The 72,089-nt window shown below is 39.3% G+C and overlaps 1 protein-coding gene and 1 pseudogene across 2 annotated transcripts; both read left to right on the top strand.

Annotated features, from left to right (window-relative positions):
- The first annotated feature begins 44,466 nt into the window (after positions 1–44,466).
- Positions 44,467–48,995, top strand: LOC129472950 (GTP-binding protein 8-like). 2 transcript variants are annotated; one of them, XM_055262996.2, is made up of 3 exons: positions 44,467–46,952; positions 47,034–47,189; positions 47,469–48,995. In XM_055262996.2, exons 1-3 carry the CDS (start codon positions 46,615–46,617, stop codon positions 47,758–47,760), a joined length of 786 nt encoding a protein of 261 aa, XP_055118971.2. In that variant the 5' UTR covers positions 44,467–46,614; the 3' UTR covers positions 47,761–48,995. The 2 variants fall into 2 exon arrangements, with proteins under 2 accessions (XP_055118971.2, XP_055118961.2); XM_055262986.2 differs by having other exon boundaries at positions 44,474–47,189.
- Positions 48,996–55,229: 6,234 nt separating this feature from the next.
- LOC129472957 (ATP synthase subunit g, mitochondrial-like) lies at positions 55,230–55,705 on the top strand (annotated as a pseudogene).
- Positions 55,706–72,089: the final 16,384 nt, after the last annotated feature.

Genomic DNA, 72,089 nt, shown 5'->3' with positions numbered 1-72,089 from the left:
TACAGTCCTGGAGGTCAAAAGTCTGATGTGGGCCTCACTGAGCTAACATCAAGGTACTGGCAGAGCTGTACTGCTTCCAGAGGCTCTAGGGAAGAATCCACTTTCTTATAATCTTTTCTAGCTTCTAGAGGCTGTCTGAATTCCTTGGATTGTGGCTCTCTTCTATCCAAGAAAATACTGTATGCAATAATTGCAAAAAAAAACTCACTCTCCAAAAGTAACATGACTGTAAAAAAATACAAAATAATTTTGGATGAATTATTATAGAAACTAAGAGAGTTTGGAAATATTGTTGGATTCAAACAGTATAGAACAAACAAATATTTTGGTAAAAGGAGAAATGCACTTAAAAATAAATCATGGGGGAATGACATCAGCAACATGGAGGAATAGGAGGCTTCTGACTCTCTCCACTCATGATGTACTGATTTAGCATCTTCATGGATCACTCCCCTCTGAGAGAAAAACAGAAACCAGTTGTACCTCATAAATATGTACAATTATTATGATGTGTCATTCCAAAATAAAACAAAACTTTTTTTAAAAACAGTTTAAAAAACTTCTACCCACCAGGCAACTGAGAAAACATCCACATCAAACAAGTAGGAAAATCTGAGACATACTTGGGCACAGACCCCACCCTAGGCACTGTGCTATACAATTGGGAAAGGAATCACCAACACCCATTACCTCCCTATGGAGAGGAGGGCTTTCACCTCACATATAGCACCCCAACTCTAAGGTTCCCCATAGTCTTTTAAGTCATTAAGTCTGGGAGCAGAGGGGACTAGGCATATATGAGTCTCTCCAGGCCACAGGAAAAATTGGTGGTTTTATATGTCGGCACAAGCATTTCGAGGGCTTCGTTTCCTTGGAGATATATAGAGAAAGATCTCAAAACTGAAGCTTTCTATTTCTTCTGGAAGGAGTTTGTAACACACTCTTTCCTTAACTACTTAAGGACAGGTACTCTAATTAACTTTCATGGAGGAGTTGAAGAGGCACACACAAACAGTAACTTGCCGGCAGACTGAGAAGCAGCATCTTCCTGATTTTTCTCCCCCAGCTCACGCTAGAGATAACTTCAGGTCTACCAATTTCCTCTGAAAGTTTGTCCACTCATCAAGTGCCCCAAATTTTACAGTTCCTACCCAAGGGACTTCATTCTAAACCTCCTTGCTCTGGAGCAGACAGAACTGGACATGTGTGAGCCCCTCTAGATCACAGAAAAAAGAGCTGGTTTAAAACAGATGTGCAATTACTTTCAGGGGCTACACCTCCCAGGAGCAGTATGGAGTAGGAGCTAAAAAAGCGAAGCTCTCTTTCTCCCAGGAAAGGGTTTTGGGCACACTCTTCCAGTGTCTACTTGATTACCTGGCTTCTAACTAACTTTTATCCAGAAGTTAAATGGCTAAACAAACAATAGCCCTGCAGTGGCCTGAGCTGCAGTTCAGCACTGCTTGTGCTTTTCTCCCTCAGCCTGACCCAGCAGTAACTCAAGGTCTACAAATTGCTCCTGGAAGGAGTTTGTTTATGCAATTGACCCAACTATTATAGCTACACACCCAAGGCACTGGACCACAAATCTCCTAGCTTTAGGAGCAGAAAGGACTAGGCATATGCAAGTCTCCATAGGTCACAGAATAAAAAGGTGATTTTTTACCGGGTATGCAAACACTTCCAGGGACTACTCACCCTGACAGCAGTGTAGAAAAGTGGCTGAAAGGCACAATTCTCACTTTCTCTCTAAAGGGGCTTACTACACACTCTTCCAGTGGCTTTTTTATGGCCCAGCCTCTAACTGTTTACATTGGGTCATTAATGGAACAAACAGTAGCCCTCTGGTAACCTGAGCAGGAGCCTGGCACTTCCCAAGCCTTTCCTCTCGGTTGCCTCAGTGATAAATCCAGGTCTATCCATTCTTTCTGGAGTAAGTTTGTCCACACACTGAGTGCCACAAATTATAGAGCTCTCACCAACAGGCTGTCTCCAAAATGAACCAGCTCTGGAAGTTATAGCAATCCTGAGTCTCCCTGGACCAAAGAAAGCAAAGAGGTGAACATGCAAAAGACATGCTTCCAGCAGCTATCTTTGCAAGGTCTGAGGGTGTAACCTAAATGTGAATACAGGGCATTTGCCAAAGATCCTCTCCTTCAGCTTAGTGCAGAAAGAGTGGGAGGTAAACACCCACATTCAACTTCACCGTGAGGATAAAAGCATCTGGAATACACATCCAAGGCATCGACCTTTCCAGCTATATCTAAAGAATCTGGCTTTTACCTTACTGATCTCAGGATATTAACAGGACATGGCACATCCTAATCAAAAACAAAGATAACCATTTGTTGGAGGTCATCAGAAAGAGAGAGTGCAGTTTGAACAAACACAAAGATTTGAGAGAAACCTTAAAATCTCTCAGTGGACAGATTTGTGAGATCCTTCTCCTATACAAGCCAAGTCTAACAGGACTGAGAGAGGCAGTTGTCTTATCTAGTATGCAGAAGCCAATCCAGAGAATCAAGGAAAATAAAGAAACAGAGTGATGTATTCCCAATAAAAGAACAAGATAAATCTCTGAAAACAAACTCAAGTGAAATGGAGATGTATGATTTACCCAACAGGGAATTCATGATACTTGTCGTAAAGATGCTCACTAAGCTAGGGGAGCAAGGTAAAAGCAAACTGAGAATTTTAACAAAGAGATACAAAAGATTTAAAAATACCAAACAAAAATCATAAAGCTGAGGATGTCGATAGATCAAGCAGAAGAAAAGATCAGTGAACTCAAAGACAGATCACTGGAAATCATCCAGTCTGAGGAGTAAAAAGAAAAAGAATGAAAAAGATTGAAGATAGCTTAAGAGATTATAGGACACTATCAAGAACAACTTATGCATTATTGGCATTCCAGAAAGAGAAGAAACAGAGAAAGGGACAGAAACATTTTCAAAGAAGTAATGGTAGAAAACTTTCCAAGACTGGGGAAGGAAATAGAAATCCAGATGCAGAAAGCTCAACAGACACCAAATAAGATGAATCCACAGTCACACTGAGACACATCATAATTAAATCATCAAAAGTTCAAGACAAAGAGAGAGTTTTGAAAGCAGGAAGGGAAAAGTGAATTGTAACATATAAGAGAACATTTATAAGACTACTAGCAGATTTTTCAGCAGAAATCTTGCAGGTCAGAAGAGAGTGGGATGAGATATTCAATATCCTGAAAGAAAAATACTGCCAATCAAGAATACTATACTCAGCAATCATGTCTTTCAAAAATGAAGGGATGATAAAGACTTTCTCAGACAAAAGCTGAGAGTTTATCACCACTATGTCTACATTACAAGAAATGCTGAATGGAATTTTTTAAGGTAAAGAAAACGGATGCTAATAAGTAACACAGAAACATATAAAACCACAAAACTCACTGGTAAGTACATTGTCAAATCCAAAACACTCTAATACTGTAATGGTAGTGGACAAATCAATTATATCTCTAGTATAAATGTTAAAAGGCAAAAATATTAAAAACAGTGAAAGCTACAATTATTTGTTAAGAGATACAAAATATAAAAAGATATAAGTTTTGACATAAGAAATAAAAAATGGGAGGACGTGGTGTATAAGCATAGAGTTTGTGTATATTATTAAAATTAAGTTGATATCAAGTGAAAATAATCTGTTATAAGGATAAGATGCTTTATCCCGGGGTAATCACAAAAGTCTATAATGTATACACAAAAGACAGAAAGAGTGATTCAAAGCATACTACCAAAGAAAGCCATCAAACTGCAAAAGCAGGAAACAAGAGAGGAAGAAAGAAATGAAGAATCTACAAACAACCAGAAACAATTGACAAAAAGATACTAGTAAGTCATTTACCTATCAATAATTATTTTGAATATAAATAAATTAAACTTTTCAATAAAAAGAGAGTGGCTGGATGGCTTAAGGAAGAAAAGACTCAACTACATGCTGCCTATTCTTATAAAAGACTCACTAATTCACCTTAAATGATACTCACAGGCTGAAAGCTAAGGGATTAAAAAGATTATTCCATGCAAATGGAAACCAAAAGAGACAGGGGTAGCTATTCCTATTTCAGAAAAAAATTGACTTTAGTTCAAGACTGTAAAAAGAGACAAAGAAGATTATTGATGCAGTGATGAAAGGGTCAATTGCTAAGAGGATATGTAAATTATAAATATATATGCATCAAAATCAGAACACATAAATATATAAAGCAAACATTAAGAAATCTAAAGAGAGACATAGACTGCAACACAATAATAGTATGAGATTTTAATATTTTATTTTCAACAATAGACAGTGCATCAGTCAATTTTCACACTGCTATGAAGACATACCTCAGACTGGGTAATTTATAAAGAAAGAGGTTTAATTGACTCACAGTTCCACATGGCTTAGGAGGCCTCAGGAAACTTATAATCATGGCCAAAGGGGAAGCAAACACATCCTTATTCACCTGAGTGCAGGGAGAGGAAGTACCAAGGGAAGGGGAGAAAATTCCCCTTATAAAACCATCAGATCTCGTGAGAACTCACCCACTATCACAAGAACAGCATGAGGGAACCACTTCCATGATCTAATCACTTCCTACCAGGTCCCTCCTGGGACACATGGGGATTATAGGAACTACAATTCAAGATGAGATTTGGGTGGGGATACAGCCAAATCATATTATTCAGCCCCTGGGCCCTCCCAATCTCCTCTTTCTCAAATTTCAAAATACAATCATGCCTTTTCAATAGTCTCCCAGAGTCTTAACTCATTCCATCATTAACCCAAAAGTCCAAGTTCAAAGTCTCACCTGAGACAAGGCAAGTCCTTTCTACCTATGAGTCTGTAAAATCATAAGCAAGTTAGTTACTTCCTAGATAGAAGGAGGTACAGGCACTTGGTAAATACACACATTCAAAGTGGGAGAAATTGGCCAAAACAAAGGGGCTATGCAAGTCTGAAATCCAATAGGGCAGTCACTAAAACATTAAAGTTCCAAGATGATCTCCTTTGACTCCATGTCTCACATCCCGGTTATGTTGATGCAAGACATAGGCTCCCACAGCCTTGGGCAGCTCTGTCCCTTTGGCTTTGCAGAGTACAGCCCCCCTCCTAGCTGCTTTCTCGGCTGACATTGAGTGTCTGTGGCTTTCCCAGATGTGTGGTGCAAGCTGTCAGTGGATCTACTGTTCTGGGGTCTGGAGAATGTGGTCCTCTTCACACAGTTCCACTAGGCAGTGCCCCAGTTGGGGCTCTGTATAGGGGATCCAATCACACATTTCCCTTCTGTACTGCCCTAGCAGAGGCTCTTCATGAGGGCTTCACCCCTGCAGCACACCTCTGCCTGAACATCTAGGTGTTTCCATACATCCTCTGCAACCTAGACAGAGGTTTCCAAAACAATTCTTGACTTCTGTGTACCCACAGGGCCAACACCATGTGGAAGCTGCCAAGGCTTGGGGCTTGCACCCTCTGAAGCAATGGCCCAGGCTGTACCTTGGCCCATTTTAGCCATGGCTGAAGCTGAAGCAGCTGGGACACAGTCCACCATGTCCTGAGGCTGCACAGAGCAGGGGGGGCCCTGGGCCTGGCTCACGAAACCATTTTTCCTTCCTAGGCCTCCAGGCCTGTGATGGGAGGGGCTGCTGTGAAGGTCTCTTACATGCCTTGGAGACATTTTCCCCACTATTTTGGTCATTAACATTTGACTCCTTGTTACTTCTGCAAATTTGTGTAGCTGGCTTGATTTCTGTCCCCTGAAAATGGGATTTTCTTTTCTACCACATCATCGGGCTGCAAATTTTCCAAAATGTCATGCTCTGTAACTTCTTGAACACTTTGCTACTTAGAAATTTCTTCCACCAGATACCCTAAATCATCCCTCTCGAGTTCACAGTTCCACATATCTCTAGGGCAGGGGCAAAATGTCACCAGTCTTTGCTAAAGCATAGCAAGAGTGACCTTTACTCCAGTTCCCAACAAGTTCCTCATCTCCATCTGCAACCACCTCAGCCTGGATTTCATTGTCCATATCACTATCAGCATTTGGGTCAAAGCCATTCAACGGGTCCCTAGAAGTTCCAAACTTTCTCACATTTTCCTGTCTTCTGATCCCTCCAAGTCTGTAGGAAGTTCCAAACTTTCCCGTATTTTCCTGCCTTCTTCTGAGACCTCCAAACTATTCCAACCTCTGCCTGTTACCCAGTTCCAAAGTTGCTTCCATATTTTTGGACATCTTTACAGCAGCACTCCTTTGTATGCAGTACCAATTTACTGTATTAGTCTGTTTTAAGGCTGCTGTGAAGACATACCCAAGACTGGGTAATTTATAAAGGAAAGAGGTTTAATTGACTCACAGTTCTGCATGGCTAGGGAGGCCTCAGGAAACTTACATCCGTGGCAGAAGGGGAAGCAAACACTTCCTTCTTTACATGCCAGCAGGAAGAACTGCTGCGTGAAGGCAGGGAAGCCCCTTATAAAACTATCAGATCTCATAAGAACTCACCCACCATCATGAGAACAGCATTGGAGAACAACCCCCACGATCTACTCCCCACTGGGTCCCTCCCATGACATGTGGGGATTACAGGAACTACAGTTCAAGATGAGACTTGGGTGGGAACACAGACAGATTATCAAAACAGAAAATTAATAAGGAAACATTGGACATGAACTCCACAAAAGACCAAATAGACCTAACAGGCATACAACAGAACATTCCATCCAACAACAAAAAAAGGCACATTCTTTTCAAATGTTCAGAGAACATTCTCCAGGATAGATCCTATGTTAGGCCACAAAACAAGTCTTAATAATTTAAGAAGATTAAAATCATATTATCTTTTCCAACCTCATCTGTATGGAACCAGAAAACAATGAAAGGTACAATTATAAAAATCAACAAATATATGAAAATTAAGCAATATAGTCCTGAACAACTATTTGGTCAAAGGAAGAATTGAAAGAGAAATTTAAAAATACCTTGAGACAAATGAAAATGGTAACATATCATATCAAAACATACCTGATACAGGAAAAGTACTTCTAAGAGGGAAATTCATAGAATCAAATGCCTACATCAAAAAAGAAGAAAGATCTCAAATAAACAACATAATGTCACATCTCATAGAACTAGGAAAAAGGATAACAAATTAAGCCCAAAGTTAATAGGAGGAAGTAAGTAACAAACATAAGAGCAGAAATAAATGAAATAGAGACTAAGAAAAACAACAACAACAAAAACCTAAGAGTTGTTATTTTGACAATCTAAACAAAATCAACAGGCTCTTAGCTGGACTTAAAAAAGGGAATATCAAAAAATGAAATCAGGAATAAAAGAGGTCTCACAACTGATAATACAGAAATACAAAGGATTATGAGACTACTATGAACAACTACATTCCAACAAATTGGAAAACCTAGAAGAAATGAATAAATTCCTAGAACTATATAATGTATTAAGACTAAATCATGAAGAAATTAGAAATATTAACAGACCAATAACGAGTAAGAAGATTAATTCAGGAAATAAAAGTGTGCTTTTATTAAAAGGAAAGCCCAGGATCAGATGGCTTCACTGCTGAATTCTACTGAAGATTTTTAAAACTAATACCAGTCCTTCTCTAACTCTTCCAAAAACTTGAAGAGGAGAGAGTACTTACAAATTCATTTTATATGTCCAGCATTATCATGATACTAAAGCCAGACAAAGGCACTACAGGAAAAGAACACTACAAGCCAATATCCCTGATAAACATCAACGCAAAAAGCCTCAACAAAATACTAGCAAACTATACTCAACATTGTATCAAAAGGATCATTCATCATGATCAAGTGGAATTTATCCCTGGGATGTAAGGATGGTTCCATATGTGTAAATCAATAAATTTCATTCACCATATTAACAGAATTAAGGACAAAAACTAGATGATTATCTCAACAGATACGGAAAAAGCAAAATTTGAAAAAAATTTAATATCCCTTCATAATAAAATCTCACAAGTTAGGTATAGAAGAAATGTTCTTCAACAAAATTAAGGCCATATATAATAATCCCATAGGTAGCATAATACTCAAGGATAAAAAGTTGAAGGCTTTTATTCTAAGATTAGGAACAAGAGAAGGTTGCCTATTCTCACTGCTTCTGTTCAACGTGGAGTAGCCAGAAGTCTTAGAGCAATTAGGCAAGAAAAAGAAATAAAAAGTATCCAAATAGGAAAAATAAAATGTAATTGTCTCTGTTTGTTGGGGACATGATCTTATATATTGGAAAACCTAAAGACTCCATTTTAAAAAAAAGTTATAACTGATAAACAAGTTTAGTAAAGATGCACAATGGAATACTATTCAGGCATTAAAAAGCAGAAAATTCCCTCATTTGCAACATGGATGAACCTAGAAGATATTTTATGCTAAGTGAAATAAACCAGGTACAGAGAGATAAAAACAATCTGCTCTAACTTCCATGTGGAATCTTAAAAAGTCAAACCCATGAAAATAGAGAGTAGAAAGGTAATTACCATAGTTGAGAGGAATGGACGGGGAAGGAGGAGATGTTGATCGAAGGGTACAAAGTTTCAGTAGAATACAAGGAATAGGCTCTAGTGATCCTTTGCACAGCATGGTGACTATAGTAAATAATATATTTCAAAATACCTAAAAAAGTGAATTTCACAAAGAAATAAGTATTTGAGGTGATAAATATGTTAATTAGCCAGTTTGATCACTCCACAATGTATATATGTATCAAAACATCACATTTTACCCACAAATATATGCTATTATTTGTCAATTAAAAATAAAACTGGCCGGGCAAGGTGGCTCACGCCTGTAATCCCAGCACTTTGGGAGGCCGAGGGGGGTGGATCACGAGGTCAGGAGATCGACACCATGCTGGCTAACATGGTGAAACCCCGTCCCCACTAAAAATACAAAGAAATTAGCCGGGCGTGGTGGTGGGCGCCTCTAGTCACAGCTACTCAGGAGGCTGAGACAGTAGAATGGCGTGAAGCTGGGAGGCGGAGCTTGTAGTGAGCCGAGATCACACCACCGCACTCCAGCCTGGGTGACAGAGCAAGACTCCGTCTCAAAAAAAAAAAAAAAAAAAGATAAAACTTGGCCAAGTGCCTTGGTTCGTGCCTGTAATCCCAACAGTTTGAGAGGCCAATACAGGGGAATCACTTGAGTCCAGAAGTTTAAGACTAACCTAGGCAATATAGCAAGACATCATTTCTACAGAAAACATTTAGAAATTAGCCAGACATCATGGTGTATGCCTGTAGCCCTAACTACTAGGGAGGCTGTGGAAGGAGGATCACTTTAGACTAGGAGGTCAAGGCCGCAGTGTGCCATAATTGTGCCATTGCACTCCAATCTGGGTAACAGAGCAAGAAAACTAAACACGTAAGTAAAACTAAATAAATACATATATCCTTGAAAAGTACCCAAGGTTAATTTAACAAAATAAATGAAATTTCCTTACAAAACTAATAGTAAACTTAATTGATAGACATTGACAAACGCTTTTTTTAAATGTAGTTTACTATTTTTATGGCTTAAAGACTTAATATTTTAAAAATATCCATGTTTTCTCAAGTTAATTTATTTCTGATGTACTTCCAATCAGAATCCTAACATGATTTCTATAAAACTTGATAATTATTTCTTTTTTTTTTTTTTATTTATTTTTTTTATTATACTTTAGGGTTTTAGGGTACATGTGCACAATGTGCAGGTTTGTTACATATGTATCCATGTGCCATGTTGATTTCCTGCACCCATTAACTCGTCATTTAGCATTAGGTGTATCTCCTAATGCTGTCCCTCCCCCCTGCCCCCACCCCACAACAGTCCCCGGAGTGTGATGTTCCCCTTCCTGTGTCCATGAGATCTCATTGTTCAATTCCCACCTATGAGTGAGAACATGCGGTGTTTGGTTTTTTGTCCTTGCGATAGTTTACTGAGAATGATGTTTTCCAGTTTCATCCATGTCCCTACAAAGGACACGAACTCATCATTTTTTATGGCTGCATAGTATTCCATGGTGTATATGTGCCACATTTTCTTAATCCAGTCTATTGTTGTTGGACATTTGGGTTGGTTCCAACTCTTTGCTATTGTGAATAGTGCCGCAATAAACATACGTGTGCATGTGTCTTTATAGCAGCATGATTTATAGTCCTTTGGGTATATACCCAGTAATGGGATGGCTGGGTCAAATGGTATTTCTAGTTCGAGATCCCTGAGGAATCGCCACACTGACTTCCACAATGGTTGAACTAGTTTACAGTCCCACCAACAGTGTAAAAGTGTTCCTATTTCTCCACATCCTCTCCAGCACCTGTTGTTTCCTGATTTTTTTAATGATGGCCATTCTAACTGGTGTGAGATGGTATCTCACTGTGGTTTTGATTTGCATTTCTCTGCTGGCCAGTGATGAGGAGCATGTCTTCATGTGTTTTTTGGCTGCATAAATGTCTTCTTTTGAGAAGTGTCTGTTCATGTCCTTTGCCCACTTTTTGATGGGGTTGTTTTTTTTTTTCTTGTAAATTTGTTTGAGTTCATTGTAGATTCTGGATATTAGCCCTTTGTCAGATGAGTAGGTTACGAAAATTTTCTCCCATTGTGTAGGTTGCCTGTTCACTCTGATGATAGTTTCTTTTGCTGTGCAGAAGCTCTTTAGTTTAATGAGATCCCATTTGTCGATTTTGGCTTTTGTTGCCATTGCTTTTGGTGTTTTAGACATGAAGTCCTTGCCCACGCCTATGTCCTGAATGGTATTGCCTAGGTTTTCTTGTAGGATTTTAATGGTTTTAGGTCTAACATATAAGTCTTTAATCCATCTTGAATTAATTTTTGTATAAGGTGTAAGGAAGGGATCCAGTTGCAGCTTTCTACATATGGCTAGCCAGTTTTCCCAGCACCATTTCTTAAATAGGGAATCCTTTCCCCATTTCTTGTTTTTGTCAGGTTTGTCAAAGATCAGATAGTTGTAGCTATGCGGCATCATTTCTGAGGGCTCTGTTCTGTTCCATTGATCTATGTCTCTGTTGTGGTACCAGTACCATGCTGTTTTGGTTACTGTAGCCTTGTAGTAGAGTTTAAAGTCAGGTAGCGTGATGCCTCCAGCTTTGTTCTTTTGGCTTAGGATTGGCTTGGCGATGCGGGCTCTTTTTTGGTTCCATATGAACTTTAAAGTAGTTTTTTCCAATTCTGTGAAGAAAGTCATTGGTAGCTTGATGAGGATGGCATTGAATCTATAAATTACCTTGGGCAGTATGGCCATTTTCACGATATTGATTCTTCCAACCCATGAGCATGGAATGTTCTTCCATTTGTTTGTATCCTCTTTTATTTCATTGAGCAGTGGTTTGTAGTTCTCCTTGAAGAGGTCCTTCACATCCCTTGTAAGTTGGATTCCTAGGTATTTTATTCCCTTTGAAGCAATTGTGAATGGGAGTTCACTCATGATTTGTCTCTCTGTTTGTCTGTTATTGGTGTACAAGAATGCTTGTGATTTTTGTACATTAATTTTGTATCCTGAGACTTTGCTGAAGTTGCTAATCAGCTTAAAGAGATTTTGGGCTGAGACAATGGGGTTTTCTAGATATACAATCATGTCATCTGCAAACAGGGACAATTTGACTTCCTCTTTTCCTAATTGAATACCCTTTATTTCCTTCTCCTGCCTGATTGCTCTGGCCAGAACTTCCAGCACTATGTTGAATAGGAGTGGTGAGAGAGGGCATCCCTGTCTTGTGCCAGTTTTCAGAGGGAATGCTTCCAGTTTTTGCCCATTCAGTATGATATTGGCTGTGGGTTTGTTGTAGATAGCTCTTATTATTTTGAGATACGTCCCATCAATACCTAATTTATTGAGAGTTTTTAGCATGAAGGGTTGTTGAATTTTGTCAAAGGCCTTTTCTGCATCTATTGAGATAATCATGTGGTTTTTGTCTTTGGTTCTGTTTATATGCTGGATTACATTTATTGATTTGCGTATGTTGAACCAGCCTTGCATCCCAGGGATGAAGCCCACTTGATCATGGTGGATAAGCTTTTTGATGTGCTGCTGGATTCGGTTTGCCAGTATTTTATTGAGGATTTTTGCATCAATGTTCATCAAGGATATTGGTCTGAAATTCTCTTTTTTGGTTATGTCTCTGCCAGGTTTTGGTATCAGGACGATGCTGGCTTCGTAAAATGTGTTAGGGAGGATTCCCTCTTTTTCTATCGATTGGAATAGTTTCAGAAGGAATGGTACCAGTTCCTCTTTGTACCTCTGGTAGAATTCAGCTGTGAATCCATCAGGTCCTGGACTCTTTTTGGTTGGTAAGCTATTGATTATTGCCACAATTTCAGAACCTGTTATTGGTCTATTCAGAGATTCAACTTCTTCCTGGTTTAGTCTTGGGAGGGTGTATTTGTCGAGGAATTTATCCATTTCTTCTAGATTTTCTAGTTTATTTGCATAGAGGTGTTTGTAGTATTCTCTGATGGTAGATTGTATTTCTGTGGGATCGGTGGTGATATCCCCTTTTTCGTTTTTTATTGCATCTATTTGATTCTCTCTTTTCTTCTTTATTAGTCTTGCTAGTGGTCCATCAATTTTGTTGATCTTTTCAAAAAACCAGCTCCTGGATTCATTAATTTTTTGAAGGGTTTTTTGTCTCTATTTCCTTCAGTTCTGCTCTGATTTTTGTTATTTCTAGCCTTCTGCTAGCTTTTGAATGTGTTTGCTCTTGCTTTTCTAGTTCTTTTAATTGTGATGTTAGGGTGTCAATTTTGGATCTTTCCTGCTTTCTCTTGTGGGCATTTAGTGCTATAAATTTCCCTCTACACACTGCTTTGAACGTGTCCCAGAGATTCTGGTATGTTGTGTCTTTGTTCTCGTTGGTTTCAAAGAACATCTTTATTTCTGCCTTCATTTCATTATGTACCCAATAGTCATTCAGGAGCAGGTTGTTCAGTTTCCATGTAGTTGAGCGGTTTTGACTGAGTTTCTTAATCCTGAGTTCTAGTTTGATTGCACTGTGGTCTGAGAGACAGTTTGTTATAATCTCTGTTCTTTTACATTTGCTGAGAAGAGCTTTACTTCCAACTATGTGGTCAATTTTGGAATAGGTGTGGTGTGGTGCTGAAAAAAATGTATATTCTGTTGATTTGGGGTGGAGAGTTCTGTAGATGTCTATTAGGTCCACTTTATGTAGAGCTGAGTTCAATTCTTGGATATCCTTGTTAACTTTCTGTCTCGTTGATCTGTCTAATGCTGACAGTGGGGTGTTAAAATCTCCCATTATTATTGTGTGGGAGTTTAAGTCCCTTTGTAGGTCACTCAGGACTTGCTTTATGAATCTGGGTGCTCCTGTGTTGGGTGCATATATATTTAGGATAGTTAGCTCTTCTTGTTGAATTGATCCCTTTACCATTATGTAATGGCCTTCTTTGTCTCTTTTGATCTTTGTTGGTTTAAAGTCTATTTTATCAGAGACTAGGATTGCAACCCCTGCCTTTTTTTGTTTTCCAGTTGCTTGATAGATCTTCCTCCATCCCTTTATTTTGAGTCTATGTGTGTCTCTGCACGTGAGATGGGTTTCCTGAATACAGCACACTGATGGGTCCTGACTCCTTATCCAGTTTGCCAGTCTGTGTCTTTTGATTGGAGCATTTAGCCCATTTACATTTAACGTGAATATTGTTATGTGTGAATCTGATCCTGTCATTATGATGTTAGTTGGTTATTTTGCTCGTTAGTTGCTATAGTTTCTTCCTAGCCTCGATGGTCTTTACAATTTGGCATGTTTTTGCAGGGGCTGGTACCGGTTGTTCCTTTCCATGTTTAGTGCTTCCTTCAGGAGCTCTTTTAGGGCAGGCCTGGTGGTGACAAAATCACTCAGCGTTTGCTTGTCTGTAAAGTATTTTATTTCTCCTTCACTTATGAAGCTTAGTTTGGCGGGATAGGAAATTCTGGGTTGAAAATTCTTTTCTTTAAGAATGTTGAATATCGGCCCCCACTCTCTTCTGGCTTGTAGAGTTTCTGCTGAGAGATCAGCTGTTAGTCTGATGGGCTTCCCTTTGTGGGTAACCCGATCTTTCTCTCTGGCTGCCCTTAACATTTTTTCCTTCATTTAAACTTTGGTGAATCTGACAATTATGTGTCTTGGAGTTGCCCTTCTCGAGGAGTATCTTTGTGGCGTTCTCTGTATTTCCTGAATCTGAATGCTGGCCTGCCTTGCTAGATTGGGGAAGTTCTCCTGGATAATATCTTGCAGAGTGTTTTCCAACTTGGTTCCATTCTCCCCATCATTTTCAGGTACACCAATCAGACGTAGGTTTGGTCTTTTCACATAGTCCCAAATTTCTTGGAGGCTTTGTTCATTTCTTTTTATTCTTTTTTCTCTAAACTTCCCTTCTCTCTTCATTTCATTCATTTCATCTTCTATCAGCGATACCCTTTCTTCCAGTTGATCGCATCTGCTACTGAGGCTTCTGCATTCTTTGCGTAGTTCTCGAAACTTGGCTTTCAGCTCCATCATCTCCTTTAAGCCCTTCTCTCCATTGGTTATTCTAGTTATCCATTCTTCTAATTTTTTTTCAAAGTTTTTAACTTCTTTGCTATTGTTTTGAATTTCCTCTCGTAGCTCAGAGTAGTTTGATCGTCTGAAACCTTCTTCTCTCAACTCATCAAAGTCATCCTCCATCCAGCTTTGTTCCGTTGCTGGTGAGGAACTGCGTTCCTTTGGAGGAGGAGAGGTGCTCCGTTTTTTAGAGTTTCCAGTTTTTTTGGTCTGTTTTTTCCCCATCTTTGTGGTTTTGTCTACTTTTTGTCTTCGATGATGGTGATGTACAGATGGATTTTTGGTGTGGATGTCCTTTCTGTTTGTTAATTTTCCTTCTACCAGACAAGACCCTCAGCTGCAGGTCTGTTGGAGTTTACTAGAGGTCCACTCCAGACCCTGTTTGGCTGGGTGTCAGCACCGGTGGCTGCAGAACAGCGGATTTTCGTGAGACCACAAATTCAGCTGTCTGATAGTTCCTCTGAAAGTTTTGTCTCAGAGGAGTACCCGGTTGAATGAGGTGTCAGTCTGTCCCTACTGGGGGGGTGCCTCCCAGTTAGGCTGCTCAGGGGTGAGGGACCCACTTTAGGAGGCAGTCTGTCCGTTCTCAGATCTCCAGCTGCGTGCTGGGAGAACCACTACTCTCTTCAAAGCTGTCAGTCAGACAGGGACATTTAAGGCTGTGGAGGTTCTCACTGAGTTTTTGGTTGTCTGTGCCCTGCCCCCAGAGGTGGAGCCTACAGAGGCAGGCAGGCCTCCTTGAGCTGTGGTGGGCTCCACCCAGTTCGAGCTTCCTGGCTGCTTTGTTTACCTAAGCAAGCCTGGGCAATGGCGGGCGCCCCTCCCCCAGCCTCGTTGCCGCCTTGCAGCGTGATCTCAGACTGCTGTGCTAGCAATCAGCGAGACTCTGTGGGCATAGGACCCTCCGAGCCAGGTGCGGGACACAATCTCCTAGTGTGCCGTTTTCCAGGCCCGTTGGAAAAGCGCAGTATTAGGACGGGACTGACCCGATATTCCAGGTGCCGTCTGTTTCCCCTTTCTTTGACTAGGAAAGGGAACTCCCTGACCCCTTGCGCTTCCCGAGTGAGGCAATGCCTTGCCCTGCTTCGGCTCGCGCACAGTGCGCTTCACCGACTGTCCTGAACCCACTGTTAGGCACTCCCTAGTGAGATGAAACCGGTACCTCAAGCAGAAATGCAGAAATCACCCGTCTTCTGTGTCGCTGGGGCTGGGAGCTGGAGACCGGAGCTGTTCCTATTCGGCCATCTTGGCTCCACCCTCGATAATTATTTCTTAAATAATAATTGATAATTATTCTAAAATTATGTAAAATAAGGAAAATTTCTAAGATCAGAGGACCTGTCTTTTTACATACCAAGAGTTATTAAAAAGATATAATTATCTTTTTTAAAAGTTACTGTTTTGCTTTCTGAATTCAATTTTAAAACAACTATAGGCCAAATGCAGTGGTTCATGCCTGTAATCCCAATGCACTGGAAGGCTAAGGCAGAAAGATTGCTGAGGCCAGGCATTTGAGACTAGCTTGGGCAACATAGCAAGATCCCATCTATAAAGAAAAAAAAAAAAAAGAAAGCAGAATCTCTTTTCCTAGTGGCTGAGTCAACCAGCATTTTAAAAATAAATAAATAAATAAAATAACTACACTTAATTTTTGTTTATGAAGTGAGGTAGGGATCTGGTTTCATTTTTGCATTCCATATGAGTACTTAATTACCTCCACACTAATTATTGAAAAGATTGGCATTTCCCCCATTGCGCTTTAATGTCACCTTTATTTTAAATTACATGTCAACATATATATATGAGTCTGTTTCTCTGTTCTTTATTCTACTATGATGACTAATCTATTCTTAAACCTAGTACCACACTTTCTTATTTACTGCATATTCCAAAACACGTATTAGTGTGTTATAAACTACCCCAAAACACAGTGACTTCAAACAGCCACATTGTATCTCATTACTCCTGGATCAGAAATTTGGGTGGATCCCAGCTAGCTGAATTTTTTCTACCATGTGAAGGCTTATAACAAAAGTCACTAGGTGGTATTCAGCTGGTGATTGGAATGGCTTAAAGAGTCTGAGGTCATTTTACTCACATGTCTAGAACTTTAGTGGAGATGCCTAAGAAACTAGGCTCAGCTGGATCTGTTGACCACAGCTCCTACACATGGCTTTTACAGCACAATAGTTTCAAAGAACCTGATCTTTTTTTATGACAGCTCAGATTTTGCAGTGAGAGAATGTTGTAAGAGTCCTGGATGGAGGCTGCAGGACTTTTTATGACCCTGATTTAGAAATCCAGGGATGTAATTTCTACTGTATTCCAGGAATTGTTTAACATTTGAAAATCAAGGTATATTCAACACATTAAAAAGATAAAAATAGATAGATGAAAGAAAGTAAACATAATCATTTTGACCAATGTAGAAAACACATTTGAGGACATCTAATATCAATTTATAGTTTTTTCAAAATCTTGGAAGTGGAAATAGGACTTCAGTCTGATAAAGGAAATCTTTACAAAGAACATGCTGGTAATACCATGTCTAATCTACTTCCCCCTAAGACTGAGAAGGAAGTAAGCACGTTGTCTCATGTCTTCTATTCATCATTGTAATAAAGTACCTATACAATGTATGTATTAGTCTGTTCTCACACTGCTATGAAGAAATACCCAAGACTGGGTAACTTATAGACAAAAATGTTTTAATTGACTCATAGTTCTGCAGTGCTGGGGAGGCCTCAGGAAACTTACAGTCATGGTGGAAGGCAAAGGAGAAGCAGGCACCTTCTTCTTGGGGTGGCAAGATGTAGTGAGTGCGAGCAGGGGAAATGCCAAATGCTCATAAAACCATCAGATCTCATAAGACTCACTCACTATCACAAGAACAGCATTGGGAAAACTGCCCCCATGATCCAATTACCTTCACCTGGTCCCACCCTTGACACGTGAGAATTGTGGGGATTATGGGGGTTACAATTCAAGATGAGATTTTGGGTGGGGACACAGCCAAATCATATCAATCTAAGAAAAGAAAATGAAATATAAGTGAATAATTGTGTAGGTATAAAACCTAAGGAATCTACCAGAAAATATATTAGATCTACTAAGTAAAAGCAATAAGATTGCAGTGTAAACCATCAATAAACAGAAATCAGTGGTATTTCTGTATATATTAGCAGCAAACAAATGGAAAATAAAATGTTTAACTACCATTGAATAGAACATCCTCCATATATAATACACTTAGAAAATTTAACCAAAAATGTACATTTTTTTGCAAATGAAACCACAACTGAGTTAAAGATAATTGTATTGTGTGAGGGCAAGGCAGGAGGATAGCTTGAGGCCATTAGTTTGAGGCCAGCCTACGCAACATAGCAACACCCTGTTTCTACAAAAATATTAAAAATTCAGCCAGGTATGGTGGTGCACACCTTGTAGTCCTAGGTCTTTGGGAGTGTGAGTCAGGAGGATCACTTGAGCCCATGAGTTTGAGGCTGCAGTGAGCTAAGAAAGTCATTGTACTCCAGCAGGTGACAGATTGAGATCCAATCTCTATAAAAAAATTAAAATAAAAAATAACAAAATAACAGACTTAAATAAAATGGAAAAATATTCCATGTTTACAGATTAGTTGACTTAATATCATTAATATCTTCATTTTCCATTAATTGATATATATAACTTCATTGCATTCATAATCAAAATCCCAAAGGCTTTTTTATGACATTGACAAGTATTTTATGATTACTGACAAATTTTATACGAAAATACAAAGGCCCACTAACTAAACAATATTGAGAAGGGAAAACAAAGCTGGAGTATTTACATATTAAGATATTACTTTTCAATAAGAATATTGCTTAAATGAAAATTTTAAAGTTCCAATAAAAGCTACTTATAATTTTAAGGGAAAAGGCTAATTTTTTGTCACTTAAGTGCCTACCTTTTTCTAACTTTATCTGATGTAGTTCTTACTACTTACTTGTATGAATTGTGACAGTCAAACAGGCTTAACTTTTAAAGTTTAACTTACTGAAAAGTAAACATTCAAATGAATGCCATCATATAAACAATTCACCTTGAAAGGCTAAATACATGCCGGTGATGCTGCAACCATTTTTGGAAATCCTCCTTTAAAATGCCCTTCCAAGTCAATTTAGGAAACTGTATTCACTGCTTTATAGTTTCATATCTTATTTGTAAATCAAAATTCCACATTATACTTAACATGAAAAGAGATATAGAAAACCAGCCACTGTTTTAAAGCATAGAATCATCTGGCAGTGCAGATGACATGAATAAATGTACATTTGACAGATGGGGAACCATAGGTGGTCGCTGTACCTGGAACAATTCAAAGAACAGATGGTATTTGTCTAGATTTTCTAACAAAATAAAGAGATGTTTACTTATTTAATTTTAAATGATGGTTCAGAGAGCTACAGAGGGACAGAAAAATCACCTTAAGAAGGACATAGTGAGCAAACAGTAAAGAGAAGTATATTTTATGTTCTACAACAGGAGACAACATATTTTCTCTCAATTATAAACACTACATGCTAAAGAACATTGACTCAAAGCCGAAATAAAAATGTAGGAAATACATGCTTTGAGATGCTGTATAAGTCTCAATCAACTAACCTAATTGCACAAGCAGACACTTAAGTCAAACTTATGGTAGACCCTATTGTATTTTAAAATGTTTTTTGCTTAGTACATAAAAATGTTTTGTCATCTCATTCTCCCTGGGCAGCTTAAGTAACAGAAATTAACATGATAAACTTACTGTTCTAAGGTGGTAATGATGGATAATGTAGTAAGATATTTCTCCTCAAAGTCTTTAAGAACAAATGTTAAAATAATGAGATATCTTTTTAAATGCCAAATGAAAAACGTGTACATACACTTAAAGGCTATCCTTCAGAGCATCCTTCACCTTGAAAGATTACAATACACATTTATTCCAGGGAGGTTAACAGTAATCGAAATATTTGGGGAACTTCTTTTACAATACCCTTGAATAAGTTCTTAGACACACACACACACACACAAATTACAACTTTACATTTACATTTTGATTGGCATACATATCAATCTAATCAAATATCTTTCTTTCTTATCACTTCTGGGGACAAATAACTTTTGGAAGCCTCCATTCAACTTAATTCCTCACCAAACAAATGGAATGGAGATATGTCCCCACTGAAATTTCCTTAAGAATTTTATGCAGATTATGAGGCAAGTACTTTGAAGTCAAACTTGAGCTTGAATCCTGACTCGTTTTTTATAATCATAAGACTTTGGACAAGTATTACATAAACTCTTCAAGTCTAAGTTTCTCACCTATGAAATAATAACCACAATGCTCCTAATCTCTGAGCCAGAAGACGGAGGACGAAAAATAAGTTTCAGGCATTCTGTTTACTCAGAGCCTGACACAGCACACAATACACAGTATACATTCAATAGATATTTATTGGCTATATAAATAATGGTTTTATTTTTAAGGCTATGGTTACTGGATTAAGACCTTCTACATTTTATTAAGAGGACTACAGGTAGACTTAAGGAAGAACAATTTGTGAATTGTTGAAAAAATAAGAGAAGACTAACGTGATGGGTAAAAAAGGGTGTTTTAGAGAAACGGGAGCAGAAGGCATGAAGAAATTGGAAGAGAAATAAGATAATATGTTCAAGGTCACAAAAACACCTGAATACATTCATCAGCCAGAATATTGTGCACAAGTTTTAGAGCAGGAAGAAAAAGAGGGGCCAAGTCAGGAAGATGTCTGAATCCAGAATAAAATGTAAGAAAATCATTGATTTTAGAGCTCAGATAATTGAAAAACAGTTCTTACTAGGATTAAGGAACAACCCTGGGATGCAGGCAAGACAAAAACCCTTCTTCCTCAGTGACTAAGGAATCTCTGAGAAATATTTCCGGTATTGTACTGAGGAGAATATAAAACCAAATTCATTTGTCTATGTGCACTCAGAAGCAAAGGATAGTCTACAGAGAGCAAAAAAAAGCTGATCTGCTTGAGAAGACACCAAGGGAGACCTCATAGCACTAAGAGATGGAGCAAGGAGAGCCAGCCCACTGCTGTCCAGCTCTGGCTCCAGGCCTTCCTGTGGCCCACCTGCACTTCCAGCTGGTAAACACAACAAAGCAACTCTGAAGCCTTCCAATTTTTTCTCATTTTTAGTTAGATTACTTTTAATGTGTTTCCCTTCTTCATAACATGTCTCTCCTATGACAAAAAGACTCATGGAGTGCAACCTTACCAAAGTTTTTAACACATTTTTAAATTCAAACACCCTGAGTTTTAATCATGGATCCATCAGATGTAATTTTTCCAGAATAAAACTAGGGTAAATATTATATCCCATTGCTGCAGGTAATGAGGCTAAGAAGGAGGCGGAGGCCATATCCTGAGGGACCTAGAGAGGCCAAGTAAGATAAAGTCAGAGAAGCTGACAATGACTTTACAAAGAAGAAAAGAGAAAGAGGAAGGAGGAGGAGGAAAGAAGGAAGAAAGAAGAGGAAGAATAAGAAAGAGGAGGAGGAGGGGAGGAGGAGGAGGGGAGGAGGAGGAGGGGAGGAGGAGGAGGGGAGGAGGAGGAGGGGAGGAGGAGGAGGGGAGGAGGAGGAGAGGAGGAGGAGGAGGAGGAAGAAGAAGAAGAAGAAGAGAAGAAGAAGAAGAAGAAGAAGAAGAAGAAGAAGAAGAAGAAGAAGAAGAAGAAGAAGAAGAAGAAGAAGAAGAAGGAGGAGGAGGAGGAGGAGGAGGAGGAGGAGGAGGAGGAGGAGGAGGAGGAGAGGAAAAAGGTGGTGGAGGAGGAGGAGGAGAGGAAAAAGGTGGTGGAGGAGGAGGAAAGAAGAAAGAAGAAGAAGGAAGAGAGAAGGAAGGAAGTGAGGGAGGGAGGAAGGAAAGAAGGAGGGAGAGAGAGGAAGGAGAGAGGGAAAGAAGGAAGGAAGGAAGGAAGGAAGGAAGGAAGGAAGGAAGGAAGGAAGGAAGGAAGGAAGGAAGGAAGGGAAAGTAGATTATGAATAACCTTACGAGTTGTTTGAGTGGAAAAGTTGAAGCAAAAATCAAGAAGTTTTTATTTAAAGGATGAAAGTAATAACATAGTAGCTGGCACATTGTAGGTGGGTTGTTTGTATAAATGTTTGCTTTTGTACAATCAGCTACTTTGTTGTTTGGCTTTTGATGTTTTAAATTAATTTAATATGGAGCAATATGATTGTGCTTAAACCCTGACAGAGGAGACAACAGGAACAAAAGAGAGGATAAAGTGCAAAGAATTTTAAAAGCGACGTCTCTCAGGGAAGGAAACACGTGCCAAAGAGTTCTATCTTTGATATTAAGCGCAAAAGAAGAGAGTATTAATGTTGATATAACTAGGTTTATAGGTTTGTGGGCAACATTTTAAAAATGTTAGGTTTGTTGGACCCATTTTCTTTCTGAAGTAGAGGTAAGATAATGTGCCCAAATATGAAGAGAATCAGTGGAATAGTAGGGCTCTCAGGATAATACAGAATAATCTCCTCATCTCAAGATTCTCAACTTAATCGTATCTAAAAATATCTCTTTGCTACATTAGATAACATGTACAGATTTGAGGGATTAGGATGAGGATATCTGTAAGAGACCATTATTCACTTTACCACAAATACATAAACTAACCACTACTAAGTGCAGCTGAACATATGTAATCTCATCTCTTCCAGAAATCTCTGACTCCCTTTATATTAGAAGTCCTCAGTAACCTCCAGTCCTTAGCCACTTACTAGGGGTTGAGAAAACTCAAGTTGTGTAAAGCTACTGACTGCCAGATTCAGAGAAACCGAGAAGATGTTCTTGAGAAGAGATCTCATAGAGAAAACAGTCACACACTATACCACTATAGAGTTACATAGCCTGTCTCACTGCCTGCCTAGCTCGGTCATGACTCAAATCACAATTTGACAACTGTGATTATCAGTATAGGATGACATAGTCTTAATCAGGTGTATTATCTTTGTTTTACATGTAAGAACACTTTTTCATCCCATTTCACACATTAAGAAAAAGAAGAAATACTTCTTGATGATCTCTTTGAGTGATGATGTCACTGCCTGTACATACTGGGATCCATTACAATCACAGAACATTCCTTCTTGTTAGTGAACTCCACGTTGCATGGCCAGAATAGCAGCTCACCTTCTCTGTGGTCACTCTATTCTAGCTGGCGATCACCTGATTAATTTTGCTTTCCCTTGCACATCCCAGTTAGTTTTTCAGAATTCTACACAGTTTTCCTCATGAAGATCAAGCGTCATTCTGTGAATTTAGGGACTTTCACACATTCTTTGGTTTCAGTGAATCAGTGAACTGTCTGCTTTATTCTTGTGCCAAGTCTCATTTCTTTCTTTACTGTTGGTTCTATCAATTAATACCTTTGTTTCCTTCCCCCTTGTCAATACAACAAACTTCGCTTTTCATTTTATGATATTTCCTTTGCTTTATCTATAAATGTGAGTTGTCTCCAAATATTTGAAGGGTAATCATGTGATAGAAAAATTCAAATTATAAAATAGCTCTATGGGAAGAATTTACAGAAACAGCTGCTAGAAATTATAACAAAATGACTTAGGATTATGTTAACAAAGAGTTTTCAAACAGTGCTCTTTAGAGGTAGAATGAGCTTGCTTAGGAGTGAATAATACGTTAAAAGTATTCATGCAGAGACCAGGTGGTCATTCATCAGAAATAGTGTTCTAAGTAGAGGGAATTCTATCACTAAATAAATAGCTGGATCAGACAATTCCTTAAGACCTTTTCATCTCTGAATTCTGTTATTCCCAGTAGCTAGGGTCATATGGTACATGGATTAAAAGAGTATTTTTGCCTGCATTTGATACTTTTTTCATATTTATAATACCTTGTTAAGGTTGTTGGTTTATTCTTGTTGTGTGTTTTCACAATATAAATATAAATATGAAAATGAAGGTATACGTTTGATATGAAAATTAAAAGACAAGAAGGCAGAAAGAGGTATCATAGTTTCCATTCAGTGTAAGGTTTTCTATTGGGATGCTATTAAATTTGCATGAATAAAAAGGATCATGAGTGTATGTTCAATGCGTGCTGTTTATGATTTTTAAATCACCAATTATCTTGAGACAATACATCTACTACCAGGGACATAAATAACAATATATGCATGATGCTTGGGTATTAGCAAGATTTCCCAAAAGAAAATGTGAGGTACAGCGAATTGAAAGCTTATCAGAGACAGCCAAATGCAAACAGGGAATTGGAAGGTGAAGGAGCCAAAAGAACAGATGGACAGAAGCGGCAATGAGGTTAGCAACAATTTCTGTGATGGCAAGTCTTCTGCCAGTGATGCCACCATTAATGCCACACAGAAAGGCATGCCATCAACTTTTATTAGGGATAATTCTTAAGGTTATAATATCTCATTATAATGGATCTAGTTCTACCATCCTCTGTTTTACTTGGAATGCTATTCTACCAAATATGCCTGAATTTAACTTAAGAAAATTAAGATTAGGGAACTTTTGGAGCCATGTATAATAGTCAGAGAAGAGTTTCAGTAAATGAATTATTAATTTTCCCAGAATGCCTATGTCTTCCACTTGGCCCTGTTATAAGGTTTAGGATTTGGTCTTTACAGGAGTTAGAGAGAGCTTAGAGTGTCCTGGGATCTAAACTCCACTTAAAAAGCCTACTTTAAGAATAGAATAAAGTTAGGTCTCTGGAGAATGGGTGGTCTTCTGTCATCCCTCTGGAGAAATGCAGAGAGCTCTCTCTGACTGGCAAGGCATCTACATTGTAACCCTCTGCTCTTTGAAAATCCCCTCTGGTAAAGTTAAAGGCCATCTATCATATTCAGCAAAGATTATATTCTTGGAGTTATATATGTTTTTAAAATCTGTAAGTATTTTTCTAATTTTTCTGGTTTCCTTGATAACTTTTTAATGTTGAGATAGTCATTCAAATACCTATCTTATTAGTTAGTACTGACTTTCAATAATTTATAACTAAATACAGTACTATTGTCTGCCATTTGTGTCAATAATCAGTTTAGTCCAAGAAAAGGACAAGTGTACATGTGCTCTGAATATGAGGCAGAGGACCTCAAGGGAATAGTGTATAATGCAGATAAACTCCCTTTAAAAACTCAAGTTAAGTAGAAGTAATTTAAAGGAGGTGAATTTTTTAACGCATAATAACACCTCTTAAAACAATCCCTCACTGCCTCTCTTGTTCTCTAATCCTCCAGAATCTCTTTCTCTAAACCCTTACTCCAACTCCCTGCCTGCTAACTTTCATGAAGCTCTACCACATCCAGTTAGCTTTGGATCTTTTTCTTTGTCCTCCTCTCAAATTCCTTTGTTTCTTCAGTCCTCTTTTCTAAATTCCAGTCCATATTCCTAATTCTGAATCACACTACCTCAAACACAAGACTGGAAAAAAGAAAATTCTTAGGTTTGGGGAAAAGTAAACAGTTTAATAAATATAAACTCTCTTTAGCAATGGGGGAACATCGTATGTGTTAATAAACTTTGTCTATTATTTTTATTTATTTGACAAATAGTCATTGAGCATCTACATATTACAGGTACTATTCTGTTGTAATAGATCAGTGAACAAAACAAAGAATGGCCTTATGCAGTTTACATTTTAGCAGGAAAAGAATGACAATAAAATTCTATGGGGAAAAAAAGGAAAAGTGGAAGCAGTTAAGGGAAGCTGGGATTCTAAGTTAGTGTGGTAACCCAGCAGGGGTTGCAAATCTTGAATGGCTTAGTAGACATTTGTAAGTACCGGGCAGTGAAGGAGAGACCATTGCTAGAGATTTTAGCAAACTTTCCTAAATTGGTCAAGTAGAAAAGCGTTGAGGATGAATAATATGTACAACGAACCACCATGACACGTTTACCTATGTAACAAACTGTACACGTACCCCCAAACCTAGAATAAAAGATTTTTTTCAAAAATGTTGAAAACAGAACTGAGTTATTATATGAACATACTGGTATAGAATTGCCAAACTCAAAAGAACTCTCCTCATAGCAGCCCTTTCCCCACTCTCAATAAGAACAGATACACCTTGCAGATTCTATTTCTTCTGATACTAACTTATAATAGCTCATTAGCAGATCACTATATATGCTCAAGCTAATAACAGCTGATTGCCACTAATAAATAAAAAACACTTTTCAGTTTTATTTTTAGATATACCATTAAATTGATTGGCTCTTCAATAAAAATGATAATTGACAATTAAAAAAGGTTATTGTTCAACAGGAAAAAAATAATAAAAACAATAACACGTGACCCAATTGATGTTTCACATTTAAAAATTAAGAGTCAATCTAACAACAAGTAAAATATAAAAAAATACATCAATACGTCTTCCTACTATTAAAGTCAACATCAATTATTTAGTTTCAGCCTAAGATAATTCATTGTATATATATATTTTTTGTTTATTTGGTTTTTTTTTGTTTCTTGTTTTTGTTTTTGTTTTTTGAGACAGGATCTCTCTCTGTTGCCCAGGCTGAAGTGCAGTGGTGCAATCTTGGCTCACTGCAACCTCAATCTCCTAGGCTCAAGTGAGCCTCTCACCTAGCCTCCCAAGTAGATGGGACTACGGGTGTGCGCCACCACACCCAGCCAGCTGATTTTTGTATGTTTTGTAGAGACACAGTTTCATCATGTCGCACAGGCTGGTCTCAAACTCCTGGGCTCAAGTGATTCACCCTGCCTTGGCATCCCAAAGTGTTGAGATTACAGGCATGAGCTACGGCATCTGGCCCATTATATAATATTAATGTTATTTGATTTTTCTGGTATATTTTGTATTTGATTTAAAAATGTTTTATGGTAAAAGCAAAAAGTGTAAGAAATGTATCCCTGTAATAGGCCTATAAGTTTTTAAGTAATGTTGTGATAATTGTAAAGTAAACATGGTAAAGATCTACTTAAAAAAAAAATCTGTGTATTCCTTTTGTGTAAGGAATTTGGATTTGTTATTGGTATTAATTATCTACTTCAGATTGCTTTTGATCAGTAAGTGCAGAGAATCCAGAGAATAATAAACAAGTAAGTTAAAGAATAGAATGTTTGTGAAGACATTGTGGGGCTCACCTCGGTGTGGTGCCCTGGAAAGAGATTCAGGATAGCTCATAGCCCTGAGCAGGGCCCAGGGGCCCAGTTGAATAGGACGCAGGAGAAAGTACTAAGTAACTTAGAATTTCCCATATACCCATCTCTAATGTTTCCGATTTCTTCTGATTCCTTCTCTTGTAACAACAGAAGACTCTTGATTACAAGAACTAGAAGAAAAATCACAATATACTTCAAAACACATGTAACACTAAATATACCTTCACAGAGTGAGAGTGAAAAAAAGAAATAAAGCATACTTGTTTACTTATTTTGGGTAGGGAAACAATGGGTTTCTAAACAACTAATTTATACATAAATTGGGAAAGTGATATATTGGTGAGTCGGACACTACCTACAATGTTATATTTTTGTCCTTACATGTTTCAGCTATCTTATATCTAAAACACATGTTTATATTGTGTTGTACACATGTTTATTATGTAATATGTTATAAACATATAATATGTACAACCCTATCGATTTCATTAGAAAAACAAAAATACTCAAAAATCGCTGCAAGTTAGTTTTCACATTAAAACACTGTGCTATAACCTTTTACCAAGGTTCTTAGCTTCCTTGCATTGGATTAGAACATGCTCCTTTAGATTGGAGGAGTTCATTATTGCCCACCTTCTGAAGCCTACTTCTGACAATTAATCAAATTCATTCACCGTCCAGTTTTGTTCCCTTGCTGGCAAGGAGTTTGTGATCCTTTGGAGGAGAAAAGGCATTCTGGTTTTTGGAATTTTCAGCCTTTTTGCAATGGTTTTTCCTCATCTTTGTGGATTTTTCTACCTTTGGTCTTTGATGTTGGTGACCTTTGAATGGGGTTTTTGACTGGTCATCCTTTTTGTTGATGTTGATGCTATTGCTTCCTGTTTGTTAGTTTTCCTTCTAACAGTCAGGCCTCTCTTCTGCAGGTCTGCTGTAGTTTGCTGGAGGTCCACTCCAGACCCTGTTTGCCTAGGTATCACCAGTGGAGGCTGCAGAACAGCAAAGATTGCTGCTTGGTCCTTCCTCTGGGAGCTTCGTCTGAGAGGGTCACCTGCCAGATGCCAGCCAGAGCTCTCCTGTATGAGGTGTCTGTCAACCCTAACTAGAATAGCTGGATTAGAGAAGAACATAAATGACCTGATGGAGCTGAAAAGCACAGCCTGAGAACTTTGTGAAGCATACACAAATATCAATAGCCAAACTGATCCAGTGGAAGAAAGGATATCAGAGATTGAAGATCAACTGAATTAAATAAGGCATGAAGACAAGATTAGAGATAAAAGAATGAAGAGGAATGAACAAAGCCTCCAAGAAATATGGGACTATGTGAAGAGACCAAACCTAAATTTGATTGGTGTGCCAAAAGTGATGGGGAGAATGGAACCAAGTTGGAAAACACTCTTCAGGATATTATCCAGGAGAACTTTCCCAACCTAGCAAGACAGGCCAATATTCAAGTTCAGGAAATACAGAGAACACCACAAAGATACTACTTGAGAAGAGAAGCCCCAAGACACATAATCATCAGATTCACCAAGGTTGAAATAAAGAAAAAAATGTTAAGGGCAGCCAGAGAAAAAGGTCAGGTTACCCACAAAGGGAAGCCCATCAGACTAACAGTGGATCTCTCTGCAGAAACCCTACAAGCCAGAAGACAGTCGGGGCCAACGTAAAACATTCTAAAAAAAATAATAATTTTCAACCCAGAATTTCATATCCAGCCAAACTAAGCTTCATAAGTGAAGGAGAGAGAAAATCCTTCACAGACAAGCAAATGCTGAGGGATTTTGTCACCACCAGGTCTGCCTTACAAGAGCTCCTAAAGGAAGCACTAAATATGGAAAGGAAAAACCAGTACCAGCCACTGCAAAAACATACAAAAATGTAAAGACCATCGACACTATAAAGAAAATGTATCAATTAATGGGCAAAATAACCAGCTAGCATCATAATGACAGGATAAAATTCACACATAACAATATTAACCTTAAATGTAAACAGGCTAAATGCCCCAATTAAAAGACACAGACTGACAAATTGAATAAAGATTCAAGACCCATTGGTGTGCTGTATTCACATGTATTTCACATGCAAAGACACACATAGGCTCAAAGTAAAGGGATGGAAGAATATTTACCAAGCAAATGAAAAGCAAAAAAAAATCAGGGGTTGCAATCCTAGTCTCTGATAAAACAGACTTTAAACCAACAAAGACAAAAAAAGACAAAGAAGGGCATTACATAATGGGAATGGTATTAATGCAACAAGAAGAGCTAACTAGCCTAAATATTTGTGTACCCAATACAGGAGCACCCAGCTTCATAAAGCAAGTTCTTAGAGACCTACAAAGAGACTTAGACTCCCACACAATAATGATGAGAGACTTTAACACACCACTGTCAATATTAGACAGATCAACGAGACAGAAAATTAACAAGGATATTCAGGACTTGAACGCAGCTCAGGACCAAGCGAACCTAATAGACATCTACAGAACTCTTTACCACAATCAACAGAATATGCATTCTTCTCAGCACCACATAGCACTTATCCTAAAACTGACCACACAATTGGAAGTAAAACAATCCACAGCAAATGCAAAAGAATGCCAATCATAACAAACAGTCTCTCAGACCACAGTGCAATCAAATTAGAACTCAGGATTTACAGACTCACTCAAAATTGCACAACTACATGGAAACTGAACAACCTGCTCCTGAATGACTACTGGGTAAATAACAAAATTAAGGCAGGAATAAATATGTTGTTTGAAACCAATGAGAACAAAGACACAATGTACCAGAATCTCTGGGATACAGCTAAAGCAGTGTTTGGAGGGAAATATATAGCACTAAATGCCCACAGGAGAAAGTGGGAAAGATCTAAAATCGACCCCCTAACCTCACAATTAAAAGAACTAGAGAAGCAAGAGCAAATTCAAAAGCTAGCAGAAAACAAGAAATAACTAAGATAAGAGCAGAACTGAAGGAGATAGAGACACGAAAAACTCTTCAAAAAAATCAATGAATCCAGAAGCTGTTTTTTTTAAAGATTAACAAAGTAGATAGACCGCTAACCAGACTAATAAAGGAAAAAAAAAGAGAAGAATCAAATACACACAATAAAATGTGATAAAGGGGATATCACCACTGATCCCACAGAAATACAAACTACCATCAGAGAATACTATAAACACCTCTACACGAATAAACTAGAAAATCTAGAAGAAATGGATAAATTCCTGGACACATACACCCTCCCAAGACTAAACCAGGAAGAAGTCGAATCCCTGAATAGACCAATAACAAGTTCTGAAATAGAGGCATTAATGAATAGCCTGCCAACCAAAAAAAACTCAGGACCAGATGAATTCACAGCCGAATTCTACCAGAGGTACAAAGAGGAGCAGGTACCATTCCTTCTGCAACTATTCCAAACAATAGAAAAAGAGGGACTCCTCCCTAACTCATTTTATGAGGCCAGCATCATCCTGATACCAAAACCTGGCAGAGACACAACAAAAAAATAAAAAAGAAAATTTCAGGCCAATATCCTTGATGAACACCGATACGAAAATCTTCAATAAAATACTGGCAAACCAAATCCAGCAGCACATTAAAAAGCTTATCCACCAAGATCAAGTTGGCTTCATCCCTGGGATGCAAGGCGGGTTCAACATATGCAAATTAAAAAACATAATCCATTACATAAACAGAACCAATGCTGAAAACCACATGATCACCGCAATAGATACAGAAAAGGCCTTCAATAAAATTCAACACCCCTTCATGCTAAAAACACTCAATAAACTAGGTATTAATGGAACATACCTCAAAATAGTAAGAGCTATTTTTGACAAATCCTAGCCAATATCATACTGAATGGGCAAAAGCTAGAAGCACTCCCTTTGAAAACTGGCACAAGACAAGGATGCCCTCTCACACCACTACTATTCAACCTAGTATTGGAAGTTCTGGCCAGGTCAGGAAAGAGAAAGAAATAAATGGTATTCAAATAGGAAGAGAGGAAGTCAAATTATCTCTGTTTGCAGATGACATGATTGCATATTTAGAAAACCCCATCATCTCAGCCCAAAAACTCCTTAAGCTGATAAGCAACTTCAGCAAAGTCTAAGGATACAAAATCAATGTGCAAAAATCACAAGCATTCCTATACACCAGTAAGAGACAAACAGAGAGCCAAATCATGAGCGAACTCCCATTCACAATTGCTACAAAGAGAATAAAATACCTAGGAATACAACTCACAAGGGATGTGAAGGAACTCTTCAAGGAAAACTACAAAACACTGCTCAAAAAAATAAGAGAAGACACAAACAAATGGAAAAACATTCCAGGCTCATGAATAGGAAGAATCAATATTGTGAAAATGGCCATACTGCCCCAAGTAATTTATAGATTCAATGTTATCACCATCAAGCTACCATTGACTTTCTGCATAGAATTAGAAAAAAACTACTTTAAATTTCATATGGAACCAGAACAGAGCCTGTATAGCCAAGACAATCCTAAGCAAAAAGAACAAAGCTGGAGGCATCATACTACCTGACTTCAAACTACACTACAAGGCTACAGTAACCAAAGCAGCTTGGTACTGGTATTAAAACAGATATATAGATCAATGGAACAGAACAGAGGCCTCAGAAATAACACCACACATCTACAACCATCTGATCTTTGACAATCCTGACAAAAAACAAGCAATGGGGAAAGGATTCCCTATTTAATAAATGGTGTTGGGAAAACTGACTATCCATATGCAGAAAACAGAAACTGGACCCCTTCCTTATACCTTATACAAAATTAATTCAGGATAGATTAAAGATTTAAATGAAGACCTAAAACCATAAAACCCTAGAAGAAAACCTAGGCAAAACCATTTAGGACATAGGCATGGGCAAAGACTTCATGACTAAAGCACCAAAAGCAATGACAAAGAAAGCCAAAATTGACAAGTCGGGTCTAATTAAACTAAAGAGCTTCTGCACAGCAAAAGAAATTATCATCAGAGTGAACAGGCAACCTACAGAGTGGGAGAAAATTTTTTGTAATCTATCCATCTGACAAAGGTCTAATATCCAGAATCTACAAGGAACTTACACAAATTTACAAGAAAAAAACTAACAACCCCATTAAAAAGTGGGTGAAGGATATGAACAGACACTTTTCAAAAGAAGACATTTATGCAGCCAACAAACATGAAAAAAAGCTCATCATCACTGGGCATTAGAGAAATGCAAATCAAAATCCTAGTGAGATACCATCTCATGCCAGTTAGAATGGCGATCATTAAAAGTCAAGAAACAACACATGCTGAAGAGGATGTGAAGAAACAGGAACACTTTTACACTGTTGGTGGGAGTGTAAATTAGTCAACCATTGTAAAAGACAGTGTGGTGATTCCTCAAGGATCTAGAACTAGAAATACCATGTGACCTACCAATCCCATTATGGGGTATATATACCCAAAGGATTATAAATCACTCTACTATAAAGGTACATGCACATGTATGTTTATTGCAGCACTATTCACAATAGCAAAGACTTGGAACCAACCAAAATCCCCATGAATGATAGACTAAAGAAAATGTGGCACATTTACACCATGGAATGCTATGCAGCCATAAAAAAAGAATGAGTTCATGTCCTTTGCAGGGACATGGATGGAGCTTGAAACCATCATTCTTAGCAAACTAATATAGGAACAGAAAAACAAACACCACATGTTCTCACTCATAAGTGGGAGGTGAATAATGAGAACATATGGGCACAGAGATGGGAACATCACACACTGGGGCCTGTCAGTGGTGTGGGGCAGGGGGAGGGATAGCATTAGGAGAAATACCTAATGTAGATGATGGGTTGATGAGTGCAGCAAACCACCATGGCACATGTATACCTATGTAGCAAACCTGCGTGTTCTGCACATATATCTCAGAACTTAAGTATAATTTTAAATAAATAAATAAAGCACAGTGCTATCTCCCGCTAAGCCACATGTTCCAGGAGGGGTGGCAGTATGTTATGCTGACAATGGGAAATGATTTAAAGTTACCATCCAGACAGATCATCCCTGGAAGAAAAAGAAAAAAAAAAAAGCTACTTTTGCTCCACATTGTGAGAATTATCTAGATTATTGCTGCAATTCCATATTTTGTCTTAGGAATAAGGGTTTCTACTCAGAAGCCTCTCTGCTGCAACAGTTCTACCTTTAGACCCAGAAACCATGGTAACCAACCGCTACAGCAAAGGCAACTTCCTGTGCCACTGTGTATTTTCTAGATCTTTACAGCTGAGACTTAAAACACTGCTGTATAATCAGCCAATCCCTCAGACTCTGCAGTCAGCTCGTTGCCCTTTATTGATATGACTGGCATCATTAATTTTTGGATGAATGTGCATATAAGGCAACATTGTGCATAGAAGGGATTAACTATGTGCTGTTGCCTTTTGCTATCATTAGGTGACAAACTCTTGTAGCTCTATTTTATTGTTTTAATTAAATTCCCAGAAGGCAGAGAAAAGTGAGAAGATATCATGTCCTGAACATAAAAACAGATGCTCTTATCTTTTCTAAATATGATATTTATATTGTTCTCAGAGAGGAATATCCCAGAGATTATCTGTCACGTGGGCCACATATAAAATAAAGAATGGGTTTCAAGAGATAGTATGTGCATATACGTGTATCAGTATGTGTCAGGGGAGGGTGGTAGAGAGAAAGAATTCTGTTAAGTTAAATACCATTGAAATGTAGATAACAGTCTTAACATTTGGGGGTTCCTCAAATTGTAATGTGTTATTAAATAAACTCCATTAAATCAGCATGTAAATCTCCCATTTATAGCACCGAAACCATTGGAAGGTAGAGTGTAAAACAGTTTAAAGAAAACATTCTAGACTGAACTACCTCATTATTCTGCCATATGCTGGCTTTGCAACCTCAGGAAGGCTGCCTACCATCAGTACTGTGACTTCTTTGCTTCATCAGTTCTAAAACTGGGGTAATAATAGTAGTTCCTATTTCTTCGGACTGTCATGAGGATCAAATGAGTTAACATACATAATTCATAAATGTGTCTATAATTTAGTGTTTGATAAACCTATGCTATTATCATAATCATCATTTATTTTACCATTATTAAATTATTTCTGATATAAAATTGAATTTCAACAGTAAAACAAATAATTGAAGACTAATAAACAGATAAATGAATAAGTGCCGAAGAAAAGAAAACAGATACAAAATAGCTTCAAATCATTAAAAAAATTGCCTTTTTAAACAGAAAGGCTCTAAAAGATAATTCAATGCTTATGCTACATTGTACAACTTTGGACACCCAGAGGCAAAGAAGGACAGTAGCTAACTCAGGGTCCTGGAACTCTTCTAGGTTGGGAGAGGCAGGTTGGGAGAGGTCACTGACTCAAGTTTCCTAATCTCTAGTTCATTTCTGCTCCATCACACTAATCCCCTTTATAATCCTTATTCCACAGGTTAGTTATGTTAAACTTAGCTTTCTAGAGATGTCATTTAACTTGCCATATTAATAAATATGGTACATAGGTCTTCCTGTTACTGGATCCATTCACGTGTGTATATGGAAATCTTAAATTAAGTGCACAAGTGTATACGTTATGTATATTTTCTGTTCTTTAATAGGTGATAATGACAAAATAAATGTCTTAACTTGTTGAAGCTGCATTATATTTTTCAAAGTTATCAGTAAGTACAATTGTTTGGCTAAGAGCATCAGCTTTGAAATTCAACAGACTGACAGTCAAGGCTTAAATCATGACTCTGCATTTTAATAGTTGTGCCTCAGTTTCATCATTTGTAAAATTAGGATTAATAATATCTCCCTCAGAGCTTTACTGTAAAGGTAAAATGAGATAAAATAGATATTGCCCTTAAAGTGCCTTACAAATAGTAAAAATTAGCCATAATTTCTTTGTCGCAGAGGAATTATGGTTTAGGGTCTTTTACTATACTATTTCTTAGTATAACTTTGCCAATATCGCTACACACAGAGATTTTCATTTTTCATTACTAGTTTTTACATACAGTTAGATCCAAAACATGAATATTTGGTGAAATCTAAGAAATCTAAGGGGTATAGGAAATACTAGACTTTCTGGAGATCTCTGTTGACTCCCGAACTTCTCCATACCCACAACTTGTAGGTGGTCTACCTTGGTTGCATAGAAGAAGTATCCGGAGATCTTTTCATTTCCCAGCCCTCATGCCAATTAAGTATGAATTTCTGAGATGGAACCCAGGCGTGAGTAGATTATAAAGCTCTTTGGGTGTTTCCAATACGTATCTAAGAACTATTTTAATAATTATATGATATTTGATATGTAAACGTCGTACCTGATCGAACTAATCTGTGAGCTCTATGTAAATCAGACACCGCCTCCTCAAACCTGACCAAACAATCCAGCACATCCGCCGCTGGCTGGCCTTTTCCTCTTGGAAGTCCCCTCTCTCTCACTAGAGAGAAGCTGTTTTTCTTTCTCTTTCTTTTGCTTATTCAACCTCCGCTCCTAAACTCCTCATGTGTGTCTATGTCCTAAATTTTCCTGGCAGAAGACGATGAAGCCTGAGTACCCCAGAAAATGTAGCTACTTCACCACCACCACCATCCGCCTTCTGTCCTCTGATGAGAAGCTGATATTTCTAAAGCATAAATGTGACCAAGCTACTCCATAGCTTAAGCTCTTGACTTCCAGTTTCTGGAAAGCAAGGCAAATTTTTACTCTGTATGCCCGTTTTTGTACTGTTTCTGCCCCAGAATGCTGTTCCTACTCTTGTTCACGAGAAAAATTTTGGTGAAGAGAAAATAGTTCCTCACTTTAACACTTGTGGGGAATGAAGGTTGATTACTTTCTATATTTCAGGGATTAAGTTGATTGGCTGTTTGATTAGTTTATTTTATTAAACAAATTTGCTCTTTAGCCAGTGTATCATGAAAGCCTTTCAATAATATTTCAACACTACTCTCAGAATTAAGGATGGTATAGGAAATAAGAAGCTTCCAAACCATGTATGAATCTTGAATAGAATGTGGTAGGCAGAATTTTAAGATGGCCCCAAGATTCCTGGTGCCTTGTGTACATATACCTTCTCTGAGTTATTCAATCCAACACTAATCTAGGAACTGCTGTGCCTAGAGTTTTGCAAAGAGAGTCAAGATTCCAAATCAGTCAACGTTAACATAAGGAGATTATCTGATGGACATGACCTAGTCACATGAGCTCTTTAAAAACAAATCTCTAGCAAATGGCAGAGGAGGAAGTCAAAAATTCAGAGCATAACGAAGATTTGATCAACACACATCCCTGGCTTGAAGATGGAGGGGATAGCTAAGCAAGGATGCAAGTGATCAGTAGGAGTTCAGAGGAGCTCCCAGCTCCCAGCCAGCCAGGAAACATGGATCTCAGTTTTAGAGCCAAAAGGAATGAATTTTTGCCAATGGTAAGAATGAGCTTGGAAGAGGATTTTTTCCTCAGAGCCTTTTGAAAAGAACCTCATGTGGCCAACATCTTGGTTTCAGCCTCATGAAACCCTGAGCAGAGAACCCAGCCATGCCATGCCAGACTTCTGACCTACAAAACTGTAAGCTAATATGGGTGTTCTTTTATGCTGCTAAGTTTGTGATAATTCATTACACAGGGTAATTCAATACAAGGGGCTTTGCAACACATTGAAAACAGCTGTTCTCTATTATCCTTTCCTTAACCTCCTTCTCTTTCCTTTATCGACCTGGCTAAAAGAGCCCGTTTTTATTATTTTAATTGAAAGTAAATAATTATTTTAAATATGCCAGGAGTGACTCCTAAAAAAGCAGTAGCACTCCCGTGTGCATGCACATGTGTCCTTGTTCTGTACCATGCCAGCTCTCACCGTGTCCTACTTCAAACCCAGACAGAGTACAAGTGGTGTGCAGAGTGACTCGGAGAACCATTAAGAAACTTACCCAAGGTAGCCGGGCGCAGTGGCTTATGCCTGTAATCCCAGCACTTTGGCAGGCTGAGGCAGGCAGATCACCTGAGGTCAGGAGTTCGAGACCAACCTGACCAACATGTTGAAACCCCATCTCTATCAAAAATACAAAAATCAGCCGGGCATGGTAGCGGGCACCTGTAATCCCAGCTACGCTGGAGGCTGAGGCAGGAGAATCGCTTGAACCCAGGAGGCGGAGGTTGCAGTGAGCTGAGATCGCACCACTGCACTCCAGCCTGGGTGACAGAGCAAGACTCCATCTCCAGAAAAAAAAAAAGAAAGAAAAGGAAAAAAGAAAGAAACTTACCCAAGATAACAGTAAAACTTGGACTTAAATACCATGCTGAATTTAACTCTAGCTCTGTTCCCAATTGTATTGATCTTGTGTAGATTTCTTTTTCTGGATCAATAACAGTCATTCTCAACTTGACTGTACCTTAGAATCACCTTGGAGCTTCACAAAAATTCCTGATGGCCAGACAACACTCCAAACTAATTTAATCAGAATAACAAGCACTGTTCCCAGACATCAGTATTTTGTAAAGGTCCCAGGAGATTCTAATGCACAACCAAGTTTCAGAATTACTGGTCTCTAAAAGAAGACTTAGACTGCCAGTTGTAACGGTCTGTGAGTTTAAGCTTACTAAACACAAATATTAATATTATTAGACAGGGTCTCCCTATGTTGCTCAGGGCTAGAGAGCAATGGCTATTAACAGGTACAATCATAGTTTACTGCAGCTTCAAACTCTTAGCCTCAAGCAATCCTCTCACCTAAGCTGCCTGAATATCTGGGACTATAAACACAACTATAAATTCACAAGCAATATTTTAATGATGATGAGAAGGAAGGGGTAAATTACTATTTAAGTCTACCATTTCCTGCAGCTGGTCCCTAAGTGAGTTGGAATAATTTCAATCCAGAGGACATGCCCATTTCATTCTTTTAGCAACTTTGCATATAAAAGCTCATCTTTTATGTATATGATTTTGAGGCAGGGGAATACAAAACAAAAGGGGAAAGAGCGTGGTGGGGGAACAGGGAAGAAGAAGAAGAAGAAGAAGAAGGAGAAAGAGGAGGAGGAAAAGGAGAAGAAGGAGGAGGAGGAGGATTGAGGGAGAGAGGGGAAAGGAAAGGGAGGGGGAGGAAGAAAGGGAGGGGAGAAAGAGGAGGGGGAGGGGAAGAAGGAGGAAGAAGAGAAAAAGAATATATACAGATAGATAGATTGATTAGGTATCTAGATACTGGAAATGAGAAATATTAGCCAATGACATGTCCCTGATAGTGAACTAAAGGACTTTTAAGTCCTGAGATGTAATAACAGTTGTCCAATTGTCAAACCTTCAGTAAATATGACTATGATATAAAAAAAACCTTGTGGGAAAAGGAGTGTTTCAGGGACAAGAAAAATGGTGGTTTTTCTTAGCTTGAGAAGTACAAGGCAGAGAGCACAAAACAGCTCTGTGTAGTGAGACTCAATTGATGTTAATAACTCCTAGGGGAAAAAAAATTGGATCAGTTACCATGAGAAAACAAGTACTTTAGAATTCCTGGGACTCTTAGGAGGGCACTGGCGTTTTTACTGAACAAAGGTTGGGGGATCTAGAATTTATGTCACTCCTCCCAGTGCTTCAGTTTCCTAATCTGTAAAATGGATTCAATCAATGGGACCCACTTCGTAAGTTTATTTGAAGATGAAATGATTTCAAAGTTATAAATCACCAAAAATAATGTTCAGCATGTAGTGTTAAGTAAATGTTTATTAAATAAAAATAAATAAAATAAATACCAAAACATTAGTAAAATAACATAATGTTGGAAGAGAACTAGGCAAATAAATCAACAAAATAAATTCATATCTAAAAACAGACTTGGGGATATGTAATCATTCGGCATATGCTGAAGCTCACATTTCACCTCAGTGAGAAAAGAATGGCATATTCAATGAGTGGTGTCAACTGTTCCCCTCCGATTTCTCTTCCCATTTCTTGGTGAACTAAAGCTGTGAAAAAAGACACTGAATTCAGATTGACCTCACTCTCTCTCAAACACTGATGTAACAGAATAATGTCTAGATATAATTATCAAAAAAAGACATTTATTTCTTACAGTTCTAGAGGCTGGAAGTCCAAAGTCAGGGGGCCCCCATCTGCTAAGTGCTTTCTTGTTATGTCATACCACGGCAGAAAGGAATGAGAGGATGAGAGAGAGAGCAGGAGGGAGCTGAACTCACTTATATAAAAAGCCCAATCTTGCAATTACTAACCCACTCCTGAGATAATGACATTAATCCTTTCATGAGGGTGGAGCCCTCATGGCATAATCAGTTCTTAATAGTCCTGCTTTACAATACTGCTATAATGGCAATTACATTTCAACATAAATTTTAGAGGGAACATTTAAACAATAGAATTCCATCCCTGGCACCTCACAACTTATGTCCTTTTCATATACAAAATACATTCATTTTATGCCAATAGCCCCAAAAGTCTTACTGATTTCAGCACCAACTCAAAAGTCCAAAGTCCAGAATCTCATCTGAATCAAATGTGAGTGATACTCGAGGCATGATTCATCTTTAAACAAATTTATTTCCAGCTGTAAGCCTGTGAAATTAACAAGTTACGTGCTTCCAAAATAGCCAAGATATAGGATAACCATTCTCATTCCAAAAGGGTGAAGTAGGCAAGAAAAAAGGGTAGCCGTAACAAGTATTAGTCCAAAATCCAACAAAGAAAACAACATTAAGGTGTAAATCTGAAGAATAATCTTATTTGATTCCATGTCCCCTATTCTGGGCACTCTGGGCTGGGGTTGGGCCCCCAAGGCCTTAGGCAGCCCCACCATGAGGCTTTGCTAGGCTCAGTCTACCCAACAGCTCTCATGGATTAGTCTCATGCCTGTGGCTTTCCCCAGCTAGAGTTGGCATGCTGGTAGCTCTACAGTCCTGGGGTCTTGACAGCTGCCCCACTCCCATAGCTCCCAGTAAGTGTTGCCCAAGTGGGGACTCTGCAGTGACCCCAACTCCACAGTTCTGCCGGGCATTGCCTTGGTGGTGGCTGTCTATGGTGGCTCCACCCCTGAGACATTTCTGCCTGTGCCCAGGCTGTCTATGACATCCTTTGAAATCTAAGTGGAAAAAGTTACAGCTCTTGTATTCTGCCTGTTTGCAGAATTAGTACCACATAGACATTGCCAAGGTTTACGTTTTGTACCTTCCCGAGTGGTTGATTGAGCTGTACTGGGCCCACTTGAGACAAAAAAAAATGGGGCAGCTAAGCTGTGCTGCACCAGAATTTGGGGACCAAGTCTGGGATAACCCTGGACAGCAAATCCTGAGCTCCCTTGGGTGCCTCTCTGGAAACTTTGCCCTCAAGGTCATAGCTTGCCTGGAGGATCTCTGAAATGCCTTCTGGGTCATTCTCCCATTGTCTTGAAAACTAGCCCCTGGCTCTCCTCTATCCATATCAATCTCTTTAGCAAATAGTTGCTTGGCTAGACCCTTGGTTTGCTCTTCTAAAGCAAATGTAAAAGTCCTTTTCACTGTTTACATGGCTGTGATAGTTAATACTGAGTGTCAACTTGGTTGGATTGAAGGATTTGGCCTTCCTGGGTGTGTCTGTGATGGTGTTGCCAAAAAAGATTTACATTTGAGTCAGTGGAATGGGAAAGGCAGGCCTACCCTCAACCTGGGTGGATACAATCTATTCAGCTGCCAACCCAGCCAGAATAAAAGCGGCAGAAGAATGTTAAAAGACTAAACTGGCTTAACCTCACAGCCTGTATCTTTCTCCCATGCTGTATGCTTCTGCCCTCAAACGTCAGACTCCAAATTTTTCACCTTTGGGACTGGACTGGCTTCCGTGCTCCTTAGCTTGCAGACGGCCTATGGTGGGACCTCCCCTGGCGATCATGTGAGTCAATACTCCTTGATAAACTCCCCTTTATATATACCTCTATCCTATTGGTTCTGTCACTCCAGAGTACTCTGACTAATACAATGGCTAAGCTCCAAATTTTTCAAGTTTTTCTGCTCTGCTTCCCTTTTATTATAAATTCTGTCTCTAATATCTCTCCTCTCACATCGTACTGTATGCAGATAAAAGTAGCCATGCAGCTGCTTCAATGTTTTGCTTAGAAATTTCTTCTGCCACACATTCTAGTTCAGTACTCTTAAATTTGTCTTCCATAGAGTCCTAGGACATGGACACAATTCTGCTAAGTTCCTTACAACTGTGTCACAAAAATAATTTTTATGCCAGTTTACAATACTTTGTTCCTCATTTCCATTGAGACCTCATCAGAATGGCCTTTACCATTCATGTTTCTACCAACATTCTAATCATGACCAATCAAGTAATACCTAAGAAGTTCCAGGCTTCTTTCCATTTATTCTCAACTCTCACCAGAATCACTCTTACTGCTCTTTTTATAGCAATCTAGGCTTTTTCTAGCCTGCTCCTCAAAATTCTTCTAGCATCTATCCATTACCTACTTTCAAAGTCACTTCAACATTTTTAATAGCAATGGCCCCACTTCATGGTACCAATTTTGTATCTTAGTCCATTTTCTGCTGGTATAGCATGGTACATGAACCTGGGCAATTTACAAAGAACAGATATTTATTTCTTACAGTTCTGGTGGCTGAGAAGCCTAAGTTGAGGTGCCTGCATCTGATGAGGGCCTTCCTGCTGTGTCATCCCATGGCAGAAGGCAGAAGAGCAAGAGAACATGAGAGAGACAGCAAGAGGGGTGCAACCTCACTTTTATAACAAGACTACTCTCACAATAACTAACCCATTCCCACAATAATAATGTACCCCTGTGATTATGACATTAATAAATTTGAGGAGGACAGAAACCTTGTGACCTAATCACCTATTAACAGTTGCCTTACAAGTCTACTGTCACAATAACTAACCCATTCCCACAATAATAATGTGCTCCTGTGATTATTACATTAATCAATTTATGAAGAGGACAGAGACTTGTGACCTAATCACCTGTTAACAGTTGCCTCTCTTAATGCTATCACAATGACAATTAAATTTAACAAGTTTTGGAGGGAACATTCAAACCATAGGACCTACTATCCCTATCTTCTTTCATATGCATGATAAAGGCGTAACTATTTCCAAGAGCTGTGAAAAACATCTTACCTAGTATGCACCAGGCGCATATTGTAAAGAATAAAATTATTAAATAAAATTCCTATAGCTTGTTTTAGTGGCAAAGCATGTGAATCTTTGCAGGACAACTTTTTAATCTAGATACAAAGATTAAATGCTTAAGTGGCATTTTTAAATAGTATTCCAGAAATACTTTGTGATGTTTGACTGCTACCTTTTATCTTTTTCTGTCGCAATACCCTCCCATCCTCACCTAGGTAATTCTGCATTGAAGGTCATGATAAACTTAATATTATGCTCAGCTCCTATGAGGTTGCACAATTTCCCAGTGTGTTTTCTTCCCCTGGCCTCTTAGTGCACCCTGCTGGACTTCCTCAGGAACACCACCTGCTCTTAGACTGCCACATGAGAACAAGCTTCATTTATATACTCTAAATGACACACACACACACACACATTAACAGATGCATCATAGTCTGTAATGCTAAGATCCCACAAACATTTCCCTTCTTTTTCTTGGTCCACAGACTGACCCAGCTAATATTTAGATGTCAGCAATTTCTGCAAATCATTTTGCTTTCTTAGTGCTATGAACTGAATGTTTGTGTTCCCCCAAAATCTATGTGTTGAAACGTGAACCCCCATATGATGGTATTTGGAAGTAAGGCTTTTGGGAGGTAATTAGGTCATGAGAGTAAAGCCCTTGTAAATGTGATTAGTGTCCTTAAAAAAAAGAGCTCTCAGTCATATAAGGATGTAGAGAGAAGGCAGCTGTCTACAAGCTAAGGAGTGGGCTGTCACCAGACATTAGATCTGCTAGCTCCTTGATCTTGGACTTCCCAGCCTGTGGAACTGTTAAGAAATAAATGTTTGCTGTTTAAGCCACCTAGTCCATGGCATTTTTGTTATAGCAGCCCCAACTGACTAAGATCCCAGTTAACTTCAAGTTTCTGAAAGCTGGCCGGGCGCGGTGGCTCACGCTTGTAATCCCAGCACTTTGGGAGGCCGAGGCGGGCGGATCACGAGGTCAGGAGATCGAGACCATGGTGAAACCCCGTCTCTACTAAAAACTACAAAAAATTAGCCGGGCGTGGTGGCGGGCGCCTGTAGTCCCAGCTACTCGGAGAGGCTGAGACGGGAGAATGGCGTGAACCCGGGAGGCGGAGCTTGCAGTGAGCCGAGACTGCGCCACTGCACTCCAGCCTGGGCGACAGAGCGAGACTCCGTCTCAAAAAAAAAAAAAAAAAAGTTTCTGAAAGCTAAAGTCATTTCTATTTGTTATGTAGAGCACAAACAGATGCTTCTAGACTCAGTCTGTCAGATAGCCTAGTGGCACTGTGATAGCAACAAGAATTCTAACCCTGCCAGTAAACTTCTTGGTCACCAGTGATGGTGAAGATACTACTCTTCCTCTCCTCTAATACAAAGAGCATAATGCTCCCCTGCTTGCCTTTCTACCTGAAATCCCAGAGTAATCTCTTTTAAACTGGTAGTCCTCCTCATACCCTCATCTGTCTTAGTCCATTCTGTGCTGCTATAACAAAATTCCTTAGATTAGTTAATTTGTAATGAACAGAAATGTATTGGTTCACACTTCTGGAGGCTGGAAATTTTGAGATCAAAGTGCCAGCATCTGGTGAGGGCCTTCTTGCTGTATTATCAAAATGGTGGAAGGTGGAAGGGCAAGAGTACAAAAGAGGGAATCCACTCCCACAAGCCCTTTTTATAACAGCATTAATCTGTTTATGAGTGCAGAACCCTTGTGATCTAAACAACTTCCATTAAGCCCCACCTCCCAATACTGTTGCACTGGGGATTAAGTTTCCAATATATGAATTCTAGGGCACACATTCAAACCATAACATCATCCATTCTTCAGTTGCTGTAAAATTTGCTCTTCTGGTAGCTCACTAAAGGGTACCATTTTCTTGCCCTCCTCTAACCATTTCCCTTACTCAGCTAATGATGACCTCAATTTAGTTTAATAGCTGCCTAGAGAATCTGGTATAATTTACTTTCTCTGCATGCTTTGCTTATTTTAATGCTGCAAGTTGGCTAATTTCCTAATGATCCTCACAATCACATAATATTAAAATTTGTTACAGATACAATAAAGAGTTGTAAGACCAGAGTTCACTAAATATATAGTGTGCCTTGTCCTCTGCTAAGTTCTGTTGATACAATTAAACATATATCTGTACTCCATCCCAGATACTGCAGAGAACTCAAGCAAGTATGTAGCAATAAGTTCTCAAGAATGTATAACTCTAAAGGGGAAAAAAACCCTAATATTTAGTGAGCACCTAACATGCATTATTCTCACAATAAATCTACAAAATAATTATTATTTCACTCATTACAAATGAAAAGAAAACTGAAGGCGAAAAAGATTTAAAAATTTGCCCAATATTCCAGAGTGAGAAAAGACAGAATTGTGATTAAAAGTATTTAACACTATGATAATCCCATATTGTACTGAGGAATGAGTGAAATATTCAGTTCACCATAATATAGACAAAAAAAGACAAGTGACATGTAGGGACAAAATGATTTCTATATTTAATGGAAGAAGAAATCACATCTGGTAAAGGGAACTAGAAAGGCCTCAGAGAAGGAATTGTATTTAAGAAAGGGCTGGAAGAAAGGTCAAGACTTCAAAGGCCAGTCTGGAGGAAACTGAAACAGTCCTGCAAAAATACTCCTAGAACTTACAAGTGAGTTTAAGATAATCACAAGATACTAAGTGAAGACACAAATATCCATGATATTTCTATATTTTAGCAATATATATTTGTAAGCTGATTTTAAAAGCACTACCATGTATAATAGGTTCCTTAAAAGTGAAATGAGTATACATCTCACAGAACATTTTCTAGATCTGTATGCTGAAAACTACAGAATGCTAATGAAAGACATTAAAGAAAATCTAAATAAATTGAGAGACATACAATGATAAAGGTCTGAAGGCTCAACATAGTAAAGATGTCAATTATCCCCAAATTGATCTATAGATTTAATACAATGTCAATAAAAATTCCAGCATGATTTTTTGTGGCTATAGAAGAGTTAATTCTAAAATTTATATGGAAAGACAAAGTAACTAGAATAGCTAAAATAATTTTGAAAAAAAAGAATAAATTTGGAGAAATCACTCTCCTATATTTTAAGACTTTAATCAAGAGAGCATGATATTAGCAGAAATGTAGACAAAGATTAGTGGAACAGAATAGAGAACCCAGAAATTGACCCAAATAGATGTGGCTCATAGATTTTTGACAAAGGTGCAAAAGCAATTCAATGGAGGGAGGATATCTTTTCAACAAATAGTGCAAATAGTGATGGAACAATTGATATCAATATGCAGAAGGAAAAAACAAATAAAATATTGACCTAATATCTGAAGAGAACATTTTAGAGAAAATTGAATGGCCATGTTATTTATTTTTTTAAATCTCGAGTCATCACCCTTTAAATTACGTATTATGATATGAGAACAAACAGAACTACAATTTGGTAAGATATTTGAAGTGTTTGTCTAAGTTGTAACTTTAAGCAATATTAATTGGTCGCCATTAAAACCAAAATATGAAAGAAAACAACAGATAATTAAAAAACATAAATTTTCATTAGTGAAGGGAAATACCTTCTAATTTAATACATTGTGTTCTTAAGTTGAAAAACTCATTTCCCTAGAGAAGTTTTAAAAGTAACAGTGCAAACTTTGTGTTCTAATTGTAATTCCATGTTCTTCAAAACTGAAATGTGTTTACAATTTGGGTCTACAAATATTTATATTATTTTGCTTTAAAACTTAATTGGACAAAGAAAATGGGAAGATTAATTTAAGGTGTAAGTTGGTAAGGTATTGGGAATCTTTCAAGAATTTATTATCTGCCAGGCATGGTGGCTCACATCTGTAATCCAGCATTTTGGGGGGCTGAGCCAGGTGGATCACTTGAAACCAGGAGTGTGAGACCAGCCTGGCCAACATAGCAAAACCCCAACTCTACAAAAAAAAAAATGTATTATCAACTGACAAAAATGTGACCATTTTGCTGTAAAAATAGAGGATAAATTATAAAATATCTTTAAAATGAGCTGTGGTGAAATACTGCTCATATATAACTAATAAAAACATTATGACAGCTTTATTGAGATATAATTGCCATATAATAAGCCCCACATACCTGTATACAATTTGATAGGTATTGACATATTTATATACCTAAGAATTGATCATCACCATTAAGACAGTGAACCCAGCCATCAACCCCCAAAATTTCCTTGTTCCCCTTGTTGATCCTCACTTCTGCCCTACCTAGCCCCAGGCAACCACTAATCTATGTTCAGTTACTATGGATTTGTTTGTTTCTAGAATTTAATAGGATGGAATCATACTGCATATATTCATTTGTATCTGGTTCTTTCACTCAGTACAATTATTCTGAGATTCATCTATTCTGCTGCTTGTATCAATAGTTTATTCTTTTTATTACTGAGTAGTATTCAATTGAATGGATATACTGCAATGCTAGTTACCTGCTGGCGAACTTTTGAGTCATTTCTACTTTTCAGTGCTAACCACTAATAAAACTGCAATGAAAAAGAAAATGTTGACCTAAACCTCACATCTTACCTTCAAAATGTAAAATACAGCTCTGTCGGTCTTCTGGGAAGGGAGAATGGCGGCGCCTGGGCTGCGGCTGGGAGCCTTAAGGCTCTTCGAAATGCCTGCGGTGCTAGAGCGACTGAGCCGCTCTAACAGCACGTCCCAAGCTTTTGCTGAGGTGCTGCGGCTGCCGAAGCAGCAGCTGAGGAAGCTGCTGTACCCGCTGCAGGAAGTAGAGCGGTTCCTCGCCCCCCACGGGAGGCAAGACCTTCACCTGCGTACCTTTGACCCGAGCCCGGAGGACTTAGCGAGGGCAGACAACGTCTTCACGGCCACTGAACGGAACCGCATCGACTACGTCAGCTCCGCGGTCTGTATCGACCACGCCCCGGACCTTCCGCGGCCTGAGGTGTGTTTTATCGGCAGAAGCAATGCTGGAAAATCATCTCTGATCAAGGCTTTATTTTCACTGGCCCCTGAGGTTGAAGTCAGAGTCTCCAAAAAACCAGGACACACAAAGAAAATGAATTTTTTCAAAGTTGGAAAACATTTTACAGTGGTGGACATGAAAGGTTATGGCTATAGAGCACCTGAAGATTTTGTTGACATGGTAGAGACCTATCTAAAAGAACGAAGGGGCCGGGCGCGGTGGCTCACGCTTGTAATCCCAGCACTTTGGGAGGCCGAGGCGGGCGGATCACGAGGTCAGGAGATCGAGACCACGGTGAAACCCCGTCTCTACTAAAAATACAAAAAAATTAGCCGGGCGTGGTGGCGGGCGCCTGTAGTCCCAGCTACTCGGAGAGGCTGAGGCAGGAGAATGGCGTGAACCCTGGAGGCGGAGCTTGCAGTGAGCCGAGATTGCGCCACTGCACTCCAGGCTGGGCGACAGAGCGAGACTCCGTCTCAAAAAAAAAAAGAACGAAGGAACGTGAAGAGAACATTTTTATTAGTGGATAGTGTTGTTGGAATTCAAAAAACAGACAATATTGCCATAGAAATGTGTGAAGAATTTGCATTACCTTATGTGATTGTATTAACAAAAATTGACAGATCTTCCAAGGGACATCCTTTAAAACAGGTGCTTCTGATCCAGAAATTTGTTAACACAAAAACTCAAGGATATTTTCCTCAGTTGTTTCCTGTAAGTGCTGTGACCTTTTCTGGAATCCATCTGTTGAGATGCTTTATAGCCAGTGTAACAGGAAATCTTGACTAATGGTTCCCAGGTTAGCTGAAGATTCAAAAAAAAAAAAAAAAAAAAGCTTTATGCTAACTGGGAGTTAAATACCTAGAAGAATTTCAACATTGTTTTAAATGTTGTGCATCTGTAACTTCAGGAGGATCACTTCAGCTTTAAAACCTGCACCTTCTCAAAACAAGAATTTGTGCCTGGGGGAAAAAAGTTTGTAAGTAATTGAATTACGGTGTTCATTAGAACAGCTACTAGCTGATTCCCCTATTTTAACAAACTGACAAGCGAGAGCACATCCATAAAATGAAAACCTGTTACAACTATGTACAGAAGGATTTGACGTTTTATTGGGCTTTTGTCTTTTAAAGAATATGTCTACTACGTGTATTGTTTTTTAAATGTTAAAATGGGCTAGGTAAAAGGAGGCTGCTTTTCTGTTAAGCATCGATAGGTAAGTTGATGGATTGATGTTACTATGTAAGCCTATTTTTTTGAGTCCTTATTTGAATACTGAAAACATTCTTGATAAAATGTGTTAGTCCATGTTGGAAACAACCGAAAGAACAGAATTCAAGTTCTAGTTCTAATGTTTATTATAAATGTTGGATCTTAGGCCGGGCGCGGTGGCTCACGCTTGTAATCCCAGCACTTTGGGAGGCCGAGGCGGGTGGATCACGAGGTCAGGAGATCGAGACCACAGTGAAACCCCGTCTCTACTAAAAATACAAAAAAAATTAGCCGGGCGTGGTGGCGGGCGCCTGTAGTCCCAGCTACTCGGAGAGGCTGAGGCAGGAGAATGGCATGAACCCAGGAGGCGGAGCTTGCAGGGAGCCGAGATTGCGCCACTGCACTCCAGCCTGGGCGACAGAGCGAGACTCTGTCTCAAAAAAAAAAAATAATAAATGTTGGATCTTGGACAACTTCATTTCTCTGAAATTCATTTGTTACTGTAACCTTGAAAGCTATTAAGATTAAAATGAATGGGAGGCTGGTCTCCAACTCCTGGCCTCGAGTGGTCTACCCGCCTCGGCCTCCCGAGGTGCTGGGACTGCAGACGGAGTCTGGCTCACTCGGTGCTCAGTGTTGCCCTGGCTGGAATGCGGTGGCGTGGTCTCGGCTCCCTGCAGCCTCTGCCTCCCATCCCTCTGCCTTGGCCTCCCAGGGTGCTGGGATTGCAGCCTCTGCCCGGCCGCCGCCCCGTCTGGGAGGTGGGGAGCATCTCTGCCTGGCCGCCCATTGTCTGGGATGTGAGGAGCGCCTCTGCCCGGGCGCCCCATCTGGCAGGTGAGGAGTGCCTCTGCCCGGCCACCCCGTCTGGGAAGTGAGGAGCTTCTCTGCCCGGCCGCCCATCGTCTGGGAAGTGAGGAGCGCCTCTGCCTGGCCGCCCCGTCGGGGAGGTCTACCACAGAGGCCAGACGCAGTGTGGGGGCTGGACATGGTGGCTCACGCCTGTAGTCCCAGCACTCTGGGACACCGAGGCGGGTTGATCACTTGAGGCTAGGTGTTTGAGACCAGCTTGGCCAACATGGCGAAACATATGAAAAATACAACAAACAAACCAACCAACCAACCCAGCAACAACAAAACAGGTCTACCCTGGAGTCATACTCTAATTTTTTCTATTTTCCTCCCTTTCTGATCCTTTATCCCACTTTCTTTTTCTTCCTCTTCCTTCTCCTTCTTCTTTGTCAAAGACATAGAGGATTGAGTTATTATCATTGATCCATACAAAGTCCCTCTCTCATTTATTTTCTTTCATTCCCACCCCCCATTTCTATTCCCCGTCTTCCCATGTGCAACCTTTCTAATATGTTTGATATGCATCTTTTTGTTTGTATGTATTTTTAGAAAATGTTTATTGTTTTGTTTGCAAAAAAAATTAATAAAAAAATGTAAAATATAAAACTATAAAACTTTTTAGAAGAAAACATACGAGAAAATCTTCATAAACTGTAGTTAGACAAAGAATTCTTAGACATGACACCAAAAACATGATCCACGAAAGAAAAAACTTGATAAATTGGAATTCATTAAAATAAAAAATGTTACCAGGCACGGTGACTCATGCCTGTAATCCCAGCACTTTGGGAGGCTGAGGCAGTTGGATCACTTGAAGCCAGGAATTCAAGACCAGCCTGGCCAACATGGCAAAACCCCATCTCTACTAAAAATACAAAAATTAGCCAGGCATAGTAGCACTCACCTGTAACTTCAGCTACTTGGGAGGCTGAGGCACAAGAATTGCTTGAACCTGGGAGATGGCGGATGCAATGAGCCAAGATGGCACCACTGCACTCCAGCCTGGGGGACAGAGAAAGCCTCATCTCTAAATAAATAAATAAATAAATAAATAAATAAAATGTCTATTTGTCAAAAGCCTTATGCTTAGTGAAAGAAAGCCATACTCAAAAAGTAACATTCTATTTAATCTATATATTTATCTGATTCCATTTATGTGATATTCTCAAATTGTATTAAATATTTTTAAGGGATAAAACTATAGTTACAGAAAATACAGTGAGAACACATGGACACAGGGAGGGGAACAACACACACGGGTCTGTGGAGGTGGCAGCAGGAGAGAGAGAGCATCAGGATAAATAGCTAATGCATGCGGGGCTTAATACCTAGGTGACTGGTTGATAGGTGCAGCAAACCACCATGGCACACGTTTACCTGTGTAAGAAGCCTGCACACCCTGCACATGTATCCTGTAACTTAAAATAAAATAATTATTCAAAATATTTAATTTTTTTAAACTATAGTTACAGAAAATAAATTAGCTTACCAGAGGTTATGGATAAAGTGAGGGTGTGATGTTATAGAGATACCATGAAGGCATTTGAGGGGTGATGAAACTTCTTTATATTCAGATTGTGGTGTGATTATATGCATCTATCTGTATATATGTTAAAATTCATAGAACTGTACACCAAAGAAGCCTATTTTTAAAGTAAAGTTAGAGGCTGGGCAGTGGCTCGTGCCTGTAATCCCAGCACTTTGGGAGGCAGAGGTGGGTGCATCACTTGAGTTCAAGAGTTCAAGACCAACCAGGGCAACATAGTGAGACTTAGTCTCTACAAAAAATAAACAAGAAATTAGCAAGGTACAGTGGTGCATGTCTGTAGTCCCAGCTACTTTGGAGGCTGAGGCGGGAGGATCACTTGAGCCTAGGGAGGTTGAGGCTGCAATGAGCCATGATCACACACTGCACTCTAGCCTGGGTGACAAAGCAAGAGTCTGTCTCTAAATAAATAAATAGTGAGATAAGAAAAGAAGAGAGAGGCCGGGGGCAGTGCCTCACATCGGTAATGCCAGCACTTTGGGAGGCCGAGGCAGGCCGATCACCTGAGGTCAGGAGTTCAAGACCAGCCTGGCCAACACAGTGAAACCTCATCTCTACTAAAAATACAAAAAAATTAGCCGGGCATGGCGGCGCATGTCTGTAGTCCCAGCTACTCAGGAGGCTGAGGCAGGAGAATCGCTTGAACCCAGAAGGCAGAGGTTGCAGTGAGCTGCCATCGAGCCACTGCCCTCCAGTCTGAATGACAGAGCAAGACTCTGTCTCAAAAAAAAAAGAAAAGGAGAGAGAGAACCATGAATTAGCCTATTGTAGATGAAAGGCATTAGAATAGATACAGGCAACTAGTGGGAGATACAATGGGATGAAGTATTGGCATCAGGTTCAATACTCTCATAAGTAGAATAGACACTGTTGTGACCTTAATGTGCCAGATCTGCCTGGTTTCCTTCTCTGCAGTCAAGGTTTCTTCCTCCCTTCCTCACTTTGCCCTGGAAGCAGATATTCAGACAGCCCAAGTTCCTTCCTCTCTTTATGAACTGCACATTCAAAAAGATGTGGCACCTGACCTGCTCCTGTTAGGAGAAAGATGAGAAGCATTACTGGTAGAGATCTTAATGGGAAGATCAAGGCCTGAGTGGAGGAACACAAGGTATGTTTGGCCACTGCAAGTATTTCAACAAGATGGCAAGTGCATGAGAGCAGTGGGGAATTAAAACTTCCCAGCATTTTAGGAGGCCGAGGAGGGCAGATCACGAGGTCAGGAGATCGAGACCATCCTGGCTAACACAGTGAAACCCCGTCTCTACTAAAAATACAAAAAATTAGCCAGGCATGGTGGCGGGTGGGTGTAGTCCCAGCTACTCGGGAGGCTGAGGCAGGAGAATGGCGTGAACCCGGGAGGCGGAGTTTGCAGTGAGCCGAGATTGCGCTGCTGCATTCCAGCCTGGGCGACAGAGTGAGACTCCATCTCAAAAAAAAAAAAAAAAAAAAAAAAAAAAAAAAAAAAAAAAAAAAAAACCTGAGGCATGTTGGGATTAAACTAGAGAAGGCAGTGAATGAGGACTGAGGAGTGTGTATCCAGTTTGGTAAGTACTGGGGAGCTATGAAAGGTTTCTTAGATGTCCTTCAGGAATATTAGGCTATGATTTATAGGATGGAATCGAATGGAGAGGTAGGAGAGAGAGATCGAGAAAGAGAATGCAAACAATAACCAACACTGGTAGCAGTCAGAGTTCATGGATGTGGCCATGCTGATGGAAAAGGGGAATGCAGACAAGTAGCAATTTGTGAATAAAAGTTAAGGAAAAGAGAGAGGAGCTTGAGCAATCAAAGATGTCACTTGCTATATGCAAGAAATAATGTTTTAGGGGAATTTCCAACAAATGTTAGGGAAAACCACTCTTTTTTTCCAAGTCCCAAAGTAATGCATCTATGCATCAGGAACAAGAGTTTCAGGACCCCCAGAAACAGATAGTACTATGAAGAGTTTTGTAACAATATTCCTTTATTTTCCACTCAAGATAACATTAAGTAATAACTTGAATTACGCACACTGTTCCTCAGCCCTCTGCTAGTGCAGCCTCTCTCCTGGACCTCTTTTAAAGGTAGAGCATCAGGGAAACAGCCATCCCTAACCCACAACTATCCATAATCAAGTTCTTTCCTCTGCTTCTCCTCCCTGCTAGATTTCCTCATTTACACCCAACATGACTGACACTGATGACGCCCAGTTGTGCTTTTCCATTCTCGTTTGGAGCACTGAGTGGCAGAGGTCCTCTATTTTCTAATAAAGACAAATTAGCAAACAAGATGCAGAGCAAGTTGGAAGGGCTGAAGAATGCCTCATCCTTTCTTTCTCTCCCCATATTGAAGCTTATGGAATAACCCCAGGCTTGCTGTACATGTTTCTTTAAAAACAGTTTCTCAAGCCCATTCATTCTCAAATGAAGGAAGAATTTAGCAAATTTTTCCAAGGCTTTTCTCCCAGCCTGCTTCATAGGACTGTCCTAAGGCACAAAGCATAGCAGGTGCTTGACATTTCTGTATCAATCATAATTATAGTTGTTTGTACAGGCTTTTTATTTTTTTTGCTGCATCTCCATGTCTTATCTCAGTAAAGCAACGTTATGCTAATTTTACAGATGGAAAAGCTGGTATTGAGATTGGTTTTAAGCTTAGTCATAAAAGGAGTAAATGGCAGAGTCTGGACTCAAACATTCAGATTCCTCATCTTTTCTTCCCCTAATATAACCAGGGCTCTCTTGTTCTTTTTATTTGTAGAGACTTCTGATCTCTTTATTTGAAATGAGGTTAAGGACCAAGACTTTTAACCTAGCATCAAAGAATTAGCTCAGCTTCGCTATCACACTATTCTCTCCTTAGCCCAGCAGGTGGGCTATTAATTGTGTCCTTCATTTAAATGAAGATATTCTGGGCTGTGCTTTGCATTTGCAAAGTGCATGGGTAAACTGTAAATGAGAAGTACCCTTCACAAAGAGATAGCCAGTGCAATCTCTGCACAATCCAGCAACATTCTGGAAAATTTATTGATCCCTTGGGTTTCATTTTCTAATTCTCTTTAGCTTCTAGGAATTTTAAAAATATAATCTATAGGTTATATTTTTTTCTTTTTCTGAGCCACTCTCTGCCATATTATTAATAAATAAATTATTTCCTGAGGAAAGACTATATGAAATTTTCTGAAGATGATTATTTTCACTCAAGAATTTTTAGGATAGGGATTACGGAAGAGACAGGAGGACCTATCCTGAACTCTAATTATGATATTTAAAATGTTCAGTCTTGCCATATAAATATATTATGCTAACATAATGTTTTTATATGTATACTTCGGCTACTAGATGTATATATTGAAAATTGTGAAAAGGTTTCTCTTAGCGTTGTGAGCATAATGATCTGAATGCATGCGTAAGTGCCTTTAATGTAAACAGATACACTCATCTGTGGAAATCTAATCTAGAGGAGTAGATGTAATTTACTATCAGATGCTTTTATTAACTTGATGGCTTGAAGCATTTCATTATTTGTCTATCCAGTAGGCCAGGGCATGTGGAGTAGCCAATTGTGCATGTTCAAAATCTGTTAACGCCAGTCATAGATGAGTCCTGACAAAGTACCTGCAAGAGCCAAATCCAGTGGTGCATCCTCACCACTACACCCATTTACATTACCCATGCCTGAAGGAAACCCCTTGCAAAGGGATTTGCCAAAATATGGTCATAGACAACCAGTTTTGGGGAGTGGTTCTGTGGTGCTCAGTCAGAATGGAAAGCATGTCCCCCACCCAAATACTAAATGACTCTTTTCCTCCCAAAGCTTTCCTATCTCCAGTCCAAACAACATAATATCGAGGTTGAGCATCCCTAATCTGAAAATCCAAAATCCAAAATGCTCCAAAATCTAAAACTTGTTGAGGACTCACATGATATAACAAGTGGAAAATTCCACTTCCACACTTGACCTCACATGATAGGTTGCAGTAAAAATGCAGTCAACACTTCGTTTCATGGACAAAATTATGCAAAATATTCTACAAAATTACCTTCAAGCTATGTGTATAAGGTGTATATGAAACATAAATGAATTTCATGTTTAGACTTTGGGTCTCATTCCTAAAATATCTCATTACATACATGTAAATATTCCAAAATCCAAAATAACCCAAAATCTCAAACACTTTTGGTCCCAAGCATTTTGGATAATGTATTACATTATATATATATACGTTTGTGTATATATATATAATGTGTTTTATATATATTTTTATGTATAATATATGTATAAAATATACATATATAATGTTATATACATTTATATAATCGTATATATATTTATGCATATAATGTAATATTATATATAATATAGTATATACATATATATTATATGTGTGTATAATGTTTTCATTCCACAATAAAGCATATAGGTCTGGAAAGGATAACAAGTGTTATCTATTGGCATTTCTGTGTGAAAGAGTTTATCAGCTCCTGTTCAGCTGATGGCGGCTCACTGAAGAAGTTACTTACAGGGGGACTATCTCTATCCAAAATGCTTGGGACCAGTTTTTCAGATTTTGGATTTTCTCTAAACACAAAATTTCTTTATGTTTTAATTACATGAAACAAAGTTTTGACTGCCTTTTAACTGTGAGCCATCACATGAGGTCAAGTGTAGAATTTTCCACTTGTGGCGTTCAGGGTGACAGACTTTCCATCCCAGAACCATGGCCCAATTTGTCCGTAACCTTGTGGAGAAGACCCTGGCACTGGTGAACACTGCTGTGACTTACTCAAAGCCTCGATTGGCCACATTTTGGTACTACGCCAAGGTTGAGCTGGTTCCTCCCACCCCTGCTGAGATCCCTAGAGCTATTCAGAGTCTGAAAAAAATAGTCAATAGTGCTCAGACTGGCAGCTTCAAACAACTCACAGTTAAGGAAGCTGTGCTGAATGGTTTGGTGGCCACTGAGGTGTTCATGTGGTTTTATGTCATAGAGATCATAGGCAGCATGGCATCATTGGCTATGATGTTTGAAGACCAATCTTTAACATCTGATTATATATGATTTATTATTTGAATGTTGTTGGACCATGTGTGATCAGACTGCTATCTGAATAAAATAAGATTTGTCAAAATTCAAAAAAAAAATTTTCCACTTGTGGCATCATTTCAGTAACCAAAAAGTTTTGGATTTTGGAGAATTTGGGATTTTGAATTTTTGGAGTAGGGATGTTCAAATGGATATACGCATATCCATTGTTATGGAATGAAAATATAATACACACTTGTATATGTATGTATATATATAACATTTTGTCCCTAAAGTGTTATTTCAATTTGTAGAAGTAAACTGGAAGAATAGATACCATCAGCATATTTCCAGGGTCATTCCAAGAACCTTCCAATTGTAATAAATTATGTAAAATAAAACAGAAAATAAAACCTCTTGCCATGTTGTCATGGAGACCTCCCCTAAATGTGTATGCCACAAAAGAAGCAGTGTCAGCAGCAAGGGGGAGGATCCCAGAGAAAATAGAAGAAGGGGATGCCTAAGCACCATACATCATGTTGGTTGTACAATACAAAAAGGAAAACAATTAAGCAGATTTTCCAAAGTAGAAAATAATTGGTCTTTATATAGAGTTGACAATTTATATAGAGTAATTTATATAGAGTTGACAACTTCAGAAAAAGATAGGGCTGATTTTCCAAGTCACCCTAATAGATTGTATCTTTTCTTATTTAATAGACATTTTTACTGAAGCTTAACATATATCAAGGACCCAAATCCTAAGTCAATGTATTGACACAAAATGACCACACTTGTGAAACGAGCACTGAGACAGAGAAACAGAATGCACTGTTCTAGCACCTCGAAAGACCCTTCATGGTCTTTTCCAGTAAGTAATGACCCTTCCAGATGTAACTGGTATAACCATCCTTCCTTCTAATACCACGGAATAGTTTTACTAATGTATTCCTAAGTAGAAACAACTCCACCGTTTTGTAATAGTCATATTATTACCATTTGGTATTAAATCAAAGACACAGTAATTAGAGACACTTGGTTTCCTTAAGGTATTCTTCAGGGCATGTGTTTTTCTGAAAGCCCATCATCTTGAATTATCAAGAACTGAAAGTGCCAGTTTTAAAAAGATGACTTTTTATCACAAAGTCCTAAACCAGAAGAGTAATGATGTTGAAAGAAGCCACTGTCAGGAGAGCAAGAGCATTATTACTACAGCATAAAATACAGCCTGGCTCCAGCCATAAATTCATACTGAACTTCTTTTATGAGCAACACTTTATTATTTTATTATTATCAAGAAGAAGTACAACTTTGCCTTTAACCACATTCAAATCTTCTGGGGGGAAAACATTAAATATATAAATGTGTGAGAAATGAACTTCAGCACTGTAATACATTATGAATATATTTGAGGCATAAAATCTATGATAAATGGATAGAACCAGTACTAGTACATTTCATATTTAAAGAGTGGCTGCTAATACGTCATTCTGGCTGAGAAATTTATAGATTGGGTAGCTATTTTCCTGGCTCTTCATCCCAACAATTCATCAATTTTTATGTTTTTTAAAAGTTGGATGATAAATTTATCAGACTTTGATTTTCCTACTACCAATTTTTTTTTTCAGGGCAGAATGGGGAGAAACAAACTGACTTATAAACCTTCACTATTCCTTGGTAGTTTTTTCCCCAACCATAGACTCTGATAAATACAGTATGAGAAGAAGGGGAAGAGAAATGTTATTGCATGAATTTATTAAGCTATTGGGTAGATATAGTACTTTACTCATAGTTGGTCAACAAATAAGGCACATATAGTCCTACTTCCTATGAACTTACAACTTCAAAATTAAATTATGTCAACCTTATATTACATCGTAAACACAGTCACCTTTATATTTTCTGTAGGAAGGGAAGAAAGCAACCATATGAAAAGTCCTGAATATTACAAAAGCTTTTATTATTGAATGTACTCTCACCTATATTCACATATGGCCCTGTCTGGTGCTCTGGTGATTAAGCCACAGCACTTCTAACAAAGTAATGAAACAACCTTGTAAAAGCCTAGCTCATGAAAATGGAGAAAGTAGTCAACACCTCTATTTGATTCTATCTCAACTTCTTCCTAATGCTATTTCAGGCTGATACTGTGTTTGTTGGAGAAATTTGTGAATTTCACAAATTTCTCCAACTTGTGAAAAACAGTTTCCCTCTCTTTAAAAGCTTTCACTCAAATAAGGAAAACAAAAATTGTGTTTTCAAATTATTTATTTGATTTGGTACAGGAACAAAGTAAATAGATATGAATAAACAGACAGAAAAAGATGATCATAAGCATAATCAATGAGAATAGTTGCTATTCTTAAAAAGATCTAGATGTCAACATTCTAATATATTGTACCTCAGAAAAATAAGGAGAAAGGCAGGCTTTTTTTTAATGTAAGCAAATAGCTTACCTTAAAGGCTTGTGCAGAGAGGACTCACACATAGAGGGAACCAGTAGGATGAAAATGGAGTTCCATAAGAGTAACAGTCCATGCTGAGGTAGCAGCAGAGCTTGATTGAGCTTGTATAGGCAGCTTTTTCCTTGATCTAGGCAAGGGTGAGTTCTGAGGGTACAAAGACACTGTTGAAAGCAGTAGTTTTCTGATATAGTTTGGATTTGTATCCGCACCAAAACCTTATGTTAAACCATAATGCCCAGTGTTGGAGGTGGAGCCTGGTGGGAGGTGACTGGATCATGACAGTGGATTTCTTGAGTGGTTTAGCACCATTCCCTTGGTACTGTCCTCATGAGAGTGAGTGAGTTCTCACAAGATCTGGTTGTTTAAAAGTGTGTGGCACCACCCCCACCACCTTGCTCCTGCTGTGGCCACGTGAAGTGCCTGCTCCCCACTCAACTTCCACCATGATTGTAAATTTCCTGAAGCATCCCCAGAGGTCAAGCAGATGCCAGCATTATGTTTCCTGTACAACCTGCAGAACCATGAGACAATTAAACCTCTTTTCATTATAAATTACCCAGTTTCAGGTATTTCTTTAGAGAGATACAAGAGTGGACTAATACATTCTCAAACTGTTGCCCCCAGACCAGCAACATCAGCATCACCTGGGAACTTGTTAGAAATGTAAATTCCCAGGCTGCATTCAAGACCTACTGAATCAGAAACACTGGAGGGGAGTCCTGGTGACCTGTGTCTCAAACCCCTCTCCCCACCCCAGGGATTCTGATGAATGCTGAACTTTGAGAACTGCTGGTCTCAAGGAGAGATCAGTAAGCTTTTTCTCTAAAAGGCCAGAGAAGAAAAGTTTTAGATGTTGCATTTCATACATTATCTGTCACAACCAAACTCTGCTGTGTAGTGCAAAAGCAGTCATAGATAATATGTTAACAAATGGGCGTGGTGATGTTCCAGTAAAATTTTGTTTACAAAAATGTGTCAGAGACCAGATTTGGTCCATGGGCCATTGCTGATCCCTGATATAGAAAACAAATGAGTGGGAGGAAGAAGAGATGGCAGGTTTGCTCACTACTTCTCCTTCCTCACCTTTTCACTTTCATTGGTTCTGACACCTAGTGATGAGCCCAGATGGTATCAACGTACCTCCCAATGTACATGCACTTCTCTGCTTTCACTTGAGAATTGTGCACAGAGTACCCAAGCCATTTACTAATAAGAATAAGGCACAGAAAGGAAAATAGAAAGAGATGAACCTAAATCCTCTCGTCAGTTCATAGAATTCCAGAGCTCCTCTGAAAAAAGCTAGACTTCAGACTGAAATATCAACACCATAACCATCGTTTATACAAGTTTTGTGTGTATCATTTTTCTAAAAGAAATGTTCTCTGTGATTCTGTTTGTCCTCAAGGAACAAGGGGGTAAAAAGGAGCTTGACAGCTCTTCCTTCACTAAAAAAAAATAAGCAAACAAAACAATAACAACAACAAAACCCCATAAGACTAAGCACAAGGAAGCCAATGGTAGATGACCACTCAAACTTCGCTGAATGTCCTGCTGGAACATTCAACAAGCCTCAGGTGGAAAGTGTTACCTTACATCCAAACAGAAGCTCTCAAATTCCGACATAGATCAGAATTACCTGGACAGGTTCTTAGATCACTGGGCCCCACCCCCAGAGTAGACGAGGGTGCAGTCTGAGAATTGCGTGTCCAGCAAGTCCCCAGGTGATGCCGATGATGCTAGTCCAGGAACCAAACTTTGAGAACCACTGCTCCAAAACATGCTCTTCTCTTCCTTCTGTGTTCCCAATCTTGGTTGGCAAAACCTCCGCTATCTATCTAGGCACCTAAGCAAATACCTGGGTCATCTTTGACTCCTCACTATCTCTCACCCCCATATTAATCAATCACCAAGTCTAATCAAGTTTGCCTTATCAGCATCTTGGAAATATAATTCCTCTTTACTGTCCTCATTGCCCATGAATTAGTTTACGCCAGGGTTTTCACACTTTCCAAGTAAAAGTGAAATTATTTTCACATTAGAAAATAATTATATTCTGTAAGTATAGGCCATAGGGGTAAAAGATCTTTTTTCTTTCTTTCTTTCTTTCTTTTTCTTTCGAGACAGTCTCACTGTGTTGCCCAGGCTGGAGTGCAGTGGCATGATCTTGGCTCACTGCAACCTCCTCCTCCTGGGTTCAAGCTATTTTCCTGCCTCAGCCTCCTGAGTAGCTGAGATTAGAGGCACCTGCCACCACACCTGGCTATTTTTTGTATTTTAGTAGAGATGGGGTTTTGCCATGTTGGTCAGGCTGCTCTCGAATTCCTGACCTCAGGTGATCCACCTGCCTCAGCCCCCCAAAGTGCTGGGGTTACAGGTGTGAGCCACTGTGCCTGGCCAAAAAGATCTGATTGGATAAGTTACTGGAGACAAGACTCAGATTCCTTCAACCATCCCGAGGGGTGAGGGGTCCATATTCCTGTACAGCTATTCTCCATTCATTCAGTAGGGAAGCCTTGACTTAGGCCCTCATCATCACCTGTCTAGGCATTCTACCAATTCTAGATCAAATACCTCACTCTTTCCACTAGTCAAAGTTATTTTTTTAATTACTGTATAAGATAACCAAATAGTCTAAGACCAAACATGTTATTTCTCCTTGTGCACCTCAAAATGAACTTCAAATTCATTTAGCTTTGCACACACTCTGTATCAGTCACTAATTCCAACAGGATACAGATGTCATACTTAAAATGTGATAATTCAAGGAAGGTTTATTTACAAAGGTGAGAGTTTAGGGCAGTGCTTCTCAAGTAACAGTGATTTTACTCTTGGGACATCTGTTGATGTCTGGAGACATTATCAAGACTAAGGGGGGTTGGGCGTACCCCTGGCATCTAGTGAGTGAATGCCAGGAATATTTCTTAACATCCTACAATGTGCAGGACAGCACAGCGCAGCATAGAATTAGACAACAAAATGTCAAGGCAAAATGTCAAGAGTGGCAAGGTTGAGAAACCTTGCTACAGAGTAGGGTCTTGTTAAATGCTTGCCAAACTGAATTAAACGAGAAGCGCAAACAAAGTTCCCAGGTGCAACTAACTCTGCTTGACTCAACTGAAGAGAAATCATGATGGGTAACCTGTGTGGAAAGATGGAAACTGCACCTCACATTGGGCCCTTGTATTAGTCAGGGATCTCCAGAAAAAAAGAACCAATAGGATGGATATAAATTCTATATTAGAGGAGATACGTTTGGGAATTGACTCTGCAATTATGAAGTTCCAGAAGTCCCTCAATCTGACGTCTGCAACTGGAGACCCCAGCATGATGGTTAATATTAGGTGTCACCTTGATTGGATTGAGGGATGCCTAGATGGTTGGTAAAGTATTGTTCCTGGGTGTGTCTGTGAGTGTGTTGTCAGAGGAGACTGACATTTGAGTCAGTAGAATGGGAAAGGAAGACCTGCTTTCAGTGTGGATGGGCACCATCCAATCGGCTGCCAGCACTGCTAGAACAAAGCAGGTGGAAGAAGGTGGGATAAGTTTGCCTACCAAGTCTCCTGGCTCTCTTTGTTATTCCTGTGCCAGAGGCGTGCTTTCATTTCCCCTGTCCTTTGAGATCAGGCTCCAGGTTCTTTGGTCTTTGAACTCTAAGACTTGCACTAGCAGCTTCCTGGGGACTTTTGGGCCTTTGGCCACAGACTGAAGCCTGCATTGTCAGCTTCCTTGGTTTTGAGGCTTTCAGACTTAGCTGAGCCTCTGCAGGCTTCTCTCTTTCCCCAGCTTGCAGACAAGCTAACGTGGGACTTCACCATGTAAACGTGTGAGCCAAATCTCTGTAATAAACTTCGTTTTATATATACATATATCCTATTGGTTCTGTCCGTTGGGAGAAGCCTGACTAATAACACCGGGAAACTGAGTGGCAAAACTCCAAGTCTGAAAACCAGGGAAGCAGAGATGAAGGTGGTGGTGTAAGTCCCAGAATCCAAGAACTCTGCCATCCAAGAGCAGGCAAAGATGGGTGTCCCAATTCAATGAGAAAGAGAGACAGAATTTGCCCTTCCTCCACTTTTTTTATTCTATCTTGGCATTCAATGGATTGAATGATGCCTGCCCACATTAGTAGAGAGGATCTTCTTTACTGAATTCACTGATTCAAATACTACCGTCTTCCAGAAACACCCCCACAAACACCCCTATAAATACCTAAAAACAATGTTTTACCAGCTATCTGGGCATTGCTTAACCCAGTCAGGTTGACACATAAAATTAACTACCATGACCCTGTTATCTGGATTAAATTCACCCTTTTGAAGGTATTGATCAGCCACAATTAGTATCTTTTATGGGGCTGAGGTCTTTCAAGACTTGCCTGAGGTGTTTTGTGATCCCAGAGTGTCAACATTTGGCTACAAGGAAAGGTCTCAGCAATAAGCTTAGGTATTTGATATGGTTTGGATTTGTGTCCTCGCCCAAATCTCATGTCGAATTATAACCCCAGTGTTGGAGAAGGAAACTGGTGGGAGGTAACTGGATCATGGGGGCAGATTACCCCCTTGCTTTTCTCATGATAGTGAGTGAGTTCTCAAGAGATCTGGTTGTTTAAAACTGTGTAGCACCTCCCGTTCGCTCTCTTCCTCCTTCTCTGGCCATGTAAAATGTTCCTCCTTTCTTTTCATCTTCTGCCATGATTGTACATTTCCTGGCCCTCCCCCACTCCACCAGCCGTGCATCCTGTACAGCCTGTGGAAGTGTGAGTCAATTAAACCTCTTTTCTTTATAAATTACCCAGTCTCAGGTATTTCTTTATAGCAGTGTAAGAATGGACTAATACAGTATCCATTCAAGGTTGAAAATAGAAAAGTCACTTAATGCATTCACAAATTGTTTATTGAAAGCCTACTATATTCCAAATATCATTCAAATAAACTTGAAAATACAATTCAATATAATCTAAAGAAGGTTTAGCTTTGATGTTCCAGGTAGAGCTTTTCTTAACTTCTAGTTTAAAAAATATGATTTTTTTTTCTTCTAGATTTCCCCTTATATAGGAAGGACAGCAGGGCTCCAGTGATAAGCCCTATAACATGAAAAAGAGAGAGAAGAGATTTCCTTTGCCTGTTGCCAACACCCTCCAATATATTGAATGAAGCCACTGTTAAGAGAAAAACTTGAGGCTGTAACGTTCCCCCCTTTCAAACTGGGAAGGTGCCAAGAGACCAAAGAATGGCTCAGACAAGTCCAGATTGATGAGTAGATGATTTATTTTGACTTACATACAGGGCACTCCTGGATGGCAGCATACTATTAAGCTAATTTTTTGGCTCTTTGCTGACCGTGTTTGAAAAATGAGACTGTTTTTCTTGGTATGTTCTCAGATATTCTCCAGGATGTTTGGTTTCTCAGGGACACCTGGGTTGGGTGCCATGGCCTTGGCTCACCACCCAGCTTCAGGGTTCAGGTGGCAGACATATGCCCTTAAGGTAGCCTGGTGAGGGACCTGTCACACTACAACCACCTGTGATTTTCATAAGGAGATGTTCTATTTCCCAACCACATTGTGCTAGAAAAAAATCCAACATGAATTTGTGTTATTAACTAATTTGGAGCTGGGAATATATGTTTATGAGTTATTCTACAGAAATAACTAGCTAATATCTTTCTCAATAAAAGCAAAATAGTTGATAGTCTATATTGTGTTGTTTGTATGTCACTTGCCCCAAATATATCTGTTTATTGTTTTATGCCAAAACAGGCAGCATAACACATGGTACAGTTATCTCTATTCTCCTTCCTGCTTCCACGACAGAAATAAGTAATCAGCCATGGCACTCTTTCCCTGGACATGGCCTCAGATTTCTTCTGTACATAGCACTTCAGGGAGCCACTATTAATGGAAAAGAATTGGCAATTCAGGTAAAATCTATTTATGTTTGGTTGGCAAGAATATTGACTTAGGTAGGCCTTGTTAACAAATAAATATGTACCTGGAAAGAGTGACTCAATGACACTACTACCTTATTTTATTTAGTCTATCTCCTTAGTGACACCTGATAAGATAGAATGTGTAACAATTTAGTTCTGATAAGTGGGACGGGGCCATTGGGAAGAAATTTTCCAAGGCAGTATGTGATTAAATGTATATAACAAACATGTATCTCTAATCTGGAACTCTTTCCTGATCTCCAAGCACATATATCTAAATGCCTACATGACAACAGTACTTGCATGTTCAACAGACATATCCCCAAATTAAAATGCCCTAAGAGTTTCTGCTTTCTACCAATTTGGAATAACAGAAATTGGATTTAACCACCACCAGCAACATCCTAGGCTTTTACATCTACTGAATTAGACAACATATATGAAACAATAATTTTCAGCCATTGGACATTGGTAGTATGCACAGTGATTCCCCAAGAGAAGAAAAAAAATGAGCAAGATGAGTTCTGTCCTTACTATCAGCTTACTGCTTGGACAGTTTCCAGGCTATAGAGGAGACAGACGAAACCCAGAGCCAAGGTATCTCACAGAGTAGAGAAGAAGAGATCTGAGTTGAGACAGGCCAAAACAGCTAGAATCTGTGAGGCAGAGAGGAGGGAGCTACACAGAGAGGATTCAAGAACTGCAGAGGAGCACCTCAGTCATTGTCTGAGTACTGATGTGAGCATATGTGACAGAAAACTATCTGAGACTGGAGAAAACCCCTATAAAAAGCAGCAGGCAGAAAAATTCTAAACACTCACACAGGGTGGAAAATACTCAATGTTTCCACCAGCCAAAGGAGAAAGACCTTGAAATACATGGAGCATTGGGTTAAATCCTCAGAAGAGTGTCCGCTTAGTATTGGGGATAAGTTAAATTTGAACCAAAAGGTACCCTGGATTCACCCTAACAAAACTTAAGGCAGGCCTCAGAAAGATCAAACTGAATCCAAGCAACTTAACTAACTGCGTGCCAGAACAACGTTCAGCGCTATTTAAAAGAATACGACAAAATATAACCCCTGACAACACAAAATGTATAATGTCTGTCTTCAAATAAAAAACAACAGACATCAAGCCAGACGCAGTGGCTCATGCCTATAATCCCAGCACTTTGGGAGGCCAAGGCGGTCGTATCACTTGAGGTCAGGAGTTCAAGACCAGCCTGGCCAACAAGATGAAACCCCATTTCTACTAAAAATACAAAAATTAGCCAGGTATGGTGGTACATGCCTATAGTCCCAGTTACTTGGGAGGCTGAGACAGGAGAATGGATTGAACCCGGGAGGCAGAGGTTGCAGTGAACCAAGATCATGCCATTGCACTCCAGCTTGGGTGACAGCCTGGGTGAGACTCTGTCTCAAAAAATAATAATAATTTTAAAAACAATAATAATAACAGACATCAAAGAGAGAGGATATATGACCCATAACCAAAAGGAAAGTCACTCAATAGCAACAGAACCAGATTTACAGAGATGATGAAATTAGCAGACAGAAAATTTCAAGTTCTGTTATAATTATACTCCATACAATCAAGGAAGTGGAAGAAAATATTAACATTATGAGGGAAGAAGTGGTAGAAATATTATAAAAAGAATTACACATAGTTTGCAGAGATAAAAATACAATATCAGAAATTAAAAATATAATGGAAAAGATTAACAACAGGTTAAACCCTACAAAATTGAAGATCAGTGAACTTAAAAATATTAAAGTAAACTTAAAGCAATAGAAAATGTCCAAGATAAAGCATAGAGAAAAAAAGACTTTTTAAAAAATGAACAAAGCATCATGACCTTATCAATGATATTGTTTGACACTATCAAGCAATCTAACAGCATGTAGTTGAAGACTCAGTAAAGGGAATTGACAGAAAAAAAAAAAACCCTTAAAAAATAATGATAAAAAATGTTCTTAATTTGATGAAAACATAAACCCGCATATCCCGGAACCTCTAAGAACCCCAAACAGAAGAAACACAAAGAAAACCACACCAGGGGCACATGTTCTCAGGACTTCCTGAAGCTTTGTCACAGACTACATATATATACACACACACACACACACACACACACACACATATATGTATGTGCATAATTTACGTGTATGTATGTATATAATTTTAAAAGAAAGAAAATACTGGGTTCCAGTGATAAGCCCTATAAAATGGAAAGGAGAGAAAAAAGATTTCCTTTGCCTATTGGCAATACCCTCCAGCATATCAAGTGAAACTACCGTTATGAGAAAAACTTAGGACTATAACATTCTCCCCGCCCCAAACAAGGAAGGTGCCGAGAGACCAGAGAATGACTCGGACAAGTCCAGCTTGACAACTAGATGAGTTTATTAGGACTTACATACAGGGCACCACACCAAGGCACACCATAATCAAATTGCTGAAAACACATGATGAAGTGAACAGTTTAAGCTCGACCAGGAAAGAAAAGTGTATTAAATTCAAAGGACAAAGATCAGTATGAAAACAGAATTCTTGTCAGAAACTATAAAAGTCAGAAGACATTGAAGCAACCAAAGTTATTGACTGGGGTAGGGGTAGGAGGTGGGGGGAGGCAGGAACTGCTGACCCAGAATTCCATATCCAGTGAAAATATCTTTCAAAATTGAAAGTAAAATGAAGATGTTTTCAGAAAATGCTGAGGGGATTAGTCACCAGCAGATGTGGACTAGAAGAAATGTTAAAGGAAGTTCTTCTGATAGAAGGAAAATTATACCAGATGCTAATTTGGATCTACATGAGGGAAGGAAGAGCACTATAAGTAATCAATATGTAAATAAATAGAAACATTAACACATTCTAAACTGAGCTCCTCATCTTCTTCTGAGAATCTGCCTCTCATTCAGCCTTTTCTTATCACATTTAATGCCCACTCCATTCTTTCATGTTCAGGTAGAACATTTGGAGGTCAACACTGATGTGTCTCTTTCCCACACCTCCTACGTCATATCATCAGCAAAGGCTAACGGCTCTAACTCCAGGACATGCACAGGGTCTCGCCTCGGAGCTGTCTCCCCAGTACTCACTGCCATCATTTTGTCTCGGTTATTGCAATGGCCGCATGCTAGGCCTCTCTACTTCCACCGTGGCCCCCACTCCAGTGTATTCTCAATGCAGCAGTCAGAGGACTGACTCTAAAGGCTTCCGAAGGTTCATGTCATGCCTCTACCCACGAAAGGCCAGTGGTCCCCATATCCAGAGAAAAACCAAACCTCGCTCCAGCCCACAGGCCCCACTGGTCCTTCCCTTCTCTGCCTTTGCACGGCTCTGTGCTTGTCTCTATTCTCTGCGTCTCGCTCAGCTCAGAGCACAATGACCTCTTCACCGTTCCTCAGAACCAGCACATGCCCTCTTGATCCTTGGCATCTTCACATTTCTGCTGCCCAGGCCATGCTTCCCCTGGCCCCAACACGGCTTATGCCCTCACTTCCTTCAAGTCTTTTCTCAAACGTCTTATTTCCAGAGAGGCCAACCTAGGAACACATGATTTAAAGTTGCAATTCTCCAGCCACATATGACTGTCCCTTCTCTGATTTATCACCTCCATAGCCTTATGTGTTATTTAATGTGTTTGACAGACATATTGCGTTGCTTTTTTACTACTGAAGCTCCAGTGTCTAGAAGGTGGCTGGCGTAGTGTAGATCTCAATAAATATTTGTCAACTGAATGAATACAGAGGGAGGAGCATGGTTGGGCCAAATTCTGTAGCTGTAGTGGATAATCCTTGTCACCAGGGGGCAGCACAACAGCATTAAGGGTTTGATGAAAGCTGGGGAAGCTATTACAACCCAGGTGCACACAGACAAGATGAGTTTTCCAAACTCAGACCATGAAAAGCCTACATGGAAGAGGAAATCAGGGGTAGCAGAATCAACCTCTGTTTCGCTATGTGACCTTGAACATCACTTCACTGTCTGGTTTCAGCATATTTTAATTCAAGGGCGTATTAGTCAAGTTTCTCTAGAGGGACAGAACTAATGGAATAGATATGTATATATAGAAAGGGGAGTTTATTAAATATTAACTCACATGATCACAAGGTCCCACAATAGGCTGTCTGCAAGCTGAGGAGAAAGGAGAGCCAGTCAGAGTTCCAAAACTGAAGAATTTGGAGTCCAATGTTCGAGGGCAGGAAGCATCCAGCAGGGGAGAAAGATACACGCTGGGAGGCTAAGCTAGTCTCTCTTTTCACATTTTTATGCCTGCTTATATTCTAGCCATGCTGACAGCTGATTAGATTGTGCCCACCCAGATTAAGGGTGGGCCTGCCTTTCCCAGCTCACTGACTCAAATGTCAATCTCCTTTGGCAACACCCTCACAGACACACCTGGAATCAATATTTTGTATTCTCCAATCCAATCAAGTTGACACTCAGTATTAACTATCACAAAGGGCTAGCACTTGATTTGTTGACTCTCATTTACTTCTGGTTCTAACATCCCATGATTCTAAAACAAACAGAAATCACACTGAAGTACAAAGCCCCCAGACCCCAGAAAGCAAAAACACAGCAGAAACTACAAAGCAAACAGCTAACGATATCGTGATAGGATCGAAACCTCATGTATCAATATTAAACCTGAATGTAAATGGTCTAACTGCCCCACTTAAACAGGACACCCTCTCAACTTCTCCTGCCTATTTTATTTTCACATTCAGGCTGGAAGAAAGGGGCAACGAATTTCCCATAAAGTTGTATTTGAGCTACTGGAATTCCGTTAAATACCCACAGGTTCAATAGAAAGGCCCTTTTATGTGAAGTAAAGCTATATCAGGGAGTGAGCTTGACTCAGTTTAGTTATTCCCACATCTATTTTTTTAATGAGAATGAGTAATATTTCCGGAAAGAGGAGAAAAGTTAGCAACACTCAGGAGATCCCGGGGCTCTAAGATAGCATCAACTAAATGCTATAGTTTCTTATTACTTTTGGGGAGAAGCTAATGTACAGCAGTTTGAAACATAAGCGATATTGCATCCTAGAAAAGAAGCCATTTAACTTTATCCATGGGATGAAAAGACTACATTTTCTTTTCTTAGTACTGTCATAGAATAATTTAGTTTTCTCCAATAGAAGCAGTATTTCCACAACAGATCAGGGGAGGGCAGTAAAGAGTTGCTATCTGGTCAATAAAGTATTTGTACGACAGAGAAAAATTATAGTTTAAACTAATTTATTTTTATGTTGTATTGCCCCTAATAAAATTCACTCACCATTCTGTTGGCTTGAATTAAAGTGTCCATCAAAGGGTTTGTGGAAATTAGTTTGGGCATTGACTTAACACGGCATCTCAAAATAAATACTCCCCAAATTGCATTTTACCATTGCATATGAAGCCTGCAACCATAGAAAATCATAATGATTTTATCAGGATCAGGTATTTAAATGACTTTAATTAAATCCATGTCTTGTATGGGGTTAGTGATTTCTATTTTAGGGCAATTCTTTTTCTTAATCCAAATATTTGACTTATTTCAGAATATCTAATTCACATCCCTGTTTCACAGAAATTTACTTAAAGTAAAAACCAACCTAGGAGGCTTGTGTCTTTGTCCTAACTCTATAGATATGTGTGGGTGTCTCTGGTTGGAAATGTACAGGGCTGCTAGAGAAATGGAGAAAGAAAGCATCCACACCGTGCATCTGAAGAGCACTAAGTAAACTCATCTGTCTTTCTGTCTAATGTTCTGAGCAATATTAGATAGAGTACCTGGAATGAATCAAATTGTTAGCAGTGGTGAGTATCTGAGTTACAAGCAGCGAATCCATACGGGTCTGCAGCCGCCTCGATTATTGTCTTCTCAGAAGAAAAAATTCGACCGAGGAGCATAATGCAGAACAGATTGAGGCAAGTTTTAGAGCATGAGTGAAAGTTGCTTTAAAAATTTTAGAGCAGGGGCACGGCTCAGTAGCTTATGCCTGTAATCTCAGCACTTCGGGAGGCTGAGGCGGGTGGATCATCTGAGCTCAGCCTCGGCAACATAGTGAAACCTCACCTCTACAAAAAAAATTTTTTAAGAACTACTCGGGAGGCTGAGGTGGGAGGATTGCTTGAGCCTGGGAGGTGGATGGTGCAGTGAGCCAAGATATCACACTATTACACTCCAACCTGGGTGACAAAGTGAGACCCTGTCTTAAAAAAAAAAAAAAAAGAAAAAAGAAAGAAAGGAAGAAAGAAAAGAAAAAGAAAAGCTTTAGAACAGGAACAAAAGGAAAAAACGTACTTTCGGAAGAGGCCCAAGCAAGCAACTTGAAGGACAAGTGCAGGGTTTGACCTTTTGACTTGGGTTTTGTTTTTTTGTTTTTGTTTTTGTTTTGCTTGTTTGTTTCTTGTTTTTGTTTTGGTGGCAGAGTCTCGCTCTGTCGCCCAGGCTTGAGTGCAGTGGTGCGATCTGGGCTCACTGCAACCTCCACCTCCCGGGTTCAAGCAATTATCTGCCTCAGCCTCCTGAGTAACTGGGATTACAGGTGCCCGCCACCACGCCCGGCTAATTTTTGTATTTTTAGTAGAGACGAGGTTTCCTCATGTTGGCCAGGCTGGTCTTGATCTCCTAACATCGTGATCCATCCACCTCGGCCTCCCAAAGTGCTGGGATTACAGGCGTGAGCCACTGCACCCGGCCTGACTTGGGGTTTTATATGTTGGCGTGATTCTGGGTCTTGCGTTCCTTCTCCCCTGATTCTTCTCTTGGTGTGGGTTGTCCACATATACAATGGCCTGCTAGTGCTTGGGAGGGGAGCATGAACGGTGTGTTTACCGGAGCTGTACGCATGCTCACCTGAGGCATTCTTCCCTTTTGCCGTGGAATGGGCGCGGAAGGTCATATACCAGTTAAATTCCACCGTTTTGCCCCTTAGTGCACATGTGTGAGCCCACTTGCCCAGCTCCTAAGATCTCATCAGGAAGCTGCTGATCACCAGTTTCAGTTTTTTTCTATCTATAGGGAAACTGCCTTTCCCTGGCACTGGCTGCGACCAATTATTATTTTAGAGAGGCAGTGTGACAACTGTCTGACCATCACCTGATGGTCACCCGACTTTCCTGATGGGGTGTTGGGGGAGCCCTCTCTTGCCCCATTCACGCCTGACTAGCCACCTACTGTAACAAAATCATCCAAGCCAGATCTCAGCTACATTCTAGTACCTGGGACTTCCTTTGTAGCACTTATCAAAACTGTAATCATTTAATGATTTGTATTTTTCTAATTATCTATCTGCACCACCTAGAGTGCCCCGCCTCACCTCACTTCCTTCAAGGTTGTATCCCTGGCAACGCTCACAATGCCTGTTCATAGCAGAGGCTCAGGGACAGTCTCATAGTCATCTTAAAATTCTAGTACTTAGCACATGTCATGTAAATGTAAGGTTTCTTGGATAAAGGTTTGGCTACTTTACTCTGTCTATAGGATACTGCCGTAAACAAAAAACATTTCATGCTCTCATGGAAACATTCTAGTGCAAGATGGGGGAACAGAGGTAATAGATACAAACGCCATATGTATGAATAGTTATGCAATTATGATATCATATCAGACAGTGATAAGTGTGTGTACACAGACACCTCTACAATGTCAGGGGTCTGCTCTGGGTAACTGATAGCCAAGCACAGAGTTGAAAGAACTGTCCCGTGAAGAGCACAGAAGAGACTTCTAGGCACGGGAACAGCTCATGCAAAGGTCCTGCACAAGAGTTTGGCAGGTTCAAAAGGCCAGTGAGGCCAGAAGGAATTGTTGAAGGAAGGCATGGCCATCCATCCATGCCATTCCTTTCAATGAAAACCAAAGAAAAGTAGCTTGAAAAGAACAACCCAAGAAGTCCAGTAACAGAACAATTATTTAATAACAAACACAAAGGAACCTGCCCTAACCATCCAGACCCATCAACAGTCTTAGCTTCTGATTTTGCAACATTACGTAAAGCTTAGGGAAAGATTCTTTCTGTAATTCTAATTTAAGTATCAAGAGAAAAAATTGCTTAGACAGGATAGGTTCAACTGGGCAAGGACTCTTGAAAGGTAACACATGCTTGTTCA

The sequence above is a fragment of the Symphalangus syndactylus genome, chromosome 2 (genome assembly GCF_028878055.3).
Source record: "Symphalangus syndactylus isolate Jambi chromosome 2, NHGRI_mSymSyn1-v2.1_pri, whole genome shotgun sequence".
NCBI classification, from domain to species: Eukaryota; Metazoa; Chordata; class Mammalia; order Primates; family Hylobatidae; genus Symphalangus; species Symphalangus syndactylus.
The sequence above is the reverse complement of the archived record's forward strand: the minus strand, read 5'-3'. Positions and strand labels throughout refer to the sequence as shown.

Coding starts and splice junctions, on each gene's coding strand:
- LOC129472950 (XM_055262986.2), top strand. CDS start 46,615: ATGGCGGCGCCTGGGCTGCGGCTGGGAGCCTTAAGGCTCTTCGAAATG. Junction 47,190..47,468: donor GAACGAAGGGGCCGGGCGCG/GTGGCTCACGCT, acceptor AAAAGAACGAAG/GAACGTGAAGAGAACATTTT.